General features: G+C 52.5%; 4 protein-coding genes and 2 long non-coding RNA genes across 12 annotated transcripts in view; 2 read left to right on the top strand and 4 right to left on the bottom strand.

Annotated features, from left to right (window-relative positions):
- The window catches only part of GZF1 (GDNF inducible zinc finger protein 1), a 28,832-nt gene extending 26,745 nt beyond the window's left edge, over nucleotides 1–2,087 (bottom strand). Inside the window, exon 1 of one of the 4 annotated variants that reach the window (XM_080586094.1) lies at nucleotides 955–2,087. The gene's annotated coding sequence lies outside the window, so the exon portion shown is untranslated. The other 3 variants (XM_080586095.1, XM_080586093.1, XM_080586092.1) reach the window with 3 other exon arrangements.
- Nucleotides 2,088–17,643: 15,556 nt separating this feature from the next.
- LOC308192498 lies at nucleotides 17,644–27,661 on the bottom strand. 2 transcript variants are annotated; one of them, XR_013948845.1, is made up of 3 exons: nucleotides 24,231–27,661; nucleotides 21,725–22,461; nucleotides 17,644–21,623 (listed from the first exon to the last, which is right to left on the bottom strand). It is a non-coding gene; the product is annotated as an uncharacterized lncRNA (long non-coding RNA). The 2 variants fall into 2 exon arrangements; XR_013948846.1 differs by having other exon boundaries at nucleotides 21,725–22,282; nucleotides 24,312–24,367.
- Nucleotides 27,662–27,792: 131 nt separating this feature from the next.
- Nucleotides 27,793–43,944, bottom strand: LOC308192497. Of its 2 annotated transcripts, none has more exons than XR_013948843.1 (3): nucleotides 41,795–43,944; nucleotides 32,094–34,530; nucleotides 27,793–31,663 (listed from the first exon to the last, which is right to left on the bottom strand). It is a non-coding gene; the product is annotated as an uncharacterized lncRNA (long non-coding RNA). The 2 variants fall into 2 exon arrangements; XR_013948844.1 differs by having other exon boundaries at nucleotides 27,793–31,668.
- Nucleotides 34,626–40,034, top strand: CD93 (CD93 molecule). Its single transcript, XM_080586100.1, has one exon. The coding sequence runs from the start codon at nucleotides 35,060–35,062 to the stop codon at nucleotides 36,719–36,721; it is 1,662 nt and encodes a 553-aa protein (XP_080442226.1). The 5' UTR covers nucleotides 34,626–35,059; the 3' UTR covers nucleotides 36,722–40,034.
- A 464-nt stretch (nucleotides 43,945–44,408) lies between the features above and the next one.
- THBD (thrombomodulin) lies at nucleotides 44,409–47,690 on the top strand. The gene has a single exon (XM_080586101.1). It carries the CDS (start codon nucleotides 44,550–44,552, stop codon nucleotides 46,206–46,208), a length of 1,659 nt encoding a protein of 552 aa, XP_080442227.1. The 5' UTR covers nucleotides 44,409–44,549; the 3' UTR covers nucleotides 46,209–47,690.
- Nucleotides 47,645–51,879, bottom strand: SSTR4 (somatostatin receptor 4). 2 transcript variants are annotated; one of them, XM_080586103.1, is made up of 2 exons: nucleotides 51,089–51,879; nucleotides 47,645–50,905 (listed from the first exon to the last, which is right to left on the bottom strand). In XM_080586103.1, exon 2 carries the CDS (start codon nucleotides 50,428–50,430, stop codon nucleotides 49,231–49,233), a length of 1,200 nt encoding a protein of 399 aa, XP_080442229.1. In that variant the 5' UTR covers nucleotides 50,431–50,905; nucleotides 51,089–51,879; the 3' UTR covers nucleotides 47,645–49,230. The 2 variants fall into 2 exon arrangements, with proteins under 2 accessions (XP_080442229.1, XP_080442230.1); XM_080586104.1 differs by having other exon boundaries at nucleotides 47,645–50,483; nucleotides 50,755–51,879.
- Nucleotides 51,880–69,205: the final 17,326 nt, after the last annotated feature.

Consider the following 69,205-nt stretch of genomic DNA (forward strand, 5'->3'; position numbering starts at 1 on the left):
AGTAAGTCACTGCTGCAGACCCCTACCACCTTGTTTCAGTTCTCAAACAAGCCAAAGACTACCTGTGATGCCTCTTCTCATTTTCGCCTTTTTTCTCCCCTGTAAAATCAGACAGTATTTGCCTGTATTGAAGCGGGACTGTGAAGATAAAATACTTTCATGACAGTGGGATAATTAACTGCTAGAGGTGAAAAGGAGTATTAAAAGGGCGTAAGTAACAGCTGGAGTCACTCACCTGCACTAATCATCTGGAAAATGTCGTTTACTGACACGGGTTCCTGCACAAGGCAGACGTGTTTAGTTAGGTCCGTCCGAAGGCCCAGGAGCAGGGCACTGAGCCACAGCTCTGCTGCCTCAGCCCCGGCCCGGCGGTGCTCTGTGGGACACCCTGGGCAGCCCGGCCCAGCGCCCAGCTCGTCCTGCTGGGCATGGAGCTGGGGCTACGCTCCCTGAGAGGGCTCCCTCACAGAATCCTGATTCTTCTTAAAACGTGTGAAACTTCTCACCCTGCCTCGCGGGCAGCGAAGGCACCGAGACACGGCCAGCAACGCCCGAGGTTCCCTCACAGCGCTCCTCACGCCAGGGAGCCGAGGCCGGCCCGGCTCCGCCGGCCGCACCTGAGGGCAGGGCCCACCGCCATGACGCCTCACGAGGCAACGAAGCCCAGCCCGCGCCTCAGGGGCGGTGGCTCCCGGGGCCCTGGGACACCCTCACGGCGGGCCCCGGGGGGGGGTCCCCGCGCCCCCGCCGCCCCCCCAGGCCCCGGCGGGGCTCCCCGCCGCCCTTACCCTGCCGCCGAGGTCCCGCTCCTCGGCCTCCCGCCTGGGTCGCGGCAGCCGCGCTCTAGCCGGCCGCGCACCGCCCCCGGGAGGAACCACCTTCCCCCCCCGCCGCCTCGGAGTGATGGTACGGCCCGCTGCCCGAAAGCAACATGGCCGCCCTCGGCTTCGTCACCTCGGCCTGCTGGTCTTGCCGCCATGTTGAGTGAGGGGAGCAGCATGTCAGGAGCCGGCAGCCATCTTGGGCGCGGGTCCTTTGCCCTCTCCCAGTCGTTTTTACGGCGCTCTTTCGTGTCTGGGAGGAAGAGTCGTGCTGAGCAAGGAGGGGGTGTCTTCAGCCAGTAGCTGAATAACAAACAAGCAAAAACACAACCCAAACCAACCAACCAGCAACACAAACCACCTGCTGGGCAGGGACCAGGGACAACATGCCCCAAGCTCACCTGCCCGCTGAGACCTGCCCTCCTGCAGGCCCAGGGCACATCCCACCCTCAGAAGTGCGTGCCTGGAGCAGCACCCCAGTGGCACTAATTTGAGAGGGGCTTTATTGGTTTTTAGCCAGGGTAATCAGGGAGGCCTCTCACAGCTCAGTTCAACACTGTTACACGCTCTGTCTGCTTCCCGAGCATGATGCACCGAATTCCTCAGAATGGCAGGTGGGGGTCAGTTTTAGCCATTCCTTAGACTGCTTCTGCTGTTAAAATATTTCTGCACAAGAAAGTGCCGAATCTCACCCCACAAACAGCCCCACAATCAGGGCTATCAGAGTAAGAGGCAACCCCTGCTTGTACATATTTGTACAGACCAGCCTACAGATTTATTTTGCAGAGAGTACCCCAGGCAAAAGTGGGATTTTGAGGACCAGAGCTTACTTATTTCTGGGCTGTTTGTTTCAGGAAACCACCAATGTCTCCTTTACTGCTGTGCTAGTTTTCCTCATATGAGAGAGATTCACAGGTGGGCCTGGTACCATCCTGCTCAGGGAAGACAAGAGATGGGAGATTTCTCTTGCTAGGGGTAGACAACAGGGAAATGAGGAAATACATGGCTTTAAAATGTTTTCTGACACTCAAAAAGAAAATCTCAAATCTCGGGGCAGCGTGTTCGTGCAAGTTGTGTGAAAGCATTTTGTTCCCGTGAGAAAGCAAGCCAGCTTTGTTGAAATCTTCCAGAAGATCAGGTTTCAGGGCCCCAGTTCTGAAAATGGTTTCAAGCTGGCTGCCAGGACTTCATTCACTTGCATTTGGTACTTTACTGTCTCTCTACATTGCCAGGCTGGACAACAGTGAAACGAACAGTTTCTGTGGGGACTTTGTTTTTCCAGTGATTCATATATATCTTCACTAGCAAGGGCTGGTTGAAAAAAATACATGAATTTACATAGCTTTTGTTCAATTCTTTCCACAACACTGAAAAAAAATACAATTGAATCAAAAACAATTTGTTTTCACATTTTCAGAATGAACTGTTTCACTGTTCTTGCCCAAACACATCCCAAAGACTGCATCTGCCATCAAAGGCTATTAGTGCTAAAACCATTAAACAGAGAAACCACCAGAAACTGAAAACCAGCACCTCAGCAAATGTTTTTTGTGACTGGATTTGAAATAGCCCATGACCTTGCAAAGGGCACTGACCTGTCTGGAGCTGTCTGGCCACTGACAGGCAGGTTGTCCTGCCTGGAGGCCCTGTCAATGCATCTCTTGCTGCATTGCAGAAGACACAGCCCTGTCATGAGTTACCTCCGGAGGAGGCCAGGAAAAGGTGTCTTTGTCAAGGGGCTCTGGGCCCTAAGGGTCTCTGTTTTCACCCAGAAACTCAAGTAGGATCTGGTTAAAGTGCTCACATTGCCAACGGTTCCTCATGTTGTTCCTCAGAATCAGTAAATGCCTTCACTCATCTTACAGCCCAGCTTGCTTTGCCAGTGAGATCCAGCCTTTCCACACCTCCCAGTATGAATAGCCATTGATTATTTCCAGTGATTAGAGTTTATAATGACTGTGCATCTAACTTAAGTGCTTAAGCTTTGGTGGGGTAAATCTGGGCTTAGCAGAAGTACAGAGAGAGGCTTGCATCTCACACAACCACTGCTCCTGCAGGGCAAGCCACTGTTTTTCATCCATAACCCAGAGTTATGGTCATCTGGACAGGCGCTAGCACGGCAAGCTGTCCTTTATCACGTGAAATGATTTTAAACAGCCGATGGACATGACAAGTCACTCTGTGGGCTGCCAAGTACTAAAACACACAAATCTTGTCCCCAAGACAAATCACAGATAAAGTCCTCCTGGAAACCTTTTTTTTTATTTTTTTTTTTATTTTTTTATTTTTTTACCGAAGTGGAGGTTTTAATCTTTACATTTTAATGTCTTGTAAGAATGTTGGATGCTGATTGTAATTCCTCAAGGTAACATAAAATAAACTCCTCAATTAAAAATCTCACTAAGATGCCAACATCACTGGAACTTATCATGCTGTTTACCTTTCTTTTCTATACTTCTATCACACAAATTTGAACCTGGATCCTATAATTATCAGGCTACTGGCCAGATATTAGAAGATATTCACACAGTTATGTGGAAACAAGACTACTGTAGGAAAGAAAGAATAAAAATATTTAGAATAAAAATAACTAACGGAAATTCAACTTGCTCAGGCTCATATAGGCCAAGAGGCAAACCTCGCCTGACAGATATTTCCCACTGAGGAGTGCGTGCTTCCACCATGAATTTGGTTTTCAACACTGATTATTTTGTTTGTACTGGGAGAATGTTTCTATTGTCAAGATACAGCTCTAGGAGCGGAAAGAATGAGCAGCAATATGAGTGATCCATGCTAAAATGTCAGGATAATATTCCTGTATCTTAGCACAAGGGAATGGTGTTTGCTTTTACTTTATCTGAAACCTGGTCTGCTCAACAGTTCTCACCCAGAGGAGTTGGGAGAGAAGATGAAGTACAGACTCCTGTCCAATTTAGTCTTGCTTTCGTAAGGATTGAGTGAATTGCTGCAAAAAGTTGGCAGCGCTGTTGCTCAGGGTTGTACTGTGTGTCAATCTTTGTGGGCCCACTTTGGAGGAAATCTCTGAAGGCTGCTTTCACACGCTGGGGTCCCCCAGGGAGCAGGGCAGGCTGGATTTCATGCTGCCAGTGGTTTGTTTCTGAGGTCAGAGGAGAGGACCTTGACCCTCCACATGTCCTGGGTGCTGTGCTGCACTTTGGGGTTGCTCATGCATGTTTCCCCATGGCTTCTTAGAGCAGAAGATCAAGCCCCATTCCTGTTGAGCATCCTAATTACTGGGGGGAGAGAGAGAGGGCAGGTGACTTATTCGCCCTCTCTGATTCACAAACTCTTCTATGCAGTGTTTCAACAGGAGGGATGAAACAGCTGGGAGGTGGGAGAGAGGCTTCTGGATCCTCTCGGCCTGAGGAAAACGCTGAACTCAAGTGCCCTGTGTGTGGGATGAGAGATCTCAACACAAGGCTGCTGCAATAAAGCGGGACACAGACATCCATTTTGTCCTTTTAAGCCTAAACACTGTAAAGTCCAGGAAAGAATCACAGCCTGGGAACCCAGATTTTATCTACCTCCTTTGCCTGGGAGTGAATGCTGTGGCCTTTGATTGTGGTGACTAAGAGCAGGAAAAAGGGAGATGTTTGGAGCCAGGTTACTCCCCTGTGAACACTGGTCCTGCCCCTCGGGCACCAGGAGATTTGCAGACCTCCTAGATGCCCAAGGTCATCTCTAAGCGAAGGAAGGAATGGCAGTGCAGTCCCCCCAGTGCCAGGCTAATTGCTGGGCTGCCTCTTCCTCTCCAAAGCCCACAGGGAACCTCCTGCACCAAAGGGCAAGCACATGGAGGGAGCCGGGCTCCGGACGCTGACACACCAAGAGGTGCCGGACTGGCCACGAGAAGCGATTCCTAAAATCTGGGGCGTGCATGAAGCCCCCCACAGAAGACTTGTTCTTAAAGCTCTTCCAAAGGTCGCGTTGCAGACCAGTGACACTGGGGCACATTTCAAGAGGCCCAAAATTGTCCTGGCAATGCGAGACAAAACCTCATCGCGCCTCTCCCCTGGGCAGCAATCCTTTCCTTGCAGCTCCGCCAGAGGATGCTGCAGCCTTCAGAAATAGTCCTGCAGCCCTGCTCATCATTCCCAGGGTCCAAAAGTCCACAACCGGTCGCTCACTGACATAATCCCAGCCTCCTGGCACGGAAGATGAAATGACTGTGGTGCCCAGGCCATTTGAAGCTAGCCCTGCGGCTCTGCTGGGGCTCATCACCAGTTCCCTCTGGCCTTTGCCCACTGGCGGTGGGCTTGGTCCCTCTCGGGTGCACTGATAGTGCTGCGGATTTGCAGGCAGGGAGTGGGGATGGAGCAGGTCCCTGAAGGGTGTCCTGAAGGGACGAGCTCTGCGCAGGAGCACAGTCAGTGCTGGGCTGCCCCTTTGCCACGGGGAGAGGAAAAAGACGAGTTAAATGGTGAAGGAGCCAAGAGTGAGAATATACTGGGAAGGACAAAAAAAAGGTCAATTTGAATAGCTTCCTCGGGGGACAGATTGATCCCCCGTGCTGTTCAACTGACCGTGACATCGGGAGGAATCCAACCACGTGTCTGCTAGAGCCTTTGAGGAGAAAAGGGCTTCAAAATGAATTTTTCCCAAGTTTGGAGCTGATGAAACTGAAGCTCTCCTGAATGGGAGCCAAGCCACCACTCAGCAAACCCTAGTGCTGTCCCCAAAACAGAGACAGAGCTTTCAGCACAGTCTAAAAATGCAAATTCCAGACAAAATCTTAATGAGAAACAAACAGCAGACTCGCGGTCTGTATGTTAGTGGTATGTACTGGTTAACCTCGAATGCAATTCTGCATAATATATTCTGGCATGTGATTTTGCTACAAATCAAAGATACCATATATTCTCCCTCTTACACTGCTTATATGTTAAATTGCGAGGAGCCGGAGTTATGTATATTCTGGCAAAAAAATCCAAGATCTTGGTGCCACTTGATAAGCACATGAATTGATAAAAATTCATCTGCATTTTTTTTTCCTCAAAAAGGAGATACTACTGTACTAAAGAGAAGCAAACTGTGGTTCTTGGCGAGGCACAGTTAGTTTTGCCAGGGAGGCTGGAGCACAGCAAAGGAGACAGGGGCTCCTTCACCTCCAGCTGATCCCTAGCACCCTTCACCAGGGCAGCTCGAGGCAGCCACAAGAGCTACGCTCAGGATTGGGGTAACACTGCAGGGGTGGTGATGGACGGGAGACCAGACTAGATGGCCTGACAGCCCCTTCTGGCTCGAGAAGTCTGAATTATGGAGAGCAGCGCTTTTTCCATCTACTTTTTCTTTCTGGCTCACCCCTGTGCTCAGGCGCTTGTGACACGATATATTCCCACGGCGCTGGAGGGGCTGCTTTTGGGTTAATTCACTACAAAGCTGACACCACGCTCTTGACAAGTGGCGTGCTAGGCGGATGGAAAACAAGATGTAAGAGGTGGGTCCGTGGATGGTTTGCTTTGTTACCAAATAAATCCCCTGCACAGCTCATCCGTTAGGTGCCCTTGTTTATTACACATATTTAAGCCGTTGGCACATTGTAACCTTCTGCTTCTCCCTGTACCTTTGAGAGAAGCAAAATATTTTAACCCGTAATAAACTACAGGCATCAACACCAGCAATTGCCTTTGCAAGCCTGTGATTTCCTATCCTGCTCTAGGAAACACTGAAGGTCTGATGCAGCTCTGGAGACCTCAGCCAAGTTTTCCCTCTGTGTGCAAGCCTTTTTTTTTTTTTAACTCCATAACTCTTCCTGTTTCCAGTCAAGCCTATATTTAAATAGCTTGCTGAGTCTGGGGCTTGGTGAAAGGATATAAAGATCCTGTGTCTCTGTCAAGAGTCTAGAAAGCAGGTGGATGATGTTTAGTCTCTGGCCAGCAGACGCTGCTGATAGCTGCAGGATGCTAGCACTTTCCCCTCTTGGAAACAAACTGCCTCCTGTTTAGTTACAGGCTCTTAAATATTAACAAAAAAATGTAATCAGCAAAGGGTAAAATATATATATATATTTTTCTCCCTTTTCTCTCCTACATAATGTCAAACGGATTTTAGAGTAAATTAATATTAGCACCTTGCTCCCAGCCAAAAGAAATAAAACAGAAAATCAAAGTTATTCTTAACGCCAGCAAAACTGCAATTTCTTGCCAGATTTACAGTCCCAGCCTCGCGCTGCTAATGTTATCCTTTATTTTGACCAAGACATCTGTTAAAATAGCTGCCGATTTGAAGAAGTTGGTGCCAGACAAACTCCACCTGATCCCAGCTGTCAACTGATGGGAATTTTTAAGAAAAAAACAGCAGCAACAAAAAACCCGACTCACTGAAATCAGTGCAAAAATGCTGCTGTGAAGGCCAGGCAAGCAGCAAGGCATCCCTGGTGCCTGTAGGCTGCATCTGGCATCAAAATCCCTGTTCTGCACCGATGCGGTTCTCCAGAAATTGTGCTACTGACTGTAATTCAGGTGGGAAGACACGTCCAGAAGAGCAGACCACAGGAAGGGGCTGCCCCCTCTGCATCATCATAGCTGAGCCCCTTGACTTCTAAACGTCTGAAGTAGCCCATGACTTTTTTTTTTTTTTTTTGTTATAAACATTTCCTGGATTCACGGTGATATACTGTCGTTTTTTCCTTAATGATGGGCCCTCATCGTGAACTGGGAATCCAAATTCTTTGGCAAAAGTTGAGAATTTAGGTTTGCATCTGGTCGCTCTCTCTGGAGGGCTGGAAGTAGTGTCCTGGACCTGAGTGTCTTCGAGGAGCTGAACTTTTTGCCTTGGGCGTACTCATACCTCCAGCAGCAATCGCTTGCTCCCTGCCTGGGCTGAGAAAATGCCCTTTCGATCACTAGATCGGGTGTGGAGGCTTCGTGCGATGAGTAAACATGTAAATGCAGCTGCCTGGAGAAACAAACACCTGGCAAAATATTTTTGGAGACTCGGCGATTAGTCATTGCCTGTGTGCTTTGCGAAGACCGTACCCCAGCTGCACAACGCGTGTCACGGGGAGCCTTCCCGGCCCCATCCCAGTGGGTGCACTCCTGCTTCCTCCACCAGTGGGCTCTATGCACCACTGTGCCCCTGGTTTTCCAGCACGGGTGCTGCCTGTCTCGTATCACTGCAGTAGCTCTGGGGGACAAACCATCGCAACAAACACCTTGACAGAGCTGGGGGATTGTTGGTCGGAGCACATATATGTGACTTTACATTCGATTGAACATTGAATCCCATAATGAAGTGAGGATGGGCTCTGAAAGGTGCAGATACCCGAAAACACATCTGCAGGGCATCTTGCAGCCTGAGAACAAAGCACGTGCTTGTGGACGTGCCAATGCACGCCAGGTGTGATCTCTGTCACCAGAGGGCTGCTCCGGGTTTCCAGCAGCTCCCCTGAAACCAGTGGCCAGCCTCCTGTGGCGGGTGTCTGCGGTACAGCCAGACAATCTCTGCTCATAGCCACTGGGGTCCCGCAGCACCGGCTTCTTCCTGCAGCGGGATCTTTCCTCTGCCCAGAAATCTGGGTTAACGTCAGCACAAGGAGCCACATGTGGAGCTCTGGGATTTCATCCAAGAAAGCTGATACGCGTGCTTTGAAATACAGATAAACAAGCAAAACCACTGCAGGAAGGGAAGGAAGAGAGAACGCTGGGGGGGTGCACAACAGGAGAAAGAGGTGCTAGGGAAGAGAAGGAAAGCTGCAGGCAGGCCTTTTCAGCTGCTGTGCTGGTGGGAATAGGTGACAGCAGCCACAGAGGGTGATGAGAGCCCCTGCAGCTTGGGCTTAAGGGATCAACTCCATATTTGTACCCCAGCATCACCTCTGCATGCGCTTGCCCTCCAGTTTTTAGTGATGTGAGACATGGCTGGATCAGATAAACCAGCTCTCATCTGGCAGTGGCAACTGGAGATCAGCAGCATTTGCTCTCAGGCTTGGGGAATGCTCTTCCCAGGTGTAAAGCTCCATATAAACGGGTTCTCACCTTGTTTCTCACTCTAGAGAGACGATTTTGCAGCAAATTACAGCGGCAGCACAGGGAAGGGTGCAGGAATGCCCAGCAGCAAGTTGCTGCTTCCTGCAGCAGCTGCTGGTGGAGCACATCGTGCATACCAGCGCCCGATGGGGAGTGAAGCCTGCCTCCTAACTGCGTGATTCACGCAGATACCAAACAGCAGCACCTTCCTAGCCTCTCTTTTTGTTTTCTACAATTTATCAAGTTATCTGCTGAGTCTAACAGAAGTTCTGTATTTTGCAAGATCTCCTCTGATACTGTCAAGAACTCTCCTCATTATCTACCAGCTATCAGAAAAAAGAACAAGAGACATGAAAACATCTTTAGACTACTTAAATAATACCGGCTTTATGCTTCCCTTCGGGTTATGAGATAGCAGACTAACATAAAGGGAGGCATCTGACGCATTTGGTCTAGCTGCAATACCTCACTGACGCTGACACCTGAGTCGGGTTTCCCGGGTGCAGAAGGAGCCCGAGGCAGTCTTCTCATCTGCCTTTACCTGTCATCCCATCGTCCGGAGCTCCCTGCTGCTGGATCTCGGAGGATGACCACACCACCTGAGAGCGGGGCTGATAGCCACTGAGGGGACATCATGATCTCTGCACGGTCTGCGGCGAGCATCAGTCTCTGCAAATGGAATGTTTGAGCTCATTAAAAACACAATTAATCCCTTTTCATCCATCCGTATTTGTTCCCGGCATGGTTATTAAACACAGAAACGGAGGAGGGAAGTTTTGCACTGGCAGCTAACTAACTCATTATTTTTGGAATCCCACCAAGGAGTTCTTCTTTTCCATTGAGGTCCCCCTTGCCCTCTCCCAGTCCTGAAGGCTCTGGGAAACAAGGACTTATTTAGCTGAGAGAATCACTGTGAAGAGGAGCAAAGGAAATGACCAGGAGCATCTCTCTGCTCTCGGTCTGGAGCTGCGGTGCCCTGCCCTGTGCCTCGCCGGCACCCAGTGCCGCTGCTGCCTTAGGAGGCTCCAGGCCTGGGTGCACAGGGATGGGTGCATGCAGGGACCCACAGGGCTCAGAAGCATTACCCAGGGGCCTTCGTGCACGGGGGAGAAAAAAGAAGACGTGGGATGGGGCTTCTGGAATAGGGAGAGCGGACAGGGGTAACGTGGGGAAGGAAAAACACGCTCGTGTGCACATGGGGGCAGCATGGTGAGACAGGGACATATTGTTACGGCCTGCATGTATGCATAATTAGAAAAAGGGAGGGCTGATCTGTATAAGAAGATTAACAAGGGGTCAGTGAAATGAAGTGTAGTCTGCACAGCAGCTGATGGGCTGAGCAGGCAGAACGACAGCCTGAACTGAAGCCTGCTTTTTGCATCTGTTTTTGCTTGCTTTTCATGGCTTGCTTTGTAGATAGGGAAAGTCAAAATTAATCCATGTCCATTCAAAATTAAGTCAAAATTAATTCACGTTTCATTAGCTCCAGCTGAGGGAAGAGGAGAAGGGCTGTAAGGGTGTTTGCCGAGGTCACAACTTGCCAGCTCTGTGCTCGTTTCCAATAACTGTGTGGCGCTAAGTCTCAGAGCCAGCTCTCCTTGCTGGCAGCACCAAGCAGGACTTGCTGCTCATCACATGGGCAAGCGATATAGGTAGAAGTGTCACCAGACAAATGCCTGATTTGTGTTTTGTTTTGTTTTGTTTTAAGAATGTGTTTCCCCAACTACCATTATAAGGGGATAAAAAAGTGTTCCTAAACAGTGGGAGGGCAACCAAGAAGCCTCACACCTCTGGGTACAGCAGCGGTGACTTCTGCTTGGGCCATGAGCTTGTTAAAAGCATCTGCTCTTACTTTGGGATATTGGAGGATTGCAGAACACCAGAAATGTGCAAATTCAAGAGCTGTAGAAGTGCCAGAGTGGAGAGAGTAAAACATTCCCTCGGGGGCATTTGAGTGTACAGAGTTTTACTTCACTTTAATTAGAATCCCAGAACATTATCCACCAAAGGGCTTTTTCATTGGTACTTTATTATTCTGTATAACGTTATAAGTGTGTGTGTTCCTTTCTTGACCCCGCAGAGCAATGCAGAGAAGTAAATTCGATGTAGATCGTGCTGGCTGGCTAACAAGCCCATGTCACAAGCCCACGGACACCACATCCCATGAGGGGGGTGAACAATGCAACACACAGGAGACAGCACTGACGGTGCAGGTTTTCAGGCAAAAACTCAAAATGCACAGAGAGCCAGTTTTACTTGAATTCCCTCGTGACGAGGACCCTTTGGTACATCACCCATGTCCATCTGTCTGCGGCCTGGTATTTCACACAGCACAAAGCAGCAGTACCTCCAAGTCCCCAAAGTGCCTTACGTGCACCCTGGCCCTGCTGCAGCCACTGCTCAGGAACACCTGCCTTTTCCACTGGTTTGAGAAAAACACAGATAAATCACAGTGCTGGTGGGGCTAAATTGGCTTATATCCTGCTAAGGCTTCTGGTTCAGTTTTCTTTTGGGGGTATTTTTTTTCTTTTTTGTCAATGTGCATTGCCCTCTAGCACCAAAAATTCTTCATTTCTCTGTTATTGCTTTTGTAAGAAAACAATGATGGTGCCAATGATGACAACAAGCTGCAGGCCCCCCTGTGCTTCCCCAGCACGACCGCACCCCCTTGGCTTCGTCTCAGCAAATGCACGCAAACATCTCGGCCCTTGGCATCAACTCTCCTGGGTTCGATTTACTTCCAAGTGCTGTGGTTTTAGAGAAAAATCTTAGAGAGCAGAGCGGCAGGCTTTGTAGGCAATTGGAGAAGTGCACTGCAGCCTCCTAACATGGAGGAAAATCTGTGGTGATGGAAAACCACCCGGAATTCTCAGGCATTGTCGCTGTCGGAGCCTTTAATTTATGCAGGGGTTATGTCTGCAGATGGCAGTAAAGAATGCCTTTCATTCCTGGGAAATCGGGCAAAAGTGGGTTTCCAGCTGAAGGCAAAGAGTACCCCTGGCACCAGTCCCGCAGCACGGGGACTGAGCAATGGTTGGTGCCCACTGCTGCCCCTTGCCTCTTCAACAAGGTGAAACAAATAACACAACCCGGGGCGCAACTTCCTTGCCTTCAATCCGTCCGGACCTCTCCTGGTGGTCCTGAGCAGACCTTCCCCATGGATGCTTTATGCATTTGCTCATTGCCCCACAGGGCTGGCTGGCTGTGGGCTTTAGCTACTTGCTGCCAGCAGTAAGCAACCTTGCCTGGCCACAACACTCCCCCTGCAGCTCCCGCTCTCCTGCCCCAAAATGTCACCGCGGTGGCACGGGCTACTCAGGACCCACAGAGAGAGCAGAGACCTTTGGGAGCAGAGGAGCTGCCTTGGGAGCATGCCAGGTGTTGGCCCTGCTCTGTTAAAGCTTCGTGGCCTTGGTAAAATCATTTCATCTCCCTGCACCTCAGCCTTTTGTTTCTGAGAAGCCCGTCCTGGCTGGGTGCGTAGATGGGTGATTTTTAGCTTTATCTTCCCCTGAGTTCTCATTTTCCTTCTTCGGGCCCAAATTCTTCCCTGCCTCCCCAGGGGGACATGCTGAGGGGTGGTTGTCCATGACCATGTGAGCAGCAAGTCTCATCTTCCCTCCTCCGTCCCCAAGATGCCGCGGACGCGAACCTTGACATTTAAAACATCCCAGGGGAATTGGACACTCACGGGCAGGGGTTTGGGCGAAGCCGGCGTCCAGGTCTGTGTGAGCACAGCTCCACAAATAGCATCTGCACGCACACCTAGAGGTCCCTAAATGCCAGCCATCATGTGTCACGTACGTCTTCTGCCTTCTCGGGTGCACAGGGGCCCGTGACAGATCTGCAGGTGGAGGTGCAAGGTCGCACAGCTCCGGCCACTGGGTGGGCGGCCAGCAGCACCAGGGAGGGGGTTTTATTCCCCTGGAAAATGTGAGAGCGTCGGAAGGATTGGCCCAGCTTTTCTTCTGCACGGAGCAGAACAGAGCAGCGCCCGCGGCGTGCTGCAGGATGGGGCACAGCACCTGCAGCGGGATGGGGAAGAGCCATGTGGGGACCAAGCAGGGGCCGGTGGCCCGGCACACACAGCTGACCTCACCTGAACTTTCTCGGTGGGGCTGAAAATGATTAGGTGGCTTTGCTGGGCAACGTAGAGAGGAGTGATAGCAGCAAGAGGCTGGTAGGTCTCCGCCCCCCCCCTTGCCAGAAGCCTCCCTGATGGCCTCGCACCCTTGGAAAGAGCCAAGCCCCCGGTGCTCCCCACAGTAAGAAAATATCGACTAGCTCACGACATTTCCTTGCACTTGCTTATGGAATGTTCCCAGCGCTTTCCAGGGCAGCACTCTGCACAGCTACTGGGCAGAGGGGTGCTGGGGACATGACCCAGCTCCTCCACCCAGCGCCAGGGGCTGATGCACTCCCCCAGCGCTCCCCCGAGAGATATTTGCCATCGCGATACCCTTTAAGGAGTCCTGGAGCATGTCCTGATTTCATGTTTTTTTCCATCCGGTTTGCCAGCTTAAAGCCATTTTCACACATAGCCAAAAATAACTTCATTTTTCTCACATGAGCTTTGGAAGCTGGGACTTGTGTTGGCAAAAGGACCGGAGCAGTGGGAACATTGAGCACCCGTGGGAGCAGCTTGAGATGCAGAGGGTGCCTCCGGCCAGGGGGCGGGGGACATGCGGGGATAGCCAAAGCAGCTCAGCAGCCTTGGGAATGCTGGTGGCATGGCTCAGGCATCCCAGAATAAGTCCTGTGCCATCCCCTCACCTGCTGCGTCCTGCAAGGCAACCCCTCCCCAAGGCCCGGAGGTGCCCGAGAGCCGCCCCACTGAGTCACCCTGATGGGTTTCCCACCTGGACCGGGAGGGCCCGGACAGGGTGTCCCTTCCTCCAGCCCGGGATTCAGGTCCCCGCCTGCCTTTGTCGCTGGGCCCCTTTGTGAGGGCAGCTCCCAGCACAAGGCCCCATGCAGCACAGCTCCGTCGGCCGCCCCGTGGATGTGCAGCTCGCACCGGCCCTGCCCGCAGCACCGTGAGGGACGAGGCGAGGTGCTGGGGAAGGCAGGCGAGGTGCCGCGAAGGCAGGCGGGCTGCACATGGTGACCCCGCTGCTGATGTCAGACCGGAGCTCTGCACTTGGTTTCCATGGCGATGGAGCGAGGACCACAACACGCGTTTTCTGGCGTGATGTCAGTGGCTCCTGGCGCATCCCGGGGAGCATGTTCTCACGGGACCGGAGGCTTTGCCGTCTCCGCGGAGGCTGCTCGCTTGCGGCATGCTCAGCCAGCGCCCTGCTGCAAAGGCCCTGCACCAATGGAGAAATTCCCAGGCAGCTGGGTCAGGACCCACTCTGCCCTCATGTGGGGCCGGGGGCAGAGGAGCAGCGGCGTAAGGGGATCGGTGCCAGCACAGTCCTTTCTGCCTCCCCCGAGGGCTCGCGGGCTGCTCGCACCCCCGCGGCTGTATGCACTGCACGCAGGAGACGATGGCACAACCGATAGCGACTGGCATTGGAAACAGCACCAGCGTTCCTCTCTGCCAGGTTTATGACCGCAATAAATGTATAGGATGATTTATACCAAGTAGGAAGCCGCATAGTTCATCAGCCTTCAGCCAAGCCTCATGAGCCAGGAGAAGAGCCAGAGGTTTAAGCGAGCACACGTGCTATCGATCAGCGGGGCGTTCTTTCGGGAGGCTGAGCCACAGGCAGCTCACCCGGCTCGCACTGCGTCCATCACTCGCAGCCAGCCCTGGGGCCAGTCCTGTTGGGTTCGGCACCGTTTTTGCCTGTGAGCAGCAGGACTTGTGTGCAGCTCCTCTTCTCCCACCTCACCAGGGAGCGCCTGTAGCTGGCACAAACTGCAGGGAAGGTTTACGCCCTGAGAAATGGGTTTGCTGCCAGAAAACCTGCCTGTTGTAAACCTCAGAGCAATCTGGAAGGAACATCACAGGAGAAACATTTTAGTTCTTCTCTTGGTAACATTGCAGTCCTGTTCGTAGGTTCCTTCCCAAACATCACCTCGCCATTACCTCCTGGTAACACAAACCACTGTTTGCTTTCAGCCCTGGATGCTGTGCACTAGTAAAACTTAAGCCAGCGGTTAGAAGTGACGGCACACATGGCAGGAGCTGACAAACAGGTTGAGAGGGAGAAAGCACCACGGATGTGCAGAGGAAAACAGGGAAACACCGAGAAATACCATGGCCCTGTGCCCACACATAGCTTTTTTATGGCCTCATTGCAGTGCAGGGTCTAGCTTGAATTTGTTTTTTTTTGAAAGAGTTTCTCCAGATCTCCCCAGTTCCCCTCTCTACACACAAGTTGCAACCTCTTGGCTTGGCTGAGGCCACGCTGTACTCACCACAGCAAACCCACCCACACTTCCCTTCCTCCCTTCTCTGCTGCGTTTGAGCAGCTGCCGAGGAGCTTTGCGCCAGCAGAGAAAGGCTCGGGCAGGGCTTGGGCTGCCATGCAACACTGGATGTCCCTGGAGGATGTGTGCTGGTGCTGGCAGTGAAGCGCTGCAGCCGGACCAGATGTTGGGATGATGCGCGCAGACCGCTGATGCAGGACAAGGAGGTTGGTGCCAGCACCGTGCACTCCTGCAAACATCAGCTGCACTGTGGGGAGGTGCATTGCCACCCATGCCACTTATAGTCTGGCAGAACTGCAATAAGCAGCTCTTTGGTTGCACGATGGGAATCCTGTTCTCTTTATTCTCTGCGATGCCACGTGCAGGGCTCATGCTGCGTGTGGCACGAGACGCTTCCCACCTACACAGGCACAGCTCTGCAGGAGCAAGCCGAGGGTTCAGGTTTGTGCCGGCTGCCGTGATGCAGCCCTGCTGCTCCCCCACGCATGAGAGTGGAGCCTCCCAATGAGCTTTTCCAGCATTTCACGGAAATTTTCTGAAAATGACAACAAACCCCCCAGGAGATGTTTACCAGAGATGAAGCAGCTGGGTCGGGATGGGTGAAGGGGAACTCCAGCCTTGGAAGCCCTTTCACTCGGTGCAAAGGGCAGCCTCAGGGGGCAAACAGAATGTGAAGCATGGGGCAGCTGGTCGCCAGGCATCCCACAGCCACCGCCAAGCTTTTGGGTGCAGGCTCCACACATTTTGTGACAGCCCAGGGCAGGAATTTTTCCTTCAGTCCTTCTGTGTATCCAATCCTTAATTCTGCACTCCTTTCCTTCCTGCAAAAACAGGGGGAGGGAATATTTGGGGAGTGAGGTCAGTGGAAAGGCTGCACTTGCCTCCAGCTGGGCTTGGATGAGGCCAGGGCACACAGGTGGCTGTGGGGACAGCCTGTGGGATGTGGCCGCGAGCTTTCCCTTCGCACCCGTTGGTGAGCAGCCAGGCCAGGGCTGGGGGCTTGCAGTCATGGTGAAAGCAGGCTGTGAGAATCACCACTCCTGTGCTTCAAACCAAGTGGCAAAATCATTGGTCACGTTCAGGGAAAGATCACTATAGGCTTGGAAAAAGTCTGCAAAATTTTTTCCTTGTTTTGAAGGAAAATATTTATCTGACTGTGCTGATTGTTGCTCACTTAGCAGTGAAGCTCCTGGCGCTGTTCGCTTCAGAGGAGCAGGAGCACAAGAAGCACCACGGAGGAGCAAAGCAGGGTGCAGGGGAGGTTTTCTTCTCAAACAACTTCTAGCATGATCATTTTATTTTGCATTAACCCAATGATTCACACCTGGATTGTTAGCAACACCAGCAACCGTTTGGTGTGGTTTGGTCTCCTGGTTGGCACTCCTCATGAAGCTAATGGCAAACCCTTACATCCTGTACAAGCCCTGTTCCCCTTTCTGCTCCCCTCAAGCCCTCGAGCACATACAGGCTGTGGTTTCATGACTGAGCGGGGCTGCCTGCTCAAGGAAAAAAGACTTGCAGCTGGAGGTTTTACTTTGTGCAAGTACAATGGAAGGGAAAAGCAATATTATCCAGCAGTGAGAAAGCTTGTGCGATTGCTGAGAGCGGAGCTGGAATTTTTCTCCCCCCGAGAGACAAACAAATCTGCAAAATCTGCGCCTGGGCTGTCCCGTGGCCCCTCGCTGCCCTGGCTGCTGGGGGGGACCATCTTTCACTCCCCACCTTTCTCCTCCCGTTGCTCCTTTTCGGATAACAATGGCAGGATCCAGATGCTTATCTGCTGAGATTATTTCATGGGAGGCACTGCAGCAAAACGGCGTAAGGACTTTGTGTGTGAACGGTGGCAATGCAATCCCACACCAGCTGCCGCCCTGGTGAGGCGCGCACGTGCGTTTCTCACCTGTTGGCAAATCACCAAAGAGCAGGAAAAAATTAAACTTTGCCAAGGGGCGGCGGCGGCCCGCAGCACAACTCCAGAGCAGACACCTTCATCACCAGGGTAGCGTGCACCCCTCGCAGCCCCGGGGCTGCTCCCCAGCCCTCCCAGTGCCAGCAAACCCAGCAGTGGGTGCCTGCGAGGTGCAGAGAAGGGGAAAATGTGCCTTTTAGGTCCCCTGGCCAGTGCTTCCTTGGCTGTTTGCTGCAGTTTGCTACAGAGCAGAAGCAAAGATAGCTGGAGCTCAGTCTAGGGGCACCTGAAACGTGCTGTGGAGCCGGGCGCTGCTCTGTACAACTGCAGAGCAACACCAGACAAGCAGATATTTACTACTCAGAAAAAAAAAATTAAAAAAAAATTGATGGAGCTGAAACTTTTTCTCTGCGTTTCCTTTCCCCATAGCCCAGGCCCTGAGGACTGGCATTTCCAACACCCACATATTGTGAGGATGCACGCATTGAGGACAGTTTATTTCCCCCCAAGATAACCAGAAAGCACACAATAAACAACCCCATATTTAACTGGCAGCCACAACAGGCCTGAGGATCTCTACCAAAGGAACCAAACGAATTTTTGGAAGCAGATTTTCAGAACAGCACAGCCCCAGAGCAGTGTGTGGGGACAAACCCTGCTCATATAACACAGTGACGAGGCATAGAAAGCCAGATGTGGTGGAAATAGGCTGCACAGGTTACGTGCTGTGCTGCCTTCTGAGTCACGGCTCTTAGCATAAGCTTGCATCACTACATAAATAGATTTATGGCAGATTTTGCTGGAAGAATGCCTGTATTTTGATTGTTCTTGGTCTCAGACTGATGCTCAGCAGGGAGGTTTTGGAGCCACGGTGATGGCTGGTGCACTGGGCACCTTTCCCACGGTGATGGGAGGAGCAAGACGGGTTTTCCATGCCAGCATCCTCCTCCTCTAAGTGCTGGTTGCTTTCCAGAGGGGGGATTTGTGTTTGCTCTTTATTTTTATTTATTCTACGTTCATACACAGGCCATGCTTGGGCTCAGGCAGCCCCTGGCCCCAGCGGGGTGATGTGGAGGCTCGCACTGGATGTGGCGGCAGAGCTGGCTGAGGCTGCCCCAAGGGCGCGACGGCCGTAGAAAACTGCTGATGCTTTCCTGTATTGCGGGGTGCCTCCCTGCAGGAAATAATGCATTGTGGCGTGGGGCGCTTCGGTTTCCTGCACGGCCCCAGCAGCAGGCACCGCTTCGCTGGGAAAATGGGTTTTGTGCCCCCACCGAATGGGAAAGACAGCATAACATCCCAAAAAGCTCTGAAGGGGTTCAACAGACAGCCCCCCTAAACAAAGACAACTTTAAGGACACGATCCCCAAATGCTGTCAATTCACATGTCATTCTGCTCTAAGATTGAACCATTACATGCTACAGCAGCAGAGACACAGCTAATTACTAATTGCTTTACTATTTGGTAATTAATGCCACAAACACAAGGCTGAGGAACTGGGGAGGAGGGAGGGGGCTTTGGGAACTGGAGCGATACAGCTGGGGGAGGGGACCCTGTTGCCACAGCGACCTTCGGATGGGATCCGTTCCTCTCCATGAATGTCTGCGTTGAGGTTTTTCTGTGCCACGTCCTGCCAGGGACCACGATGCTCCGCTCTGAACATATTTCCCAGGACAAGTCCTGCAGGGCTGAAACAGTAATGCTGGAGCAGAGAAAATGCCATGCAAACCTGAGCGCTGCCTGCACGTGTGCTTTTTTTAATGCACAGCACGGCATGCCTTTGAATTCAGCCATGGGCGGCTGCCGAACAATGCTGAACATCATTTCCAGGATAGGCTGGCTTGGGTAACGCCTTAATGAACTTTTCCCTTTGTTTGAAATCTTGGTTTCCTTTTTCTGGGTCGTTAAGCTGCTTCCTCCTGTTCTCTTGGGTTCTTCAGATCGAGGTGGAGACGCATTCTGGATAAAACCACGTTGTTGTCTTGGCACGGAGGTGCTGGGTGAACGCCTTTGCCGACCCCATGTGCATGCATTATCTATGTACGCACACGTACCTATCTGTGTGCAGTTATGCATACATTTATATGCACATCCATGCATGCACTTGAATATGCACACGTACACCAAGTGAGGAACAAGCAGCCCCATGTGCTCTGGAAGGGCACGGAACAGTCACAGGGGCTCCCAAAGTGTCTCCCAGAGGCTCCGGGAGCCTGCAAAGGTCTTGGTGGGGCTGCTTGTGTTGTCTCTCTGCCAGCCTCAAGGCTCTGCCACCAGGGGCACAGGGACCCCAGCCCAAGGGCTGCTGCATCTCAATGGGCCCAGTCCCCACCTGTGCCTGCAGGTAGCTTTTTATTTAAAAACAACAAACAAAACAACAACAACAACAAAACCACTGTTTTGTTTGCTTTAGTTTAAGCGCAAGGGTTGGGCAGATCTCCAGGGATTTCTCTGCAACGGGACTAGACGCTTTTTCACAAAATAAAATCTGAAGCATCATGTAACTCTAGGGACTGAGACATGAAAGAATACATCTAAACCCACGTGTATATATATATATATACACATATACACACACGTATATTTTGGCATGGCTGCGAGTGGATATTTCCCACTTCGCAAATCCTTCGCAGTTTGCTCTCTGACCACAGCTCCTGCTGCACTGCCCCAAGCTCTGAGCAAGCAAAATGCTTCGCACAGCAGGTGAAGGGCTCGTTAATGGGGGAGTACAAACAGTTATTCTGGTGCATTTACCGGACATGGGATCAAAACTTCCAGCACTCAGCCCCGGCGTCCAGGCTCATGGGGACGAAGCGTCGGCCACTTCTTGCTACCTCCCCGCTGAGCTACGTGCAAGGAAACCTGGCCAAAAGAAGGGGCCATATTGCATGGACAGTGCTCAAAATTTGGCTGCCTTGACTTTCTGTTTATATAAGGTTAGGTTATGAGGCTTCCATGAAATAATGCTAGCTAAAGATAACCTGCTTGTTTATGCTGGGCGCAGCCAGCTTTGATGATACCAGAAATGACGCTTCAGCAGCGCTCAGCAGCTGGCTCCTGCCAGCTCCTTCTCTTGAGAGCCGCACAAGGAGTGGGTGCGGATGCTTGCACAGGGACTCTCAGCAGCAAAGCACAACCCCAGGAGCTCATTCTGGCTTTGCAAAGAAACACAAAATCCCTTTCACCTGCAAGCAGATCCGCTGGCTGGGCCAGCATCTGGCCCAACCTGGGGTCGAGCTACCTTGCAAATATTTCAGGTCCATGTGGGTTTTCAGACAGAGCCTCCGCACCTTGAGGCCTCTCTGTTAGAGTGCTCAGGGAAGGCTGCAGGGCGATATCTTGCTCTTGTGAGGGGCAGGAGGACGAGCGCAACCCATCGGGGGCACCCAGGCGTGGGGCCGGGCGGGAGGGACGTGCCCCCTTGGAGGATTTCCACCTCCACTTCCTGCCAGGCAGCCACCACCCAGCCCTCGGCTCCGTTCCCGACCCCGCCTGTTCCTCGGGGCCCCCAGCCCGTCTCCAGCACGTGGTCAGAGCTGGCGGCTGGAGGGACACACAGGGTGCCACCTTGAGCCCAATTTAAGCTGTTTTTGGCCACCTTCATCCCCCCTCTCTCCCCTGATTCATGCATTTCCCACTGCCTGCTCAGAGCTCCCAGGCAGCAAACCTTAGCCAGGAAATTTGGGGAAAGACCTCAAACATACAAACCCGCACAGGAGGCTGAGCGAAAGCAGGCAGGAAATTGTGCGCTGAGAGTAAACATTCCATAAGAGGAGGAAATTCATATTTAATACAAACCCCACCACTCCTGTGGCTCTGCTCCAGAAAGGAAGCCACAGAAATTCGGAGACACCTTCACTTGTGCACGTGTGTGGATGTCCTGGGTGTAAATGAGGGATTCCTGAAGTAAAGGCGACCCCGAAGGCCTCACCCCCAGGTCCTGCTGACTTTACTGACTTTTGCTGTCCCCAGGGCTGGGACCACAAGTGATGGAGGCTGGACCTGCAGTTGCAAGAAATGATGGCACTTCCTTTGGGATCGCTCTTCTGGCACCAAAAGGAGAGGGCACAGTGTGGGTGCCCCCCTGCAGCCAGCAGGAGCCCAAGCACAGCTCTAGCTCAGAGCTTCCAACATCCTGACGTTCCCACCTAATGAGGACCGGTTACCCGTGGGAAAGAAACCTTCTGAACCATGAGCACCGAGGGGAACAAGCCCTCACCTATCGCCTGAAATGGTGCAATTGCCTCTGGCCGTGCCAGTGCAGCGTTCTCACGCAGGCAGCAACTCGAGCAATTAAAGATAACAAAAGCTGCGTTGCCTCATCTGCGCTGCACCTGGAGGAGCCGCTCCTGTCCCCGGCAGGAACAGGGCTTCGCTTCTCTCCAGCTGCCACGCAATGTGCCCTCCGGCAGCCCTTCTGCAGCCTGCTTTTGGGATCCAAAGCACAGCCCTTCGCGTGGCACTTCGGCGTCCTGGTCCCGGTGCTGCAGGGGGCGCTGGTAACAGACTGAGTGCTGTCTCGCTGCCTGCAGCCCACCAAAAAGAAAGAGAAAGAAGGGAAGAAATGGGGTGTTTGCTGGCTGTGGCACTGGGGCCCAGCCGAGCCACTCACGCCCCACGTGCAGACCTGTGGGATGGATGTGCACCAGCGCCCTGCAGTGCTCATGGGTGACGTTTTTCCTCACAGTCCATTGCAGAAGGCAGGTCAGCAGCTGAAAAGGTCTCCAAGGTTTTGGAGCTGGGCTGAGCACCTTCACCTGCTGGTGAAGAACGAGTCGATGAAAAACTGGGTGAATGTTTGAGGGATGCATTGTTCTGGGCGATTGGTGATGTCCTCCCTCAGCACAGCAGGAGTGCTAAAACCTGCACTGGAGAAAAGTGAAGGTCCCACGCTGTGCCTGCCATGTGGGGAAGCCAGGGGTGCTCGGTGAGCTCATGTACAGCACTTGTGAGGCTGCAGCCCTGAGCTGCTCAGGTGTGCCCTGCTTCGTTCTTCTCCTCCCGTGCTTGTACAGGATCTTTCTCATGGCACTGAGGGTAAGTGCTTTGGAAGGAGAGTCGGTTTACTTAGAAAAACCTCAGCTTTGAGGCTGTGAGTTTTGCTTAAGTTTTCGAGTTTCAAAGGGAGCACAACAGGAGCAAAAGCTTCAGAGAAAAACATCAGTGAAACCATTTCTCCCTGCGCCTGGATCCAAGATGAAAGCAAGCACATGGGCATTCAATAGTTTGTAAGCAAAGGTTCACCTCATTTTGAATCACAACATGAAACACTGCAACATCACTGCTGTCACACAGCATCACTTGGTGCCACTGCATGGCTGCGGTCCCTCACCAAGCACCCAGAGGTGAGCCTTCCGACACCTACTATTAACGGGGGAAAATCTCAAGCTACACCAACTAAAGAAAAAAGTCATTAAAGCATACTAAAGATGTTTTCTCACACATTTTTCACCCTCGCAGCCAGTTTCCCACAAAGAACAAGCACACCACTCTGGGAAAAATTGAGCAAAAATTCCCTGTGCCCTTGGAAAGTGCAATTATCTTTTACCATTTTGTGTCAAGGCCAGTAGTTACAGGAGCAGATGAAAGGACATGATTTTCCTTCATGTAGGCAATACCTGCCTGGAAAGGCAGATTGCAATTCCCTCTGGCCATATTGCCACAGCTGCCCAGCGCCTGGCTGTTGTTCAGCACATCCTCGCCACAGCCACCTCACCCACACCACTACTGGGGGCAGGAGCAAAGGCACATCCTTGCAGTAGCAGCCAGCCCGTCCAGCGAGGCATGCGAACAGCAGGGTTATTACGAGACTTGGAAATAGCAGTGCTAACCTCCCCCTGCCATTAAAAGGAAGGTTTTGGTCTGTCCTCCTCTTCTCCCCAATACAGCCTTTGCCCTGCAGCATCATCTGCTCACAAGCCCCAGGGGACAGCACCCGACTTCATCCTCCTGCTCTCCTCAAAGCACCCCCCCCACCCCATTACTTTTTATTTATTTTTTTATTATTATTATAATTATTTTTTCTTTCAACCTATTGTCAGTGCTGTTGCATGACAGAATTTATTGGTTGGCCTGAGGTTACCAGGGACCCTAAAGGGTCCTGCGGCTGCTTGTTTGTGGGATTGAGGGAAGAACAGCCCAGAGACCCGGGCTGCCAGGCAAAGGCAGATCCCCATCCCCATCCCCCCCCCTCCTCCTCCTCCTCCAAAAGCAATAAAAGGGAGGAAGGGAGGCACGCAGTGCCAATGCTCAGAAGTGATGCGATACTCGGGTGGGAACGCACCACTCATTTCCTTTCATCGAGATAAGTATTCACTTACTCTACCAAAAAACATAAGCTGCCTCTGCCATACAGTTACACTGGGATTTCGCAAGGGTTTTCCTAGAAAAGGGTGAAAGTGCCAAAGGACAGAGCTCCCCGTATGAGCTGTTTTGGATGGTGTGACAAAGGGAGAGCAAGACAGTGAACAGACACAGCCTGCTCTGAGAAGCCACCCCAGCACCTCCCTGTCCCCAAGCCTCCCCACTGCTCTTGCCACTCCAAATTACGTTTTTTTCCTTCTGTTTTTTTTCCCCCCTCCTCCTTTTTCCTCCCCCAGCGCTGACTGAGAGCCAAAGAAGTGGCGTATCTGCTGGGAGGGGAGGGAAGGGAAGGGCCAGGGCTCAGCGCAGCGCATGAGGCACGAGGTGAGCTACTGCCACTCGCCAGCCTCCCCCTGCTCGCTCCTGGGCTGCCTGATTTTTAAACCATGAGGTTTTTGAAAAAATAAATGTCATGCTGCTGCGGCTATAGCAATATCAAAGCCGTGTGTAGGAAGAGGAAATTGTCACATCTTTTCGCAGTTAAATCACAGGCAAGCGTTAGGTAAATGCTCTGACCTGCGCCTTGCCAACAGGTTGCACAAACATGCTGAAGTGTCATGCAAACATGATGCTGACATCTCTGTACAGCTAGGACCCCCTCAAGGTGCAAATCTGGAGCCCCATTTCCCCTGGGTTTTTCCCCAAACAGCACACTCTTCAAGAGAGTGACCCCAAATAAGAATATTTTTTAAAATTGCACCTCCACTTAAAGCCCACAGGACATCCTGGGCAGGAAAGGTTGGTTCCAAGGCTACAAGAAGCAAACTCACACAAGAGCTGTCAGCAGTGACCCCACAGGGTGATTAATATGTTCCTGGACATGAAGTCACCCCTAGGGGAGCAGCACTGACCATGTGCAGGGCTCAGAGTGATGCATGACACAGAGAAGGTCCTTGTGGCCCAAGCTCCCTGGAGAAACATGCCACCGGAGCAACCGGGTAAAATAGCCTCAGCTGAGGGAGCCTGAAGCTCATCAAGCCCTAATGAGCACAGCTTTGGAGCTGCTTAGGGGGCTGAGGGCTCTGGGAGTGCAGGCCGAGAGCAAACAGCTAGGTGTCACCTGGCCACATATGCTGGGAGAGGAAAAAATTCTCCTCCGGTGTGAGAACAGCAGCTGCAGCCCAAGGGGCTGCCTGCCATGGGTGAGCAGCAAAAGAAGTGCTGTCAGGCCAGAGCGGAGGAAGCAGCCCCACCAAAAGCTTTCCTCTCCGAGCAGCACTGGGAGGGGGTTGGGAGCTCCACGCTGTGCCTGCTGTGGCCCCACTGCTTCTCACCCCTGCTGCCTGGCTTGCTGCACCAGGAGGTATCCCAAGGGCACGGCTGGGGGCTGTGGTGCAGGGGGATGATGATGAGGAGGAGGAGGAGGAGGAGGAGGAGGAGGAGGAGGAAGATGCTCAATGACAGCAACCACTCTCAGACCCTCAGGGGATTCATGCTGCAGAGTGGCAGCATATTGTGGCAAGAAGAAGGGCGAGAGGGAGATGGTGGGCTGTGATAGTTCAATGCACTAAATGGGAATTAGGAGAAAATATTTATCTGCGGAGTATGGGGCCTGGGGAGATGCAGATATGCAGCTCCATTGTGCTGCAGAGCACTATACCAACAGAGCGGCTGGACTTTTACACCCTTCTTCAATTGCCCCCTTCCTGCTAAATTAATTGGAGAACAAGCAGAAGCCTTCAGATGGCGAATGTCTGTCCAGAGAGAACAATTACATCCATCTCCTCTAATGATGTCCGTGCTTTCCAGCAGCAGTGCAGCCATGGGGCTCGCGGGTGGTCTCGCTGGTGGGACGACTTCTGAACACAGTGCAGATTAAACTTTCCAAAAACCAGCTGCACGATGCTGTGCAAAAACAGGACAGAAACATTTCTGCATTCATTGGATGTGTGGTTTTTCTTTTTTTTTTCTCTTTCCCAGTGGACCCCCCACTGCCAAAGAGTTAATTGATTTTTTTCTGGGCAAAGAGGTCAGGATTAGCACTATGGGCCTCAGTGTCTACGCCCTGCTCTGCTGTATTGAGGAAGCCCATGTGTTTTCTCAGGGAACCATCTCCCCGAGGACACCACTGCGGTCGCAGGCATCAGATGGATGATGCCTGCAGACTGATGGATGCAGCCGGTTCTGGCCCGTTGCCCACATCCAACGTTACCCGGGCTGTAGGCTCTGGAACAGAGGGACTTGCTGTGATGTATCATGGGGTGGTGAAACAGCCTGGGGTCAGCAAGGTATAGCAAGCTCTGGCCCGCAGGGGATGCGGGTGGGATACTTAAACCTGCTGCAGGTATGGCCACGTGCTGCACCGCAACTTCACCCCCCAGCAATCTGCATTTTACACTGTGGGCCAAAAAAGGAACTTGCCGTGGGCCCATCGGTGCCTTGGGCTGGCTGCAGGGCAGCCGAGGGCAGTCTGGCCCTCACTGCTTGGAGTGCCCAGGGTTCGGGACCCAGCAGCGCTGGCACAGACCCGTGGTCCCCCCACGGGTTACGGCATGCCATCCGTGTCTGTGCACAAAAATCCCGATTTTCTGACAATAAAATGATGGAGAGGAGTGATTCCAGCCCACTGCATTACAGCAGGCATTGAAAGGAGGGGATAGATGGGATGCTGAACCCAAAGGGTGCCACAGCAGGACCGGTGTGTGCTGCCCTCCTCCTCGCATGCATCCCGCTGTGCCAGGTCTTCCTCCCCAGCGCTGCGTTGGAGCAGGGAAATGTTTTCCTTCTCCTCCGTTAATCCCAAACACATGGAGGGGAGCGTGCGAGCACTAAGCGCGCATTGCGAACAGATGTGGAGAGCTAACCTTTGCTTGATGAGTTAGCGCCAAGGCATCCCCCCAGCATCTCGGTGCCTTTTTAAACACGGAGCAGTAAGAGGAGAGAGAGCCTCTTAGGCAGGTTAAAAGCTCCTCACAATGTACACAGGAAAGTGCACGATGTCATTGTTGGTTACTGCTTACAGAATGCGTGATGTGGGAACACAAAGAGGGAGACTCAGATCCTGAGAGGTAACAGAGAGCGGCCCCCCCAGCAATAATCTGCGTGTGGGAAACAGCTCAGTGTGGCTGACGCTGCGGCTTGGCTCACTGCTTCGCTGCCAGGGCAGGTCAACAGCACTTTCGGACCCTGTGCATCTGGCATCTGTCGGTCAAGCTATCACATTTTTCACCTATTTTCAGACCCCTGGGGTGCTACACCAGAGCTACTGGGGTGCCACGAACACGATTTCTGCAGAGGCTTTAACAACATCCCCCCACAGATATTTTACATCCAAAAGCACTTTTTTTTTTTTTTTTTTGGTGGCTGCAGCTTTGCAGGGGCTGCAAGCACCCTTGTCCCCCCACCACACACCAGCTGTGCTCCTGCGCAGGCTCGGCAGCATGCTGCAATGGTTCCCCGATGGGATCTTTTGGTTCAAAACCTCTCCAAGCATTTAGCTCAACCCTCCTGCCAGTGGTGTGGGGCAAGGACATTCACCTCGCATTGCTTCACCCCCTGACTGTAAACGGGGAGCCTTCCACTGAATTTAACCCTTTTCTTCAGAAAAAAACTGTGTAGATTACAAATATTTCTAAGGGATTTTTTTCCTTGTTCATCCCACAGCAAAACATCCTTGCTTGCTGCCAAGAATATACGTATAGGTTTTCCATGGCCACCGGGATCACTCCGACACGCGGCAGAGGGGATGGAGCTTAAGAAACCCATAGGAACAATTTGCCCCCTGAATAGCCTGCTCAACTGGGGAACAAACTCCATGAAAATGACGTTTCAGAGCAATTCCCCAGCCCCCAATAAAGACAGATACACAGTTTACATAGGAAACATACCCAGGAAAACAAATGAACGCAATAAAAACAAGTGAAAAGGGGACAGTTTATGACTTTGGATCCGCACTGCCTCTTCCTCCCATCGTGTCCTCTCCACATGTGTTTTAATTTTCCTCCCACTCCCACCCTCACTGTGCTCTTACTCACAGGGAGGCAGCACACAGCTCTCCCAGCTCAAGCTGCCAGCGGGAGGAGTACAAATGCATGCATCCTGACCCTGCTTCAGCCGTGTTCCCCCACCGTGTCCCCCTCTCTGCCACTCCAATGTGCTACACAGGCACAAAGCCCTTGCGAATGAACTGCAGCAGAGCAAAGCAGAGATCGGCAGTGGGGTGTCGAAGAACCTGATGGCACTTTGTGATCTTCTCCCCTTCTGGGCACAGAGCACATGCATGGGACGTTGTCACACGAGGTCACCACTGTCTAATGGTAGCCCTGAATACACAGCACTCAAAGCAGCGATGCAGAGAGCTCGGTGATTTTCTGCTTGAAAAGGCTGCGGGTTTCTTGAGCTGTTAGCAAAAGGGATGTGATTCCCCCTGTTATCAGAAGAGGAGGGCACGCCCAGTCACTCCGTGCAAGTATCACCAGTTGGTAGTAAGCCACAAGTCAGCCACAAGAGGGAAAACCCACAAAACTCACCACTTTGGAAAGCAAATGCTAAAATCAGCAGCCTCATCTGCAGCTCACACAGCACACACCTTGCCTGAACAAGCATAGTACCTCTCCTAAATGGTGATGGCAGTGGGGTTCAGAGAGAATAAAGCCAGGGAGGAAGGCGCAGCAGCACGCTGGCCACCGTGCTGCAGCAGAGAACTGCGAGGTCTCGGCATCCTCCCACCCTCTCTCCAAAGCAAACCCCACTCTCTTTTCCCTAAGACCACCAACATGCTCATAGCTGTAACCCAAACACCCTCTGTCTCATAAATCAACAGCACAGCACTTTGGTGAATTTTTTTTTTGTGTCTGAATCTCCAAAGGTTTGTTAGAGCCGCAGCTGAATGAAGTAAGACTATTTGTACAAGTGCTTACGTGATGTGAGCGTTATCTGGGTGTGGGATTTGTGTTTTGGGCAGTTTTGCAGAAGGCAGAGTTTAGATCTGTAACCCATGTCATTAAAATATAGGAGAGAGGAGAGTGTTGTGAGGCCTGGCACCTTTGGACCAATCACTACTCGGGAGGTTTTCATTGCTGCTTGACCCAAAAAAGCAGAAAAACCAACAAACAGAGGTGCTGGGACTTTTATCGTCCTTGGCCTTGTGAGGTACTTTCTGGGAAGACCGTGGCATGAGGACAGGGTCCTGGAGGTGCCACAGGCAGAGGAGCTGTTTGCTCTTTGGCACAGCAATTCTCAGCCAGGGAAGAGGCTCCCTGATGCCTCCCTCTTGTGCATAAACAACTGATCTTCATTATTATGACATAGCAGTGTGTCTGGGCCAGCTTGCATAATTGCAGCAACATTTCAATGTCAGTGTCATCTTCAACATGATTTCAATTTGCTCTGGCAAAGGCGGCCACTTTCTGCAGTGAACTTTGCAAATGCTTTCCTCCGGAGAAGGGGAATAACACATTCCTGGACACGAAAACCCACCCGTGAAGGCAGCACGTGCTGCAGCTCTTCCTTTCCAAAAGGGTGGCACAGGTGGAAGGTGGCCACATTGTCCCTTACTCCATGGCTACCTCCTGCCTTTGCCCATGAACAGCTCCATTCCCAAGCTAGCAGAGACTGAAAAACCCACCGCATTTGCAGGACGCAAGAGCTGGCCTCACGCTTTCCATCAGCTGAAATGCTGCCAAACTGCTTTCCTGCTGAAACCCCTGGTTAGGTTTTGAGTGTCCATACCCCAACACGAACACTCTCTGTCTCAGCGTTGGAGCTCTGATGGAAGGCATTTTCTGTAGCACAAAGGCAAATGGAGGACAAATAAATAGGAGTGCACATCACAATGCCCAGCTTCGCACCGCGCACTGTTTCTTTCCGGCCAGGGGGGCAGATGGAGGCACTGAGAGGTTTGTGGGATTGGGAAGTGCTCTCCTCGTGGGGCTGCCTTTCAAGTAGGCTACTGATAGCAGCTTATCTGCAACACTCGCAGCTCAGAAGCATGCTGATCCCTGCAACCGCTGTTTGCACAGCCAGATGTGGTCCCTTCGATGTCCCTGGACGTGGGCAGCAGCTGCACCCCAGGATAAAGGGGCTGCAGCTCATGCCTGGTGCCAGCTGCCTGCTCAGCCTCCTCCTCCTGCCATCAGCATCCACTTTTTGCAGCATCTCTGCTGGCACAGCGGGGAACACCCGCAGCATTACCACTTCCCAAGCCTTCCTGGCTGGCTTGATGACTGAAAGCAAAGTGGAAGCGCATCCTTTCCTCTCATGCTGAGGCCATTTCTTTGCTACAGTCACTTAACAAGCTAGCAGCACTAAAATAAGGGCTTAGAAAAATAATTCTGAATGATTACCACCAAAGAATGCAAAATCTTTGCATTGATTTTTCTTATAAACTTTGTTAGGTTTATTCACAGGGAGCACTTTTCTTCCTCTGTGCAAAGGCCCACGCATAAATCCTGGGAGGATCTGCAGAGCGCGATGTGATATTCCCCAGTGTGATTAGGGTAACCTCCCGCACCACGAAGGGAATCCTAATACACTTGCTGATAAAAATATGTAAAATAATGTTTATAAATGTGTATATAAATAGGCATGTGCTTGTGTGTGCAATACCATAATGGGTGTGTAAATAGCTGATAACTTCAGAGGGTATAGGTTTCCTGTGAAAACAAGTATTGCAACGGCGGGTACGTGATGGCACCAAGCCCCACTGCGACCACACTCTCCTCCCCCAAACCAATGCTGGGTGACTTCCTCTAGGGCTTGTGATGAGGGGTGCAAGGACAAGGCAGCCTTCTGCCAGGGTGATGCCTCGTTTGCTCACAGCCTGGCGGTGTGGATGTTTCCTGCTAGCAGCACTGGTGCTCGCTGCTGTTTGCAAAGCCTTTCTGGAGGGAGTCACTGATCTGTTGTCCCATTACGCTCCAGGTTTTGGAACTGTTTTTTCTTTATGTTGTTGTTTCCCCCTTGTATTCAATGTTGTTTGCTTCTCTACTTCCTTCCAGGCATTTTTAAATAACTCCAGGGTCTCCACGAGTTTGGCCAAAGCACCACGCTCTGCACGCCAGCTCCCAGCGCTGGTGTCCCAGCAGGAGCTGGCAGGGGGAGGGCAGCCTGGGTGCAAGGTGCCTGGCACGCGGGGCAGAGCAGGATGGAGCGGGGAACCCCCCTGTGCCTCACAACGCTCACCTGCCTCCTGCAGCTAGGTGGTCTTGGCTCAGAAACAGCTGGGTTTGGGTTGCTGAACAAAGAACAGAGTAACACCTTGTGACTTCCTAATGTGCAGCTGTAAGAATTCACGTTTTGAGAGTCTGTGTTCCCCCCACATAACTGAGAAGTGACCTTCCAGATCAAGTGCAAAGCTAACGCTCTATCTCATTTTCAAAAATAGGAAGGGAAGGAAACCAGGGAAATCATCTGTCTGTAACAAACAGCCCAGCCTTTTGCAAGGCAGGACGGGAGGGAGCTACTGCTATTTTTTCCCCGAGAGATGCTAAAATTTCAGCAGAAAGACGACGTACATGTGGACAGACCAAGCCAGCCAGTCAGCCATAGGAAAAATCAGAAGACACTATTTTTGGAGCCCATCTATTATGCGGGAACCCATCCATTATACGAGAACCTTACCAAAAATCACTACTCTTTTTTACCTGACTGCCAGGCATACAAGCCAATGTACCTATTATTACCATTAATGTAATCCAGATGATAGCTAGAAACTAAATACAGCAACCTCTTTTTCCTGGTAGTTTTTGTTTTTGCTGCAGCCTTGCTAATTCCTGCTTATTAGCAAGGGACTACCATCACCAGCCACTAAGCATCATCCCCAGAAAATGTTCAGCTGGAAAATGTTCCAGGCAGTAAGATTTTCTTACTTTAAAAGTAGATGACACAGATCTTACTTGGATATTCATATCCTCATTTCACGTTAATCCAATAAGGCGTTACTGCAAGCCCCCAAAACCTGCATGCACCTCTCCAGGGGCCGGCACTGCTTGCTTCACGCTGCTCTGTGGCAATGTCCTTGAGGACGCCCCCAGAGGAAGCCCAGTTCCTCCTATTCTTCTCAGGCTGCTACTGGTGCAGGTGTCCCCCTGCCCCCAGGGCCATTGTTCTTTGTCCTAGCCTTGAGCTGCTTGCACAAACACTTGGTGCTGATGTCAATCAGATGGTATACATTTCCTTCTTTGGCCTCTGAGAAACGTCTTTTAACCAGATCCTCCAGCGGGCTGATGTATTTTTACGTGCAGCATGCCGTCGGGCAGGATTTCTGCTCTTAAAAAGATAATTTGGTTTTGATTAGTAGCCCAGATGGGGGTTTATAGACTTATTCAGCTGAGGGGGTTGAGAAACCAAACCCTTTTTAATTTAGAACCAGGTCTTTTCTTGCTTTTCAGATGGGAACATCAGCCCAACTGAGAAGAAAATTTAATAAATATGGTGTATTTAATAAATACGGTTTATTTAATAAACTCAATAGAAGCACGATGTGTTTTTAAGTTACCAATTCTACTCTCCTGCCAAATCTGTGGGTAAAAATATTAACATAAGCTTTGCAGATGAAGATCTCACTTAAAAGTGCCGGGGAGTGGAGGGGGGGAGCTTCCTGTTCCTGAAATTGCAACCAGCCTGTAAACAACTCTGTCAGGAGCAGCCAAACATTTATTGAAAAACAAAAAGCCAGTGGAAAAGAATATTACCTGTATTCTTGCAAGTTAAAGGAAAGGATCTGACGCCACAGATTTGATCTCATCCATCACACAGGGACCCTGATTCCACATCTTATCCCTGATTGCACCACATGCCCAGCGTAACAAAAACATCACCAGCGATTGATCAGTCTGCTGGGATAACCCCTGAAACATAATCCCTCGTGGGATGTCTAAATACTTCTGGTTTCGTCCATAACCCCAGCTGGAAAGTGTTCAGAGGAGCTGGAGTGACAACTGGACATTTTTTGTCCATGGATCTTGACAAAAATTGCTGGGTTGCATGGGTTGACTAAAATAAATTGTAGATTGAGCACTCAGTCTGACTGTGTCAGCTGGGGAGAGAAAACACTAGGCGTGTTTTCATAAAAGCAAAGATATGTTCTGGTGAAACAGAAAGGAAATGCTTTTGTGTTGAGCACTGTTATTTTGTATAATTTGAAAGAGAATTTCTCCCATTTCTTCCAGTAGGAAATTCTGAATAAAAACAATTCTAGATGGCATCAAAGTATTTTCTCCTCCCAAGCCAGTGCTGGGGTTTGGCCGCTGAACCAAAAGGCTCCATAGCTTGCAAGTGCTAGCTGCGGATCGGACCGCTGGGAAGTGGCAAAGGGCCTGGGTCGAATTTCCTCCCCTCTTGGCCTGGCGCCCTTTCCTGTCAGTCTGTCCTGTCCTGTCTGTCCTGCACTTCCTTGCCTCATTCCCACTAGTTTTAACACTTTATCTGACAACCTGCCCGAGGCAGAGAAGCCCAGCGCAGAGCACTGAGCGGCTCTTCTTTCATATCTCCCTCCTCGTGGTCTCCAGGACCTGGCTTGGCCAAAGTGAGGAGAAAAATGGGCAGATAAGGGCCCGCTGCCAGCAGCCAGGTGCTTCTTCTCCAGCAGGAAGCCACCAACCACATTAACACCAGATATAAACTCATTTTTCTCTGTGTGCTCCTCTTTCCTCTGTCCTCTGCATCTTACTTGGCCAGAAGAGTCAGGAGGAACACCTCCTTTATCTACAAGACACTTTTCCCTTTGCTCAGTGAAGTCAGTTAACGCCATCCAGTGCTGGCCCAACCGTAGGTGTCATGAGATCTTGGTGAAGGGACTCCAGCTGCAGACCTCTCCTTTGGACTGAAAATCTTGGCAACCTTCAAGGTCTGAAAGTCAGCACAAGTACTCCAGCACCCATGTGTCCTTCAGGGATGTTGTTCATGGGCAACAAGAATAGAAATCTGTAGTCTTTAGGTTTTTGGAAACTTTCATATTTAAGGTATGAAAGGGGGAAGTGAAAAATGAGCTTTCTTGGTTTTGTTCCTCAGTTTGATTGCTGTATCTGACTACTGGGTTACTTTGCTAACTCAGCACATAAAAAAATTAACAAACAACAAGAGTGCTGGAAAGAACATGGAACTAATGATAATTACGGATGCCCACTAAGCAAGAAAAGATGAGACAGAGTTGCAGGCCTAGAGGTTAAGATCTGCATCAGCAGCTGAGAGAAGAAAGCTCACAGAGGGGAGTGTGGGAATGCAGACAGGTGGGTGGCTGTTGAGGGGACCAGCCATCCTGGAGACAACTGCTCTTCAGCCCCAACCAAGGCCTGTGAGGGTGCCCCCAACTCGCCGTGAGGGGTGGCAGGCATGAGGACATCCCCGATTGCAGCTGTTTCTCATTCCACCTCTGCTTAACACACTGCTTTTTCCTTGCCTCCGGTGGCAGCTTCTTCATGTGCCAAGACACTCTGCTCCTCATTAGAGCTTTGCTCTTTTGTTATTCCACCTTCTTGTGTACCATACGTTTGATGATTGTGCAAATAAACTGTCCCATGTTGCTCGATGCATACGAACCCTCTATCAGCTGTTGTCGAGCCTTCTCAGCCCGTTCATCTTCATCCAGGGATCTCCAAACACTGAAGGGAAAGTGAAAGGAGCCCTGTGTCTGGAGAGGCTCTTGTGCAGATCTTCTTTGGGATGGGCCATTACTCATCTCCACTGCCTGTAATGCTGTCACCATCTTGACCTCGGTGCAGACACTGCTCTAACTGAAATGCAGCAGGCAGGAATCGGCTTTAAAAGGACAGTTTGCAGCAAAAATAAAAAAAAATAAAAATATAATAATAATAATAATAATTTTAAAAGTGATGTGTCTGTTTAAACATTACAGCACACTACATTAACATCTTTGTCCTGTAATTGACAGCCTTCTGCAGAGCTGCTGACACCAACAAAACCCAGCTGATTTTCTGCCCTGCACTGGGTTCGAGGTCAAGTGAGGAGTTGTTAAGGTGGAGCGCGGCAGCAGCGATGCTCGCCCAGAGCCTGAGGCCACTGCAGTGCTTCCTCGTCTTGGGAGCGGGTTCAGTGCAGGCAAGCGGCTTGGCTCCCTCCTGGCAGCCTGGATGTTCTCATGACCCAGCTCCTAATCCAGGGCTCGTCCAGCTATTTAAAGCGCACCAAGAGGGGAAAAACACGTTGGAAATTTAGTCTGCTCATGAGACATTGCGCCAAATATTCAGTCTCTTTCATAGGCAGACAGTGAGAGATCCCACGGCTTGTTTTTTTTCCCTGCTTTCAGCAAATGCATGGTTGAAAACTACAAGGCCCTATTAGGGATTAGAAAAATTATCTACTGGGTGAGTGAGTAGAGTAAGCCCTCCAAAACCAAAAAAAGCAGGATGTAGGCTACTTTCTCATACAGAAAAGCAGCACCGGCCAAAATAAAGAAAGCCCCTTTGCAGTGAAACGTCTGAAATGGGAATGAGCAGCCTGCATCGCTGGAGGAGAAGAGAAGAAACGGAGGCAAACATCCCAGCTGTGTCCAACAAGCAGTGAGCGGCGCGGCCACACTACAGGAAGCAGTAGCCTCCGGTGATAAATAGGAGCCCCGGCAGCACAGGATGCGTGCGGGGTGAGCTTGGCGAGCTGAGGGGATGTGAGGCAGTGTCCGTCCATCCGTCCAACCGGCAGGATGGCTGCGGCCCTGCTGTTGCTGCTGCTGCTGCTGCCGCCGCCGCTGCCGGTGGCACGGAGCGAGAACGTCGAGGTGCTCTGCGCCGGCACCGCCTGCTACACGCTGCACCGGGATGAGCTGGGCTGGAACGGCGCCCAGGAGCGCTGCCGACACAACGGCGGTAACCTGGCTCCGGTGGGCAGCGCGGCCGAGGCTGAGCGGCTGGGGCAGCTGATGGCAGCCAGCGCAGCCGGCGCAGCCTGGATCGGGCTGCGGCTGGAGCGCGGCCACTGCATGCAGCCCCAGGAGCCGCTGCGGGGCTTCACCTGGGTGGCCGGAGGGGAGCCCGGCAACTACTCGGCCTGGCTGGCTGAGCCCCAGGTCACCTGCCTCAGCACCCGCTGTGTCACCCTGCAGCCCGCAGGCCCTGACAGGACCCTGGGCTGGGTCGACCGCTCCTGCCGTGCCACGCTGCCTGCCTTCCTCTGCAAGTTCAGCTTCCAGGGGATGTGCGGGCCCCTGTGGCTGGGGGGCCCTGGCCGGGTCAGCTACGTGACACCCTTTGGGGTGCGCAGCCCCCGGCTGGCGGCAGCCCCCTTTGGCACGCTGGCGGAGGCGGTGTGCGAGGGGGCCAAGGGCCCAGCCTTCACCCTCTGCAAGGGGCCGCTGGAGGGGGGCGGCTTCGCCTGGCACCCCCCCGGGCCCCTCTGCCCTGCCAGCTGCGCCCACAGCAATGGAGGCTGCCAGCAGCTGTGCCTGGAAGAGCCGGGGCAGCCCCTGCGATGCACTTGCCAGCCTGGCTACATCTTGGGCCCCGACATGGCCTCTTGCCTGCTGGAGGACGCCTGCCACTCCAACCCCTGCCAGGGGTCCTGCCAGCCCCGGCCGGGAGGCTTTGAGTGCATCTGTGAGACCGGCTATGTCCTGGCACCCGACGGCCGCCGCTGCCTGGATGTGGATGAGTGCCTGGAGGGGCCCTGCCAGCATGAGTGCCACAACACGGCCGGCAGCTTCACCTGCACCTGCCAGCCTGGCTACCGGCTGACAGGGCCGGGTGGCCGCCACTGCCACGATGAGGATGAGTGCGCCCAGCCTGGCACCTGCCCCCAGCTCTGCCTCAACCTCCCCGGCTCCTTCCAGTGCGCCTGCCGACCTGGCTACCAGCCTGGTGGTGACACCTGCCTGGATGTGGACGAGTGCCTGCGGAACCCCTGCCCTGGGCCCTGCCGCAACCTGCCTGGGAGCTTTGAGTGCCTCTGCCCGCCTGGCTTCCTCCCACAGGAGGATGGACATGGCTGCCGTGCCACCCCCACAGCCAGAGAGGAGCCTGCAGGCACCCCAGAGACCACCAGCATCCTCCAAACAGCAGGCGCGCCGTGGACCACGAGCACTCGCAGCCCTTCTGCCACTCCTAGCAGGATGATGCTGCCAGCCCCCACAGCACTGGGGTCGGATCACAGCCCCGAGCATGGTGCCGACGGCCCCCGGCTGCTCCTCTACTACATCCTGGGCAGCCTGGTGGCCATCCTGGTGCTGTTGGCCTTTGCCCTGGTCATGCTGGCCTGCAGGAAGAGGGCAGCCAAGCGGGAGAAGCAGCCAGCCAAAAGTGCAGCGGACAACTACTGCTGGGTGCCCGAGCAGCCGGAGAGCCATGGCGGGGCGGGCAGCGAGCGCAGGTAACAGCGCCCGCGCCTCCAGGGGAGCGGGAATGTGGAGCTGCAAGTGGCAAGGAGCGTGTTTTGCAAAGGGGAAAAAAAAGGGGGGGGAAGGAGAGGGGTGATGCTATCTGTCCAAGATGATTTTGAGTGCCTTCACGTCTGAAAGCCAGTCTTGGGGCTTCAGAGAAGGCAGGACCTGATTCTCTCTCAGAAAAGGCAGGTCTGGGAGTCAGATGCACAGATATGAAGGCAGCCAAAATCATTCCTTACGGCAAAAGGTCTGGAACATTAGCTGATTTATAAACCTCTGCTCCTTGAAGTAAAGGGTTAATAGGGAATAGACAGGTTTAGATGGGATGGGGTTGCAATTACCTGCCCAGGTTGCTCTTCAGCTCTGCAAAACCTAACTGGGCTTAAAAATATCAAATGTGAAATGTTGATTTGGCTTCCAAAGGAAAAGCAATTAATTTCCTGTGTCATTTGGTCTCCCCTGCTTATATTTAAAATGCAGGCATGCAAAAGCAGCAGTTTCCCTGCTGCCCTCCCAATCTTTTGTCATTCCAAAAAAAAAAAAAATGCTACTGTACCCCCCCACCTTCTCTACACTGCAACAGAAATCTGCTGTTCAACCCCCATCTTCCCCTTGTTCTCATTGAAACGGGTTTAAAATTCTTAAGTGTTTTACGAAGGCAAGAATCGGTAACTGCAGCCACAAGCAGCTAGTTTTTGTTGTTGATGGTTTTTTTCCTTTTCTTTTTTCCTTCTAAAATGTAATTACAGAAGTAATCAAGTAATTGAATTAAACTTTTTAGAACTCCAGCAGCAGAAACCTCCTCCAGCAGAGCAGGGACTGTAAGGGCAGTGGAGCTCTTCAGCCCCACACCACTCCCCAGAGCTGTACGCACACCTGTGTGGAAGCACTGCGTTTGGAGGAGTGAGATAGTGATGCTCCCTCCCAAAGCATCAGACCCCCTAAGGATGGGAGCTTAACCACCTTGCTGAGCTTGAGAGGTGCAAGCTTGCAGGAAAGCTGCATAATCAGGCCTTTTGGACAAGGGGCCAAGACAGAGAGCATAAGATAAAAAGGTAGGAGAAACTATATTTAGGAAGAACCATTCACCCATTTGCAGTGTATTCTGAGCAAACACACTTGCAAAATACACAAAACAATGCTCTCCTTCAAACACAGCCAGACAAAAGACCAGACTTTTCCTGTTGTATCATATTTTTTGGGCAGGATTAGTTCCTGATTGCTTGGGCTAAGCTTGTGTGGGGCCCAGTCTGAATGTTTTTTCCATTCTTCTCCCTGTAAACAATGCACTGGATGTTGTATGTTTGCTAACTAATGTATAAAGCTTCTAATTCCCCTTCAAAGCAAATGCTCTCTCAGGGTAAAGCTGCTCCCCAGTCTGTTTCAGTGCTGCAAAGCAGAGGGAAGGTGTGTCTCCCTTTGGGTTTGCATTCCCTGTGAAGCAGCAAGGGCAGAAGGAGCTGCTGGCCTCTCTGCCAGCTCACAGGGAAATGCAGGCACCCGCTGCAGCACCACAAAGACCTGACTGCTGTGCTTTCGGGAGCAGTCCTCTTCGTTTCGGTGGGACTTGATGCAAGCAAGCACCTTTCACCTGAGCAGGAGGGAGGCATCACACAGCCTGCAACAATGGTACAGCCTCCAGACAGGACAGGAGATTTTTCCTGACTTGCTCCATGCTTTACTAGAGATCAAACTGTAGGCTTGCTCCCTTGGAGGAAAGGGAACTCAGTAGGTTTGAAAACAGTCTCAAGTGAGCACCGGAATCACTGCAAAACACTGCCTTGGTTCAACAGCAGTACATCTCTCAGGGCAAGCATGGCTAGCTAGTTTCCTTACGTACTGCAGCAACCCAGCGCTCTACAAGGCAAAAAGGTGTTAAAGAATAAGCATGTGATTTGAAGGGTACATAAGTTTCCTGAAGATTCTGCTGTTTTTATTGTATACTTGAGGCTTAATTGCAACAGAAATGGGAACTGAACACAAAGGATTTTGCTGTGGGCAGCGACCTGCATCCTGTTCTTCCGTGTGTGGAAGAAACCCCTTTCCTGCTGTTTTTAATTCTTCATTTCTCCATTGTAAAATAAAAAACAGGAAAATGTAGCTCCTAGCTGATAGAAATGTTTTTTTAATGTTCTGTTCATGCTTCCTTTTCTCTGCACAGTGGTTCAGAGAAGTAGTGAATGCAGCGGTGGCATTCTTGGAAGTCCTGCAAAAGATTCATACCATGTCTTTGTTGTGACAACAAGCCAGCAGAGCATTTGGAATACATGAATAAATTAAGCAAATGAATAATCCTACTGAAATCAGTGGGACAACCTACATACATAAAATTAAGCCTGCACGGTCAGGCGATGCTGACTCAGGGTCTGCATGGGGAAGAGGCAGTCACAGCGATGCACCCCACAGTTCGGGGACTGCTTGGCTTGCTTGATCAAAAGCTGAGGTGTTTGCAAAACCTTAATAGCCTTGGGAGTTTTTCTGCCATATTTTTCAATTACAGTATCCATTAATTGTTGTAGGTAGCACACTGATTCCACCCTGAAAAAGGGAAGAGGAAGCATGAGTACAGACTCAGAGCTGGTAAAAATCTGAGAGTTATTTATTACAGAACCCCCTCAGTAAAACCTATAATCCTGATTCCTGCTACGGACTTTTGTATTCTGATGTGTGTACTGTGTTACCAATGGAGTGTTGTAGTGGGTCCAGCAGAGGGAAAACACTAATTTGTGCCTAGGTTTAGGTCAGGTTCTCTCAGGTGAGATTATTTCCTGATGTAGCTTCCTCCCCCATGTGCCATTACACCTGGGTAACCTCCATCTGCCTGCTTTCCTCTGTGAAAGCAGCAGGAATGTTTCAGTCCTCATCAGGGAGTTATCCAGGGCCTGGTGAAAACCATTGGCTAAAGCAAATAGAAACGGGATCAGACAGTTTTGTACCCCCAGCATAGAGTCAGAAGAGAGGGGATGATCAGCATCATCATTCCATCTGTATAAATGAGGTTTAATGGTCAGCAAGACCTGTAACTGTCTTGCCATCAAGATGGCAGGACTGGCTAGCCAACATGTCCGAAACGCTTTGAGTGCATCAAATGGTTTGTAAGTGTTGTTATATTTTTAGAGTCCAGAATTAAGGTGTGCCTCTTCTTTCATGAGAATTGCCTATCAGTACTGACTTTGTCATCCATACAGAAATGGTACAGCACTAAAGCCATACAGTTGCCTTCAACTAAAAGAAAAAGGTTATCTCACATATTGAATAACACTGCTACTTTGCTGATGAAACACCAAATAAAGTCTGAACAGAATGTGTCTTCAATTATTTTTGATACATATATCATAAAAACCTAGTCACTTGGTACATGTAATTAATTTCTTACAGCACAGAGCAGTGCTAACAAATCATCTCACTGTTGGCGCTCATCAGGCACACAGCCATGCCAGTGGGATCTCAGCCTTTTGTGGGTATCTCCTCCACTTTGGGGTGGCTGGGCCCCAAGCAGCATCCAGCACTGCTGCCCTGAGCAGGGCCCATCTGCTTCACATCCAACAAGGTCCCAGGATGATCTCTGCCCCCATGCGAAGCTGCTGCTTTCAGCTTGTTCTATAGGAGGGCAGAAATCTGCTCTTCTGCATTGCCAAGGAAAGGCCAGCCTTGAAAGTGTAAAGGTTAACACTCAAAAGACAGGGGAAAAACCTCAACAGCACAGGAAACCACTAATATCACCCATGCTTGCAGTGACATTCATGTGGCCCTTGACCACTCACTGGCATTTTCCTTAAGTAGTGTTTAAAAATAAACAAGAAAAGGACACTACATGTTGTGGTGGATGTTCAGTGCCTCCACACTCCATAAAGAAGCATGTCCAGCCTTGCTCCGGCTGCCCCAGAATTGCCCCGTGAGGATAAGGCATGGTCCTATTAATGCAATTTATTTTGCATGGCTGAGGAGCAGCTGAGGTCAGTACATGTTGTGTAGGAGCAGAGGACACAGAGTTCCTCCTACAAGGGCTTCACACCTGAGCCAAAGGAAAGGAGCACAGTGCAGTAATTCAGCCACCCCCGGCACATTTTTTTTTTCCATTTCATGAAGAAACGTGCTGCAAGAAAAAAGCCTCCACCAGAGGAATTCAGAGAAAAGGTATTGAGTTAAATTAATATAATCTACAAAAATACCACATGCCTTGCTTCAAGTCCCATACAGTCAGACACTGCAAAAACAAATGTTTTAAATGTCTGCTCATTTCCTTGTTTTATTATTATTTTTTTTTTGTAAATACTTCTTGGCGTTTGGCTCCTTGAAGCCCCTCTGAGGCTGGTAAGCAAAGCTGGTTCCTTGCCAAGGAGATCTGAGTGCTGCTGGTGACAATGTAGGGAAGGAACGAGAGGGCTTTCCTGAAGAAAAACCCAGTGTGCTCCTCAGGTGGCTCCAGCTGCTGTGCAAGCACTTGAGATGAAGCAAGTTTCAACAGAAAGCTCACAGCAGAGGTTCAGAGTGTCATGTAGTCACGTAAACAAAACTCTCAATATTTCCCCAGTCCTAGGACCTCAAACTTTGTCCAGCTGAGCACATAAGAGCTCAAAAGCCTTTGTCCTCTGTACATTGAGCTGCCTGGGAACCATCATTTAAGAAAGACACCAATTAATTCCCCTGTACTGGCTTAGGGCAGGAAGACATTAAAATAAAAGAAATTCAGGAGCCTCAGGTCTTAGTCTAGAGGAAAGAAGTGCTGGTCTTCTCCCAGGGGAGCAGGAGCTGGACACGCACAGCCACAGAGAGGCAAGGGGCACTGCTGCTGATCTCACCTGGCCCCTCCAAGCACTTCCCAGCTCTTCACAGCCCCTGTCCCCCTGGAAAGTGGGCACAGGGCAGGCTTGGGGGCTCTCTCCACAATCAGCAGGCAGGATTTCCTAAAGCCTTGCTGGAGGATAAAAATCCAGCATTCCTAAGTGTGCCCCCTGCACCTGCACTGAAAATACAGCTGCAACAGGCAATAGAGACACAGGCAGAAAAAAGTTATTTTCCCTATTAAAAACAAACAAAACAAACAAAAAAACCTTCACTCACCAAGTGATGTGACCTCCCCAACCCTGCCTTCTCCAACACCATTACAAGGAAAGCAGCCCAAGCAGAAAACCAGCTTAAGTAGTTCTCTTAACTGATCTGCAGCCAATTAAATGCCCTGGGTGCAGCTGTGCTCTGTGCCCTGCTGGTTGTGGGATGGCCGGGCTGGGTGCAATCGGGGTCAGCCACATGCCCTCTCAGGGCAAAAAATACTTTAGGTTTTTTTTTTTCCAAAATCTGAAATCCCTGTTTCTGAGGCTGGGCCCCCAGTTGAGGCAGGCTAGCAGGGTAAAAATATTGTCATAATATCCTCTCATTTTTGCAGTCAGATTTATGGCTTTGCACCCCTGACGCCGTGCTGCACCTCTCTCTGCAAGACACGCAAAATCTGCTTGGCAAAGCTGGAGAAGGAGCCGCGTTTCCCAAATCCAACAAGCAAGCCAATAAGATCCACATCACGTACCCTGTAACCACAGGTCAGCCACCCTGGACATACCCGCTGTCAGCATCCCCCTGGCAGAGGGGTGACAGTGACATTTCAGATGACTCAGGCTGGAGTAATGCAAAAGGTCTCCCTTCTGTTATCACAACGGACAGCCGGCAATAGTCTTGCAATAACTTTAAATGGCAGAGCAGCATGATTAATAAAGGAAAAGTGGGATGTCAGCAGGAAAGGCATTTCTCTGTCCGTGACTCAGCCTGTCGGGGCCACATGAGCAAACGCCTGTGGTGGTTGGAGGCACCGGAGGGAAACGACCATTGGGATAGAAAAGCGTTATCAAACCGTGCTTGCCCTCATGTCTCCTGCCCCGGGGACGTGTCCCTGCTCCTGGCAGGCCTGCGGCTGGCTGCGGGAAGGGACGCGGGCACTCCCCCCGTGGCTCGGGGGAGCACTGCCTGGGCGCTGCTGTAGCTCCTGCTGGAACGCTTCAAAGCACTCTTCATCACGCGGGTTTGAAGTGACACTTACGTTCGTATAATATCTTAAAAAAACAACAACACAGAAATCTTTTCTTTTTTTTTTTTTTTCACTGATTACATTTCGTCTTTTTGCTTTTTCCGTTGTTTTCCCTGACCCTTCCCCATTATTTTGCTGTGTTTCTTCTGAAAACAAAACAAATAGAACGAGAAGGGAGAAGAGAGTTTAGGCACAGAAGTGGGAAAAAAAAAAAAAAAAAGACACACAAAATGAAAACAGGGGAAAAGCTCTTATTAAAGCAAAGGAAAGTCAGCATTACCAAGTGTCAGTGACAATTCCCCCTCCAGGACAGCTCTGGGAAAGGGGGGATTGCTCCTTCTGCAGAGGTGAGGAGCAGCAGAGCTGCTGTCGGAGGAGTGATTTCACCCAGGGAGCGGTAGGTGCTGGACAGAACTCCTTTTTGAGGTCCCACAGACGGATTTGTCCTGCTCTGAAGCACTGGACTGTCCCACGAAATCAGGGCAAGGGAGTCACCCTGGGACAGGGAGGGAGCCGATTACAGTTATTAGGGTTATTAATGACAGCTATTACGCCTTTCCCCCATCTTTCCCTTTTTCCCCACCTGGAGTTGCTGCCGCCGGCCCCCCGGGAGCAAAGACGATGTCTGGGGAGCCGAGCCGTGATGCTAAATGAAATAAATGAAGTAACCTCCGTGCAGGGAGCGGGGCGAGGCGGCACGGCCCTGGGGCTCTGCACGGGTCCCCAGGGCTGACTGCTGTGGCTGAGCCTTCCAGGAAAAACACCGCTATTTAAACTGGGGAAAAAAAAGGTCGGACGCCCATTTCCTTGAGTGGCAAAGCTTTAGATGTTTGCTTTTCAGTTTTATTTTGCTCTTGGCCATGTTCCGATCATAGAGGTGGATCCTGCGAGGATAAGAACCTGGAAGGGGCCAAGCTGTTGCAGAGCCTGGAGCGATGGCTCTCCCTGTACTGCTTGGACGTGGTCCTGGCTGGCTGTCCCTGCCACCTGTCTGGCTCTCTGTCCCCACGCTGCTTGTCTGTCCATCCCCACAGGGCTAGAAGGGCCTCATTCTGCTCCCTGGGTGCTGCTGGGCCTCCACTGCTCCCCTCCCAGCTTGGCCTTGCTGTGCCGGGGGCTCCTTGGCAGCTCCTGGCTGCCCTGTGCTGCTCCTTCTTCTCCTTCGCCCCTTGGGTCTCTTTTCTCCTTACGCTCTCTTCTTTTTAAAAATTATTTGCTGTCTTTTCTGTTCTCTTTTCTTTTTTTTTTCTTTTTTCTTTTCATTTTCTCTTTCCTTGTTTTGCTTTTTTCTTTTCTTTTTCTTTATTATTTTATTTTATTTTATTTTATTTTATTTTATTTTATTTTATTTTATTTTATTTTATTTTATTTTATTTTTATTTTTATTTTATTTTATTTTATTTATTTTATTTTATTCTGTCTCTTTTTTTCTTTTTTTCTCTTTTCCTTCCCTCCCCCGCCCACCCCTGCGGCACCCAGCCCTGCCGCCCTCCCCCCGAGGGGGCGCACACCGCCCCCTTCCCCCCCAACCTCATCCCCATCCCGCGGGAACGCCCGGGCGGGCCCTGCCCGGAGCCTTGCGGCGCGGGGGGGCCGGGCGGGGCCGGGGGGCGGCGGGGATTTACTCAGAGCCGGGGCCGCCCCCGCCGCAATCCCTGGGCGCAGCGGCGGCGGCGGCGGCGGGGCCCGTCCCCGGAGGCGCTTCCTTCCTGCGGCGGGCGGCCGGGCGGGCCGGGGCGCCTATAAAGCGGCGGGCGGCGGCGGGGCCATGCCAGAGATTTGCCGTGCCGGCCGGCCGCCATGCGGCGGCTCCCGCTGCTGCTGCTGCCGCTGCTGGCCGGACTGCGGCCGGCGCCGGGCGAGCCGGAGCCGGCGGAGGCCGCCCCGTCGGGGGCGCAGTGCCTGGAGCACGACTGCTTCGCCGTCTTCTGGGCGCCGCTGCCCTTCGCCGCCGCCAGCGCCGCCTGCGAGCGGCACGGCGGGCACCTGATGACAGTGCGCTCCACCGTGGCCGAGGACGCCATCGCGCTGCTGCTGCAGAACCGCGGCGGGCGGCTGTGGCTGGGGCTGCGGCTGGCCACCCCCTGCACCGAGCCGGCGCAGCGGCTGCGCGGCTTCCAGTGGGTGACCGGCGACAGCCGCACCGACTACGCCAACTGGCAGCCGTCGGGGCGCAGCTGCGGCAGCCGCTGCGCCACCGTGTCGCGGGAGCTGCGCTGGGAGGAGCGCGGCTGCGAGGAGCCGGCCGACGGCTTCCTCTGCGAGTACAACTATCCCGACAGCTGCCCGCGCCTGCCGCCCGCAGACGGGCTGCCCGCCGCCTACCGCACGCCCTTCGGCGTCCGCGGCGGGGACTTCCTGGCGCTGCCCCCCGGCAGCACGGCGCTCATCCCGGCGCTGGGGCTGGAGCTGCGCTGCGCGGCCGCGGGCGGCGGCGGGGGGCTGCGCTGGGGCCGCGCCGAGCCCGGCGCCTGGCCCTGCCGCCTGGCCGGCGGCGGCTGCGAGGGGAGCTGCGCCGAGCCGGGGGGGCGGCCGAGCTGCTCCTGCCCCGCCGGCAAGGCGCTGGGCCCCGACGGCCGCGGCTGCGCCTCGCCCTGCGCCGGGGCACCCTGCCAGCACCACTGCGTGCCCAACGGCGACACCTTCCTCTGCATGTGCGAGGCCGGCTACCAGCTGGCCCCCGACAAGAGCAGCTGCGAGGACGTGGACGACTGCGCCGTGTCGCCGGGGCTGTGCGAGCAGGCCTGCATCAACACCGAGGGCGGCTTCGAGTGCCGCTGCCACCACGGCTACGAGATGGTGGAGGGGCGCTGCCAGCCTGTCTCCAGCTGCTACGCGGCGCCCTGCGAGCACCGCTGCGAGGATGTGCCCGGCGGCTACCGCTGCAGCTGCATGCCTGGCTATGCAGTCCACCCGCAGGAGCCCGCCCGCTGCGTGCTGTACTGCAACCGCAGCCAGTGCCCAGCCGAGTGCAGCTCGAACACCCGCTACTGCTACTGCCCAGAGGGCTTCGTGCTGGACGAGGCCTCCAGCAACGACACGGTCTTCTGCGTTGACATCGATGAGTGCGAGATGGGCTTCTGCGACCACAACTGCACCAACCAGCCCGGCAGCTACGCCTGCCACTGCTCTGACGGCTATGTGCTCGTCGACAGGAACCACTGCCAGGAAACCCAGACGGAGGATGGCGGGGGCTCCTCAGGAGACTTTGAACTCTGGACGCCCGTCCCCAGCCGTGGCCCACCAAAAATGGAGCACCTGCATCCCGGTGCACTGGTGGGCATTGCCATGGGCGTCCTGTGTGCGGCCCTGGTCCTGCTGGCCGTTGGGTACCACCTGGCCAAGAAGCGCTGCCGGCCACCCGCCTCCATGGATTACAAGTGCGGCAGCCCCCACGAGAAGGAGATGGGACTTCAGCAGGTGACCACGGGCTGTGCCGCCTCTGGCCAGAAACTGTAGGGAGACCGGGTGGGACGGAGTGAGAGGGAGGTGAACTGGAACTGGGTAAAGTTTATTTTCAACTCCCCTTCCCCCCCCCCCCCCCCGGTTTTGTAATGATAAAGAGAATTCAGGAGAAGCTGTGATCACCCCCTCCGCCAAAAAATATGTGCTGCTTTTCAGCCAGCTCTTGTGAACGTGTGCCGCAGTGAGCGGGGAGGGCTCGGGGCACGCTGCCGCGCGGTTCCCATTTCTGCTCCCTTTCCTGAGCCCACGGGCGGGGAGGCTCCAGAGGGGAGCTCTGCTGGAGGAACAGCCCCGCTTGGACCTGACTTGAGCTCGATACGCCTCGCCACGGGGTGAGAGCACGCGCCCAGCAGCTGCCTTGAGGACCTTGGGCTGTGGGAGGTCGTCTCGCCTGAATTTTTCCTCTTCTTGGCCGGAGAGCGCTGCAGGCTGGGGATGAAGGCTTGTCCAGGGTGAAGAGGAGCTGGGATGCTCCAGCTTTTGTCTAGATTTGGTTTAGTGTTTTAAAACTGATAAATGGTGGGAGAAGGAGCACGGGTCATTTGGTCAGTACTTTGCCTTCCCTCTGTGCCCCCGTCACCCTCATCGGCAGAAATTTTATCGCTTTTTTTCTCTTCCCCATTTTTTGCGTATGTATCTCTGCGCAGCTGAGCACTTTTCTAGTAAAATCACTAGGGGCAGCAGGCACCCTGCTGGGTGTCATCATGGGGCAGGGGGGAACGCTAATTTCTCTTCCCTCTTACCATTTTGGGGCTTTTGGGGGGTGCAGAGGTTAAAAGGGGATACTGAGAATGCCAGGGTAATTTTTTCCGTGCTAGGGAGGGTCGTTTTCAGCACCATGAGACCATGCCTTGTGTTCTCTGCACGTCTTCCATCGTTTTCTGCCGCTGCTGGATTAAACTGCTTGTTACAGAGCAACTTAACCCACCCCTCCCGTCCGCAAGCTTTTTTCCTGTTTTTTTTTTTTTTTTTTTTTTTTCCTCCCCCTTAGTTTTAGTCCAGGGCTGAATCTAATTCATGTCGAAGTTCAACGGCAAAACTTCCTAGTGGCGTTTGCAGGAGCAGGATCCGACATGGAGCTGGAGGAAGATCCAGGGAAAGTGCTCTGTGGGGTTTTCCTGGGGGGTGAGATCAGGGGCCGTGCTGCTGGGGCTGGCGGTGCGGGTCCAGGAGCTGTGCCGTGGTGAGCGGTGGAGCCAGTGCTGAGGGCTTTGGGCCCTGTTTTGGGGCTGGGAGTTTGGGGTCAGGGCTGGAGGGGCTGTGCCCCCCAGCGATGGAGCTCCATCACTGAGACAAACACCAGCTGCGCGCTGCGTGAACTGTTGCTTTCCTCGTGTAAATGGTTGACCCCACTGTTTTATAGACCCAGCACGTGTGTAAATATTTATTTATTGGAAATGTACCCTACGCAATGCACAATCACGTTGTGATTTTGTGTGTAGACCAATAAAGCTTTTACTGTCTGGTTTATAGAAATCTGGGAATGAGCTGTTCTTTCTCCCCTTCCCCAGCCTTCCCCGCCTGGCAGTCGACATCTCGCAGCTTTTCCAGGGGCCACAGGCTCCAACAAAGCAAAAAAGGAGCTGCGGGCTCTTAGCAGAGACTCGGGCTGAAAGCACGCCCTCCTGGTTTTTTCACCAGCAGGATTAAAATAGAAGGAATGAGCCATAAATAGTGGAGAACAAGAATAACGTTAAAAGGACAAAGTTATAACCAAACAAGCTGGAAATGGCTAATTTAATGCTACCTCAGTGCAGCCCAGTCGGTGCAGCTCCAGCGCCGGTCTTCAGTTCCTATGGCTATGTGCTCAAGATGCCCTTGAGGGCGATGCTTGTCTGCAGCAAATGGAGCAAGCAGGGCTCCGGTCTCCCAGGCTTTCTTGTGGAAAGTGCCATTTGGGTCCTGCATTACCAAAGTCCTTTTCCTGGGGAATTTTTAGGGGGGGAGGATTTTCTGTTTATGGGACCTGAAGTTTATCCTTATAGATGAAGGTAAGCTCAGGACTCCTTGGCAACTGCTAAAGCTTCTGCTGAAGCTGCTGTTAAATTTGGCAGGTGCCTTTTTTTGCCATCACCTCCGCTCCTCGAGTCCACTTTCTGCCCCGTGAGGAATAGAAGCCCTGCAGCAGCTTGCCAGCTTGGTCCTGTGTGGCAATGGTGAGCCCAGGCATGTGGGACGGGGCGCATCCTTGCTGTGACAGCAGCCTTGTGTCCCCCATGGGCAGCAAGTGTCCCCGCAGCCTGGGCATGGGGCTCATGCCTAACTCTGCCCTCCCGCAGCCCCCCCGAGGCCAGGACCTGGCTATTAGCGCAATTACTCGCCCGGTGTCAAGGGGCCACAGCGAAGGCTCCTCGGTGGTGAGGGCGATAGCAATGATGACTCAGCTGAGGCTGTTAGCTGTATGACGGGCCAACGTTATGGCTTTTTATTTCATTGGACTGCACAGCACTACTGGAGAGCGCAGAGAACCGGGGGGGCGCCCCAGCCTAGCGCCTCGAAAAGCAGGGGTGGGAGCAAAGTCATCAGCAAAGTCGTTCTGCAGAGCAGCCCCCGCTTTTCCCCAGGGGGAGACGGCCTGGCTGTGCACATCCTCACCCCGCGGCTGTCCCCGCTGCCTGCCAGGGGATGGGAAGAGCTCGGGGTCTCTCCTCTGTGTTTGACAGAGGGCCACGTCTTCTCCCCAGACCAGTGGGAGAACTCAAAGCATTGTCCCCCATCGCAGAGTTCGGATGCAGCGTTTCCAGCGGCCCCTGGTCACCACATCCCCACAGGGGCAGGGAGCTGCAGCGCAGCGGGGATGGAGGGGCCATGCGTGTCCCAGGGGAGGTGCCAGCATCCGGGCTGCAGAACCGGTGCCACTGCCGGCACAAACCCTGCGCAGCAAAGCCAAGCACCAGCTGCCCTCTGGTGTCCTCCCGCCCAGGTGCGCAGCCATGGGGACAGAGCTGAAGGGGTTTGCCCCCTCTCCGTCCGGGATCCCCTTTGCCAGGGTGATGGAGGCTGAGTGCAGGGCACCCTAGAAGGTGGTGGTCTTGGCCAGGAGGGTGCCAGGCTTGCAGCAGGGCTCAGGGTGTGCAGGCTCCTGCTGGCAGGGCAGCGGTGGGCACATGCAGCCCTTGCCCTTGTCGTTACCCCGGGGCACGGCACAGTAGTCGAGGGGCTCTTCCTCCTCCTCCTCCTCCTCGGTGACCCCCGCCTTGGTGTGGCAGCAGCAGAGGCTGGCGTCGAGGCAGCGGCGCAGCACGCCATGGAAGGAGTGCCGGAAGTTTTCTGAGAGGAAGCCATAGAGGATGGGGTTGGCGCAGCTGTTGGAGTAGCTGAGGATGAGGGAGGCGTTGTTGACCGTGGCATCCAGGCGGCCAGGCAGCAGCAGGTTCACCAGCTGCACCACATAGAAAGGCATCCAGCAGACCACAAACATGGCCACCACCATCAGCACTAGGCGTGTCAGCTTGCCCTCGGAGCGCCGCCGCTGCTGCCAGCCCACCCGCTGTGCTACCGCCCGCATCTTGCCCACGATCAGCAGGTAGCACAGCCCCATGGCCAGCACCGGCAGCAGGAAGCCCAGCAGGGTGGTGTAGACCACGAAAGCAGCTGACCAGGCTGGGCTCGGCCACAGGAGGTTGCAGGCCACCGCCTGGCCGTCGCGGGTAGTCGCCGTGCCTGCGAAGATGGGGATGGGCGAGGCCACCAGCAAGGAGAGGAGCCACACGCCCCCATTGACCATCTTGGCCACCCGTGGGCGGCGGTAGGTGGCCGCCCGCAACGGGTGCACCACGGCGATGTAGCGGTCCAGGCTGAGCACTGTCAGGCAGAAGACGCTGGTGAACATGTTGAGCCCGTCCACACCCAGCACGGTGCGGCACAGCGCCCGGCCGAAGGGCCAATGGTGCAGGGCGGCCGAGGTGGCCACGAAGGGGATGCTGAGCATGAAGAGCTCATCAGCAATGGCCAGGTTGAGCAGGTAGATGTTGGTGGCCGTCTTCATCTTGGCGTAACGCAGGATGACGAAGATCACCAGCGAGTTGCCCAGCAGCCCCAGCAGGCACACCAGGGCGTAGATGCACTGGATCACCACCATGCCGGCGATCTCGCCTGCCCTGCCACCCCACGCCGACAGCCCCTGCAGCCTGCCAGCCTCTGCCGAGGCTGTGCTGGTGTTGGGGGGCACCTCGGAGGCGGCCCAGAGGGGCAGCTGCTCAGCGTCGACACTCATGCTGGGGGGTGGCCCATGGGGGGGGGGGGGACACCGGCGGGACGGGTGCCAGCCTGCAGGCAGGGTGCAGGGCAGAGAGAAGGAGATGGGAGCTGCGGCGTGTGGTGGACGCGGGGCTCACTCCCCTGCCAACCCCTCAGATCGTGGCCGAGGGCCCCCGTGCCCCCCCAGCCTGTCTGTCCCCTCCCTGCGTGCTCCTCAGGGCAGCAGTGTTGCACCCTGGGCCACCCTCCACCTTAAGGAACCTGTACAGATCCTAATGGTTTCATTAAACCCCGCCGGGGGAAGCAAGCAGAACGTGAAAGCAATCTGGAGATATTTTACCTCTCAATCCTCCAGGGATTGAAAGACCCCCCCAGCCCGCTGCTGAGGGGCAGCGGCGGGCGCTGCAAGCCGCACTGGTGAGGAGCTCCAGGGGCTGCTGGCGAGGTAAAGTCCTGCTTGACCTGGATCAGATGACCGGCAGGATCCGAACCTTTTAAAGTGAAAGACAGACCATGCTCTCCGGTTTTGAATGCAGGCGAGTCTCACTCGCCTGCATCACCTGTGCCATGTAAATAAGCTTTCCCATATGAATAAATAAATACATATATACATAAAAGCCAATTTCTGATTGATGCTCTCCACTTGCCAATCCAAAACAAAGCACCCGACATACCCTTCTCCCTTCTCTTTCAGGTTCGCGGCGTTCCTCTTGCTCCGGCCGTGGCCGAGGGAAGTGCGCTCCCGCCCGCTGCCGTCCCCAGCCCGCTGCGGAGGCGGGGATGCTGCAGTCCAGCACCGCGGCAGGGAGGGCCTCGTGCCCCCTGCATCGAGTGGGGGCTGTGGGGGTCCCCCACGGGTGGGAGGCGATGGAGGCCGGTTGCCCTGGCGACGGGAGGGAGGCAGCGCGCCCCCCGCGCTCACTCCCGCATCCTGCCGCGCATCCCTCATCCTGCTGCGCATCCCGCATCTTGCCACGCATCCCTGTGTGGTGGCTGCCACGGCTCCTGCCCAGGTCCGTGCCCCCAAACCCGGCCTTGGGCAAAGAGCTGGTGGAGGAGGGTGCAGAGAGCGGTGACGCACCCAAAGCCTCATCTGAAATCAGAGCCTGGATGGAATTCATGGTGCAAAGGGCAAAAGGGGGCCGTGAATAAAAGGGGCTCAGAGGGCTGCAAAGCCTGTCCCGGCCAGGCTGAGCGCTCAGTGTGACACACAAGGTGTTTTCTCCCCAGCTTTGGGTAAAAATCAATATTTTTTTTAATAAAAGTGCTCCCACTGGGACCTGGCAAAGCATCAGTGCTGCTTGTGGCCACCACCCGCAGGGACTGTCCTCCTGGGGGCTGAGCTGCAGGACAGGGTGGGAGGCAACCCCCAAAAGCAGCACAGAGCCCTGCAGCACGTGTGCGTCGCTGTGACTTTCTGATTTATCTGAACAAAGCTAACCCACACGCTGTCACTCCCTCCTGCACTGGGACATCACTGGAGCAAAGGAATTTTTTCTCACTTGCCCGCATTTCGTGCTCCCGGGTCCCTGCATCGGGCAACCTCCTGTGGGAGATTCTGGGAAGTCAGGATGGAGCGGAAAGCTGACAGACAGCTGAGTGAGCGAGCGCATTTGTGTGTGGAAGGGATTTTGGCCACAGGGAGAGGGATATTGATAAATGCATATATTATATTACTGAGAACAGGCTCTATGTGCATGGGAACGCAGGTGCGTGTTTCTTCTTGGTGCTTAAATATACAACCATAGTTAATTGTGCAGCTGGCAAAAATTTTGGTGAGGACATCCTGGCTTAAATTTCACAGAGGTGGAGAAGCACAGCAGGGGCTGGTGCCCACAGCTGCAAGCTGTGCAGCAAGGGGTGCCGGAGGGGGGAGAGCAGTGGCAGGTCTCCTGTGCCCATACAGGGGCTGCCTGGCTGTGCGCAGAGGACTGGGGGGGACACGGTGCTCCAGGGGTTCCGGTTGCAGACGGCGACCGGAAAGTGTGTAATAAAACAATGAAACCGCCTGCGGGTTGCATCGAGACCGTCCACCTCCCAGGAGGAACAGGAAACTTTTAAATGCTCTTTACTGTAACGGAGGAAGCTCCTTAGCGGCGAGCGGGACTTTTGCTCATATCAGGCTGCTGGTACCAGTCCTTCTGTGGAAAAGGTTTGGGTGGGGAGGAGCAAAACTGCTGCAGGAATGGTTAATTCTTAAAATAAAGCGCACCCCATTTCCACCAAGGTAGCATGAAGAGGTATTTTGATAGGGAAAGAAAACCAACCCCAACTCGAAACCCACGGCCTGCAGTAATAAAAGCTGTCAAACGCCCATGCTCTCCCCAGGAGCTTCACTGCAGCCATCAGCACCATGGGGGCAGTGGTGACATCCCCTGAGGCACCGGGTCCCAGCAGGGCACACAGATCCGATGCCTCTCTGCCATAGGGACACCAGCTCGAAGCCAGATCCCAGCCGGGCTGCATGCAGCTTTGCCCAGGGAGCATGGAAATGAAGGGGAGCTTGCATGCTGATGGTGGGTGGGGAAGGCAGGCACCCCCAGTTTGCACATGGGGACGATTTTTTGGATGCTGAGCATTCACCCAGCTGAGTTTGCAACCCACTGACTTAAAGCCCTGTAAAAGCAAAGCTGTGCACTTTTTTGGTCATGCCCGATGTTGGGGGCAAACGCTGCAGAACGCTGGCTGCACGTGTTTGCGCTGGCATTTTCCCCTCCAAAGGCAGTGTACAATCACCGCTAGCTAAATATTTGTAAAGCCCAGCCTCCCCTGCCAGGTCTCCCAACAAAAGGCAGTCTGTGCCTTCTTTTTAGTGGCTGCAACGAAAAATCCACGTTGAAATACAGCCAAAAGAGGTAAAAACAGCCAAGCCTGGCCCGAACGCCTAGCCCACTGTCACAGGCGAGGAGGGAGCAAGCAGTACATTGTTGTCCCCATTGGCGGTGCCACTGGGATGCTTTGCCACCCATGGGGTGCAGAAGAACCGGGGTCAGGTCTCCTGCGATGCTTGCAGGGCGCTTCTTGCCCCACAGCCCCAGCACCCCTCTGCGTCCCAAACCACCACAGAACAGCAGCTTGTTGTTGCAGGGCCTGGCTACCTCTGCGAGCTTGGCCAGACCCGTCCATCGGAGGAGCAGCCAAGGCACACAAATAAAGCAAAATAAAGTAATCCTTTTGGGCTGGCCCAAAGAGAACAAGTCTTGCTCTTCTCTGGCCCATGGGAGAACCCAGTGAAATGTAGTGCTAGCTAGAACAGGCCTTGTTTCCTTCCCTTTTAGGAAGTTTTTGTGTTTTATTTATTTATTGGTAATCTTTCCTACAAAAAGGGAAATGTGGTTTCAAAGTGGAACAGGTGAAATATTCCAAATTGAAAATACCTGACACGTGTTTTAGAGTAGCCCCTGGCTATTGCCCCGTGCTGCAGGGAGGGTTCCCAGCCGTGCGGCTGGCAGAGCTTGCAGTGGGCCTGAAGGTGCTGCCTCTCGCCATGACAGCACACGGCTGCACCCAGCAGGAACATCCACACGGCTGACAACATGTGCTTGCCTCGAATTAGGCCAATTTCCATGCCTCACTGTTGATGCAGACGCTCCTCATAAGGCATGTATCATTTCCTTCAGTTAACGGTCCCCGTGGCTGATTACCTCATTATTACCAGCTTACGGCTGGTTTCTAATCAGATTTTCTTTCCAGCTTCATTTCCAGCTGCTGGGTAATGGCTGGAGGTGGAAGGATTCCGGGTGCCCCTAGGATTGAACATCCCTTTTAGCATGTAGGGTCATCCCTTTAGTGTGTAGGGACATCAATGTTTAGCACATAGGTACCCCTGGGCTGGGCTCATGGTCCCACTCCTCGCTGCCGCTCTCCATGTGCCTCTGCCTCCAAGGCAAAGCTCCCGGCAAGGTGCTTGAGCTGACGCAAGGAACCATCGGCAGCCGACAGCGGGAGGATGCCTGCAGCAGTGCCCAGCACTGCGATCCTGGGGGGGAATGCAGGGCTCCCCCGTGGACTAGAAGCAATGCTTCCATCTCTTCTCACTGTAGCACAGATGTGAGATTGGAGCATGCAGAGCCTTTTCCTTCTGCAGAAGCACAGACATCCAGACGGCACTCGTGTTGTCTGGCAGGGCCTGGAGCTGGCCTGCCAACAGCAGATTCATTCGGTTCTCATTTAAACCCATGCCCCTTGGTTTTGTTGCTGGACCACTCTCCTGTGGCTAACGGGCAGCCAGGGGTGCTCACTGGGTGCCTGGGCCTGGGGGAGTCTCTGACCATGTCCAGCCTGCGCCCTGCATTGCCCCAATCCCCCCGGGGGTGCAGCGCCCTGCTGCAGCTCGGCAGGCGGCGTCCGGCCCGCGGGCTGTGAGCTCCGGGGCTCTGCATCCCAACTGCAAACTGCAGCTGCTTTGTCAGCATCCAGTAGCTGCTTTCTTTGCTAAAAATAGGCTAATCCCTGCAATAAGATCTGAATTAATATAAAAGTGACATTGCCAAACACACATTTTCTCAATTCTTAGCCTTTCTAGCTTGAGCATAAAACCCAAGCTCCTTTGCTTTGCAGCCTTTAAACATATTTCCCTCTGGTTTCACTTAGGCAGAAGCCAAAAACCTGCATATACTGAGCTGTGCGGCTCCGGCCGGGACAGATGAAGCAGAGCTGGAGCGGAGCAGACGGCTGCGGGGCTGTGGTGGGGCTGGTGCTGGGGAAGAGGCAGCACAGATGGCTCGCCCTGACAAAGCAGCGGCTAAGGACAGCTCGCCCTGAGCCCGTGGCGTGGGGGGCTGCAGGGAAGGAGGAAACTTGCTGAAGTGTAAATATGGGCTGGAGGTGGTGCTGAGGTTTGGCTGGAAGTCGCTTTGTCTCTGCCTGCGACAGCTGGCTTCATAAGTAATAATAATATAATGATCACCATATTGCACATGTATCGTAAAGTTATATTAATATAATAATAATAATTCACAGGTTAGCAGGAACTTGGGGCAGCATCCCTGGGAAGAGGGATGGCCAAGGCTGCCCAGTGTGCCCAAAGGAGCACAAAGGCAGGTTTCTGCACATAGTTTTACTACAGCGTGGGCCAGCCAGGATTTTGTCTGAATTGATATAACATGCTGCCTGGAGAGGCACGAGCCATCACCAACCGGGTCCTTGCAAGCCAATCCATGCACAGAGCTACAATTTCAATTATAAAAAATAAATAAATCACAAAATCGGGTAATGTCATTACCACTGGAGCAGGATAGTCAAGCACAGAAGGAAAAGAGATTTAAAATATATTAAATCATATTATAGGGAGGTTGTTTTTTGCTGCTTCCAGTTTCTTGTGGGAGCAGCCATTGCACTGCATATCCCACCCTTTCCCCCAGGCAAATCTGTGTTTTCTTCAATTATTGTGTTCCAAAAGAGCTGGCAGAAAGCCAGTGGAAACCTATGACATTCAGACATAAGCTTTAGCCTCCTGACTGCACAACAGTGCCGCCTCAGAGGTGGAGGCTCCTAAAGCCCTCCACTGGTGACCGCTCAAAGACGTGGGAGTGTGCATGGCCGTGTCGAGAGGTTCAGAGCTTGAAGCAATGGGCAGCAGCAGAAAACTCCTGTTTTTTCCCCAGTCTCAAGGAGGCTGTGCTTGGAGCTCCATCCACTTCCCTTTGAAGGCAGGGGGAAGGCCCCATCCCCACTGATGCACTCAAAACCTGGCATTGCAAGCAGTATTATTTTCACATTTTCCCCTGAAAGCTCCCCCTTGCAATTTGCTAAATGAAAAGCATGTTGCTAATCCTGGATAGAAGCACTCCATAAAGCCAGGTATGTCTTTATTCCTCCCTCTCTCTAAACTCCTCCGAAGCCTTTGGGATTCAGAGTTGGCTTTTGGGGTGGCAGCAGCAGGAATGTGGATTTTGCTGCACCTGGAACCTGGACCCTCCGTGGCCGAGTGCTGCCTCCTGCCGAAGCATTAGCCTCAGAAAGGGGAAGCAGCCACCAGGAGTGGTGCTCAGCACGCGTGGCGCCGTGCAGCGTTTGGACATCTCCCACGTTTCATGCCTCATTTTCAGGGAAAAAAGCAAACAGCAAGGACTGAGGTTCCAGCTTTGGCGCTTCTGAACCAAAGGCTGTCAGAAATGGGAAAACCAGAGTGGTTTATTAGGGAAATCTTGCAGTGATGCATTTCCTTGATTTTATTTTGTTTTATTTTGCCCATGCTTCCTTCTAACAAAGTAAAAGCAATGAAAAAATAAGTTTGCATCAGGCTCTGTCCTGAAGGCCATTTGGTTGTCACACTCCAAAAATGCTCACTGAAAACCTCTGCCAAGCTCTGTTGCCAGAGGATAGGACGTTATCACTCATTATTCCATTCTCCTGCAGCACACAGCTATTTCTACAAATCACCTTTGTCAAAAAAAAACAAACCCACATTTAACATAAAAGTGACAATAGAGTTCATGGAGATGTAAACCATTTCTCCAGGGTTTAGGATTTCCTGGCAGAGCACACATATCCTTTGTTTCTGAAAACAAGGATCAGCAGAGAGCACCACACCTTTGGGCGGTGCAATGAACTTTACCGGCAGCAAGAGCAGTATGTGCCGGGCCGCGGCTCCCGCTCCACTCTGCGCACGGTGCCTCTGGCTGGGCCTCCATCCTGCCTCCTCCTTCGCAATTCAGACCAAAGCCAATATTTTGCATTTTTCACTGGTTTTGGGCAAACACGCGCTCCCCCTGTGACCAGCAGCGGGGCACAGACTGCAAAGCAAAGCACTCGGTAATATGCTGGTGACCTTGATTTGGGCACAGCAGAAGCAAAAGCTGAGCTATTGGCCCTGCAGCTGCTGCACCATCACTGTACCACTTCACACACCTATTAAATATAATATATATAATGGTATATAAGTTGTTTTTACATCCACCTGCACCTGCTGCCGGTACTGGCTGGCAGCCTCAACTCAGGGTTCGTGGATGCAGCAGCCCCATCTGGCTGCAGGCTGGCTCCGAAAATAGGGGCGAGAGGAGGGAGGGGAGCAGGAGCCAGCAGCGCCCAGCACTAGGGTGTCCCCTGGAGTCCCGCTGCCACCAGGACACACTTGTGGGGAAACCAGCCCAGCCCTCGATGAATTGTTTGGGCAGCATCAAAGGGCGCTTTCATCCTCCCAGCGCAAGGAGCCTCTCCCAGGGCTGGCATCTTCTTGGTGGATCATGGGGCCGGGAGATGCTATCGGAACTGCTCAGGGTGGTGAAGAGCGGGGAGCGCCCAGGAGGGTCCCCCGGCCCAGGGCTGTGGGATGACAGATGGCACATCCTGCCTTTGTTTGCTGTGGGTGGAGGGCTGGGGAGGCGCTGATAGCATCGTGCTGAGCTCGCTGCTGGCTGGAAGGGCCTGACTCTCTGCAGCAAGAAAATAATGTCCTTTTTTCTTTTTTTCTTTTTTTTTCTTTTTTCCTGGGTTATCTCCGGAAATCGGCCTGTGGACACACGTCGGGGGTTTATTTTGAGCACAGAAGAGAAGGCTTTACCCTGGCAGACATCCCTGCCTCAGAGCTGAGCCTGCCCCCTTTGCCAGGGGACATTGCTCCCAATGTTCCCCATTTACAAATTGCAATTTTTATTTTAGAGGGGCTCAGAGGTAGAGTCACTTGGGAGTTCTGCTGGCTGCACGGCCAGGTTTGCTCGGAGCACTAAACCTGGGCCGCTCTCTGGTTTTCCTTCTCCTACCCCAGTGGCAGTGGCTGTGGCTGTTGCAGTGACGCTCTTTCTGAAATGCCAGTGCTCTTCCTTCCAACTGCAAAGCCATCAAGCCAAAATGCAGTTCATTAGGTTTTCAAATTTCACATATTGTATATTTTTCATGGGTTTTCCCCAGGGGTCATAGTTAAAAGCTATGAAAACTTATCTTTGTCATAGATTCTCTCTGGTTTCAGCAAAGGGTGGGTGTATTAAATAGTCAGCATGAAAATCACTCTGGACTTTTTTTTGTTCTTCAAAACATCATTATATTACAACTTTCCTACCATATCTACAAATCCTCATTCCTTTGCGTCCTCATCAGCATTTACGACTTCCCTTTATATATATTTACTTTAGCTCAAGCGGAGCAAGGTAGTGCTGCTGGGAGTGTTTTGCAGAGCCAGGCAGAGGTGCAGCCCCTGTCCTTTCGGAGGCATCAGCCTCCAGACTGGTTTTCTCCTCAGGCCGCAGAGGGGAGGCAAAGCCACTGCTGGTGATGCCAGAGGTGCTGAGCACCTTTGCTTGGCAGTGCCAAGCAAAACCACTGGCATGCAGAAGTGTGGGATACCAGGACAGCTGGGTGGCAGTCAGGAAAGGGTCATTTAAACCACAAACACTAAAATGTGGGCCAATAGCAGGTGCTGAAAGACTCTAATGGTTTTGAGAGGTTATGTTCGGCCATGTAGGTGACCAAAAATTTAACAGCTGCAAATCAGCTGGAGATCAGGAGGTGATGGGAGAAGCAGCAAAAACTCTGAGCACCACCATTAGTGGTGGGGACAGCTCGGCTCCGATCATCCCATCACACTGTTCGGCAGTCGAGAGTTGCTTTGGATGGGGTCCATCCTTACGACAAATATTGGGGAATGGGAAGAAAAGGCTTGAAAACTTGCCCAGCATGGCCAGGGTGCCACGGAGCGAGTCCCACAGGGCTGCTGGTGCCGTCGTGAGATAGGGTCAGTGCTCGCTGCTGGGAGCAGAGAGAAAGTGGTGATGTTGTGCCCCAGAGCACGGGCAGCGAGTCCCTGGCAGAGGATGTTATTTTATTCCAGGGACCAGAGCGAGCCTCCATTGGCTTTTTAGGAAAAAAAAAAAAAAAAGAAAGAAAAAGAAAACCTGATTTTCCTGATATTGTTCTGCACCTTTAAAGGAAATTCCAGGACCGGGAGCCTTCAGTGGAACAATGAAGCAAGCCAGGGAGTGATGAGGGCTGACAGGGCAGGTCCCTGTGCCCGCGCCTGAATGCCGTTTCGGAAAGGAGAGGGCTGGGGAGGGTCCGGGGACAGGGCTGGCCGGGCTCACCCACACGGCTCACATGAGAAACACGGGGGAGAAGCAGCAGTGCCCCTTTGGACACCCTGCTGGGTCAGCACCCTGCCGCACGGGCCATCGCAGTTGGCAGAAGTCTGAGTGCTCCGGCTGCAGCAATTGCAATAGCTCGGTGAGGGGCCAGTGAGCCATAAGGCGTGGCGCAAACACCTTCTCCACCACGGTGGGGTTGGGTGGGAGCTGCCGGTAGAGTCAGGTCTGTCGGCACCTTGGTGATACCCAACGTGCTCCCTCTGCAGCAGGCGTCCAACAGATGTGCTGTGAATCAAGTGCTGAATGCCCAGCTGAGCAAAAGGGTCTGGTGTCAAGTGATTCATTTCAGGATTTTGTGAGGAGCCTGTTCATTTACAAATCTCCAGCTGGAAGTTATTAGGCCCTAAAAACAAAATAGATTAGGACAAAATTGTGTCTCCCTGCAGTTGGTCTGCTATTAATTTGCGCTGAATGCTGGAGCCAGCCAAGATCCAGCATGCTGGCTCGCTCCTTCTCCTTTGGCATCTTCCTGCACTGGTGCCAGCTCTGCACAAAGGAGATGGCCCTGCAAACTCTTTAGGAAATGGCACCGAGATGCAGGTGCCATTTGGGTGGAAAATGGGGTTTGGGGCTGCCCGTTGGTGCTGGTCTGTGGCCACATGGCACGGCGAGGGGCTGATGTGCCCACTGCCCACCACCACCCCTGCCCCTAACTCAGTAGTGTTGTGCGGATTTGTGAAGGGGCGAGGGCTTGCTGGTGGGCTGGCAGGAAAAACATGCATGAGAACATGGGAAAATGTAACGTGAGCTAAATATGCTTCAACATTTTTCAACTATGCTCTATCTTCAGCGTTTGAAGAGGCTGGTTTGCTCCGCAGAGCTGCAGCACGTTGGCCCCAGCTTGTAGCCCAGTAGCCCAAACCATTGCAATCACCAGCATCCAGTGAGCGCCAGCAGCACTGTGGCACGGGGAATTTCTTTCAGCTCACAGCAGCAGTGCCATCTGGTGACACAAAATAACAGCAGATCGGGCGCATTGTGTCAGAAATACAAAACTCCGTTTTGCCTGCAGCCCTAATGGTAGCAAAGCCTGTGCCTGGGGACGTGCGGGCTTCGCACAAGCAATGCGGTTGTGCTCAAGCAATGCGTTATGCACAAGTGATGCACTGTGCACTAACTATGTGTGCCTGTGCTTTGGACCCTGTGCAGTGGGGATGGATGAAAACCAGTGCAAATGAGGGGAGCATTTCCTCACTCAAGTCAGCCAAGGCCAGTGTCACGTGCTGTAATTCTTATTTCAAGCAATAAATCCTTAATGCCAGACTTGCAGGAGCTCATGAGGAGCCGCAGGGACAACTGAGACCTCTTATTAAATAGATGTTCTGCAATCATCTCCCCCTTGTGTCTCACTGTTCCTGAACCCTGCTGGAGAATGCTTCACCAGGGAGCATCCCAGCACCCCAGCATCTGAGCAACTCAGCATCCCAGCTGCAGTCCTCAACACCCCTTGTGCCCAGCGAGGGGCCGGGAGCTGTGTCCTCCCCCTGGCCGCAGGCTGCAGCTCTGCTCTGTGTTCGCAGCACGGTGCTGAGGTGCAAGCCTGGCTTGCACCGCAGCACAGATCCAAGAGGCACGGCCGAGTTTCACTCATCGCTTACTGCTGGCCAACACACACATTTCTAAGTGAGCAAACTGTTTGCAGAAGTATTTCTTAGAGCTTCCCCAGTTCTGCCAGTGTCAGACACATCCGCCTCATCCTTCCCACATCTTCCTTAGCAGCAGATCAAGTTTCTTTCTTTTCATACTCAGTTTGCTCTGAATTAAAAGGAAATAAATATGCTGCAGAGATTTCTATGACCTGATTCTGAATCACTAATTCAGATGGACAGTTTCAGTGCACGTTAGCGTCCCATCAACTCACAAGAATGAACTGAATGTGTCTTTCTTTGTAATGCTTGCCCACCTCTATCAGCAAAATCCCACTTGTGACACAAAAGGGGCTCTTAGGGGGCTCCCTGCCAGCCCAGGCAGGGTGCCCCCCACACATGAGTCCCGTCCTGTCCCCCAGAACAGCCCCCCTCCCAGCCAGCCCCACAGACATGTTTTCAGGAGGAGGGTTTGAACCTCAGGAAGCAGCATGAATTACTGTGTGTCAAAAAAAGAAGAAAAAACCCTGCTTGAACTGAAGGCATCTGACAGCATGTACTCAGCCCCAGCCAAACTGGAAAAAAAAACAAAGCCAGGGTTCAATGACTCAAAAAGTGCTTGCTTTGCTAAACACATCGAAGTACCTTCCTCTCACTCAAGGGAAAGCGAGAGGAACTGGCTGGGACCCAGGCAGCCCTCCCTCCCTCCCTCCCAAATATTTTGAGTTATCAAAAAGCCTGAACAATTTCAGCTGAATCAGAACAGTTCCTGGCAGTTAGTAAGCCATTGCTCATAAGCGAAGCATCCTGGTGTGGACACGTCCCACCAGCTCTGCTGGCAGCAGGGCTCACAATGCTGCTACACGAACCCCAGTGTGTCCTCTCTTCCTCCTCCTCACCCAGTCCAGGGAATGGGCTCCTGCAGGAAGGGGGCTGCTCAGCTTGTGCAAGAGCTGTTCCCGTTGTGCTGACAGCATGCTGGACATGTGCTCTCATTCCTTACCATGGCAGCCAGTGCACCTCCAAACTAATTATCTTCTGCCCCAAAATCACAGCCGAGGGATTGGTGCCAGGTAGCAGAAGAAGCAGAAGAGCCTATGGATGCTGAGGGAAAGGTAAAGAGATAGGGAGCAGGCAGGTCTCTGTATTAGCAGCTGAGTAGTTAAATAAATGGATAAATGGGGGCTCATCAGGTAGGCATCTGGGCCAATTGCTGCATTCCCATGTAAGTGCTGCAGAAGGGGCTAGTCCTCCTTTGGGAGGTTGGGCAGTGGGGTGCTTCTCCCTGCTGTGGGTGCTCTGCAGGGTGAGCAAAGCAAAGGGCTGCATGTGCTTTGTGCAGCTCTAAATCAAATCTGGCTGGGATCTACATGCACTGCAGGAGTAGCTCTGACAAATGAGGGTCAGCACATCACTGCCTGGCATCCTACCACAGCTGGTCTCAGAAAAGGGATGACAGTGGAGACTTGTCACTTGCATGGGGCACACGTAGAGTGCCCCGGCTTTGGCAAACCCCCAGGCAGCCACTGCCTGGCTTTGGCAAACCCCTGGGCAGCCTTTTCTCTGGTGAAAAGAAGAACCATCTACATGGTAACACGTGCCCCTTGGCTTCGGCTACGGCAAAATGTGGGCTCCTTGCCCTCGGAAACGGCAGAGCTTTGGTGAACCCTGGGTGCCTCTGCCCCGCCTTTGGCAAACCCCATTTTCCTTTTCCTTGCTAAACAGAAGAAGAATGATCTATGTCACAATGCAGGCCTCTTGGCCTTGGCTACAGTAAAATGCGGGCCACTTGGCAAAGCTTTGGGAAACCTTGGGTGACTCTGCCCCAGATTTGGCAAACAACCAAGTCCTTATCTTTGACAAAAAGAATGATCTACAGCACAATGTGGGCCACTTGGCCCTTGGCTATGGCAAGATGTGGGCCTCATGGCCTCAGCAACGGCAAAGCTTTGGCAAACCCTGGGTGCCTCTACCCCGACTTTGCCAAAGCCTGGTGTGCTTTTCTTTGATGAAAAGAAGAAAGATGTGTGGTAAAACGTGGGCCTCTTGGCCTCATCTATAGCAGAGCTTTGGCAAACCCTGGGCACATCAGCCTGAGCTTTGGTCAAAACGAAAAATGAAAAAAATGAAAATAAAACAAAAATGAAGCTCATTTTCATGGTTGAACAGGAAAAGAATGATCTAGGGAAGATGCGGGCCTCTTGGCCTCGGCTATGGCAAGATTCAGGCCTCTTGGCCTAGACTACAGTAGAGCTTTGGCAAACCCTGGGCGCCTCTGCCCTGGCTTTGGAAAACCCCAGTGTGCTTTTCTTTGATGAAAAGAAGAAGGATCTATGGCATGATGCAGGCCTCTTGGCCTCAGCTACGGCATGATGCAGGCCACTTGGCTTTGTCTACAGCAGAGCTGTGGCAAACCCTGGGTGCCTCTGCCCCAGCTTTGCCAAACCCAAGTGTGCTTTTCTTTGATGAAAAGAAGATGAACGGTCTACGGCATGATGTGTGCCTCTTGGCCTCGGCTACAGCACGATGCGGGCCTCTTGGCCTAGACTACTGCAGAGCTTTGGCAAATCCTGGGTGACTCTGCCCCAGCTTTGGTGAACCCCCATGTCCTTTTCTTTGATGAAAAGAAGAAGAATGATCTACAACAAGATGTGGACCTCTTGGCCTCGGCTATGGTAAGATGCAAGCCTCTTGGCCTTGACTACTGCAGAACTTTGGCAAACCCTGGGCGCCTCTGCTCTGGCTTTGGAAAACCCCAGTGTGCTTTTCTTTGATGAAAAGAAGAAGGATCTATGGCATGATGCAGGCCTCTTGGCCTCAGCTACGGCATGATGCAGGCCACTTGGCTTTCTCTACAGCAGAGCTGTGGCAAACCCTGGGTGCCTCTTCCCCAGCTTTGCCAAACCCCAGTGTGCTTTTCTTTGATGAAAAGAAGAAGGATCTATGGCATGATGCAGGCCTCTTGGCCTCGGCTACAGCAAAAGTTTGGCAAACCCTGGGCGACTCTGTCCCGGCTTTCCCTAACTGTGGTGTGCTTTTCTTTGATGATAAGAAGAAGTAAGATCTACGGCAAAACATGGGCCTCTTGGCCTCATCTACAACAGACCTTTGGCAAACCCTGGGTGCCTCTGCCCTGGCTTTAGCAAACCCCAACATCCTTTTCTTTGCTAAACAGAAGAAGAAATATCTACGTCAAAATGCGAGGCTCTTGGCATTTGCTACAGCAAAATGTGTGCCAATTGGCCTCTACTACTGCAAAGCGTTATCAAACCCTAGGCGTCTCTGCCACGGCTTTGGCAAACACTGATGTCCTTTTCTTTGATGAAAAGAAAAAGAACCATCTACTCAAGATTCGGGCCTCTTGGCCTCAGCTACGGCAGAGCTTTGGAAAACCCTGGGCATCTCTGCCCTGGCTTTGCCAAACCCCAGTGTGCTTTTCTTTCTTGAACAAAAGAAGAACAATCTACAGTAAGACACAGGCCTCTTGGCCTTGGCCATGGCAAAACTTCGCAAGCCCTGTGCTACTCTGCCCCGGCTTTGGCAAACCCCAGTGTGCTTTTTTTTTTTTTTGATAAAAAGAAGAAGAACAATCTATGGCAACATGCGGGCCTCTTGGCTTCAGCTACAGCCATGCTTTGGGAAACCCTGGGTACATCTGCCCCTGCTTTGCCAACCCACCTTGTCCTTTTCTTTTCTAAACAGAAGAAGAAATATCTACATCAAAATGCAGGTCACTTTGCCTCTACTACTGCAAAGCTTTGGCAAACCTTGGGCGACTCTGCCCTGGATTTGGCAAACCCTGATGTCGTTTTCTTTGATGAAAAAAAGAAAGATCTATGGCAAGATGCGGGCCTCTTGGCCTCGTGCACGACAAAATTTTGCAAACCCTGGGTGTTGCTGCCCTGACTTTGGGCAACAACAAAGTGGTTTTCTTTGCTGAAAAGCAGAAAAAAATATATATATGGCAAGATGGAGGCCTCTTGGTCTTGGCTATGGCAAAACTTTGCAAACCGTGTGTGTCCCTGCCCTGGCTTTGACATACCCCAGCCCCATTTTATTTGTTGAACAGGAGAAGAATGAGCTAGGGCAAAATGCAGGCCTCTTGGTCTTGGCTATGGCAAAACTTTGGCAAACCCCATGCTCGTCTGCCACAGCTTTGACAAACCCCAGTGCTATTTTGTTTGTTGAAAAGCACAAGAAAGATATGTAGCAAAAATTGGGCCTTTTGGCCTCTGCCCTGAATTTGGTGAAACACAGTGGTGTCATTTTCTTTGAAGAAAGGCAAAAGACTGATCTATGGTTAAACGTGGGCCTCTTCTCCTTGGCTACAGTATGCATCTTTAGCAAATGCCCAAGTGGCTCTGCCCAGGCCTGGGCTTCTCTGTTTGGTCTTTTTTTTTTTTTTTTTTTCCAAAAGGCAGTACATTTATCTTTGGTAAAACCCATGTTTCTTTAATTTGACTTATGTTAAACCCCAATATCAGTTTCTTTGCCAAAATGTAGGTGATGCATCTATGGCAATTCCTGGGCAGCTCGACCCCGGTTATGGCAATTCCCAGGTGGGTTGGCCCTGGTTTCCTTAAAACGCAGGATCTTTTTCTTTTCCAGAAAGCAGGAAATGTATCTTTGGCAAAGCCAAAGGGGTGCTTGGCCCAGGACTCGGCAAAGCCCAGGATCATCAACTTTGTCAAAAGGCAAGAGTTTCATCTTCAGTTAAACCCAGGCTTCATTTAACTTCTGGTGAAACCTAGAGGTCTTTACCTCAGCCTCAGTGAAACCCAGGCTCATTTTCTTTGCCAAAAGGCAAGAGCTGCATCTTTGGCAACCACCAGCTGGCTCATCCCCAGTTTTGGCAAACACCTGGATCATTTTCTTTGCCAAAGAGCAGGGGATTTGGATTTGAAAAAACCCATGTGAATCTGTTTTTGCTTCATCAAACCTCAGGCTCCTTTTCTTTGCTAGAAGGCAGGAGATTCAGCTTTGGCGAGACCCAGGCAACTTTCAATCACTAAATGCAGTTGTCTGGCACCAGGACAGACCCTTTTTCCTGGTCATTGTTAGGAATTTTCAAGCCTGTTGCATTGTGTTGGTTTTGGAATTGTGGTGTTTACTGGCTCTCGGGGCTTGTTCTTTTCTGTCTCCTGCATGCTTGTAACATATATAAATCTTTGCTGCCCTCTCCTGTTAGTTCTGCTTTAAATTCCAAACTTCCTCCACTCTGCCTTGCAAGCAAAAGAGGGAAAAACAAATAGCTGGAATCCTACTGGTATTTTTGAAGGATTTCCTCTGTATCTTTAATCTCAACTATGTGGGGCTGCACTTAGAGCATCATCGTTCCCTTCTTGTGCTGTTCTGCAGGGCTGGAGCTCGCAAGATCTTGAGACTGTTGGCTTGTCTCGAGGGACTTGGTAAAACTGGGCTGCTGGTTAGGAAGCTCCGTCTGTCCAGAATATTATCAACTGGTGATGTTGGGCCAGCTTGGGTAAGGCCCAGTACTTTGGGAGGGTCTCTTCCAATGCAGCTATGGCTGTTTTGTTTTCCAGAGAACTGTTGTTTGAACTATCACACCTCTTTTAAGTTTTCATTTTCAGGTGCTTCATGGGAGGAAAAACTGTTTTCAGGAAAGCAACCATTTTTGGCAAATTAAAGAATTTAAAATACATTTCAAAGCTTTTTTTTTTTTTTTTTTTTTTTGGGGTGGAGGACAAGTGTGAGTGGGTGGTGTGAAAGGCCAGCCGTGCTCCTACCCATGCTGAGATTCCCACTTCTTCCAACATGCTGTGCCTCCCCCTGGGGTCCTGCACAGGGCGAGGGATGAACTGAGCTGCCTGCCCTGCTCTGCTGATGCTCCTCAGGACTTTTAGCTGCTTATTTTTCACTAAAACACCTGGATCATCCAAACCTGATTTTGTTTCTGTGCAGCATCACCTCTATTTGCAGAAAGCAGTGAGGCCATGATGTGAGCATCCCTTGGCCTTTATGTGGGAGAGCTCAGGCCGGTGCTGGATGCATTTTGGGCAGCAAGCTGGAGTGAGCAGGTATTTATTTACTCGGTCTGGGGCATCACAGTGGTGTTACTTATTCCTACCCTGGCTGGTGTCCCAGGAGCGCCTGGGCGCTGGCAGCCCCTCGGTGCTGGGCAGACACTGCTGCGTTTCAGAGCCCTGCTCAATGCCGCCGTTTGTGCTCCTCTGAATGCTCACGCCTGGGGACGGGGCAGCAGCCAGCACAGGGTGCATGGGGCTTGGGGGCAGCCACGGGGCCATGGGGGGAAAACCTCCTTGTGTCCATCCCTGACCACCCTGGCCAGCTATTGCAGAGGGATCTGCACTGCAGTGGGGGGGATGCAGCACACATCCAGCTGCTGAGTTGCTCTGGGGTGCTGGCCAATGTACACAGGACACGTCTCAGGAGCCAGGGTCGGCCTGTGGCGCCCTGTCTGACCCATCCACGCTGCCTTGTCCCTGGCAGGCTGGGCAGACGTGGCACTGTGGGGCTGCAGGAGGGCTCCAGGGTATGGACATCCATGGGGTGTCCTGTCTGCCTCTGATTTCTGCCTTCCCAAAAGCCTGCTTCATGAAGGGTTTGGCCCTCGCGCTTTCCTGTTAATAAGTTATTTTTGTTTGAGCAGAGCAAAGTACAGTTTTTTGTGTACCTGGGCAGTGGCCTCGATTTGTGGCACTGGTCTCCATTGCTGAGAAATGCTGGCTGCCTTGGGGTGAGATAGGGCAAGTTCCTCCCCCCTCCAGCTCAGTTCCAATCAGATTCCTTCTGCATTCTCAAATCTTGCCTTTATTGCCATAAATATTCAGGTTTTGTCAAAAAATGCTCAGTAAAGCTCACAGAAAAACTAAGCTGATGAAGTGGGGAAGGGGCACAAGCTGGCATTGAGCAGGTGGGGATGGTTATTCCCCTTGAACCCTGTGGATTTGCAGAGCTCATGCCGACAAGTATATTTAAAAACCTGAAATCAAGAGGAGAAAACTGGCAGGCAACTGGGTTTGCCAGGCTCCTCAGTTCATCTTCAAGAGCCCTGCTTGGCTCTCGATGAGCCTGGGCTATGGAAAGGCAACCAGGCTGTGTCTTAGCCCTGTGCCTGCCTGGCACCACTGCCTGTTTACCATGAACCTGCTCAAAAAATGTCTCCCAGATTTGGAGGGATGAAAGCTGTTTGAGAGGATATGCAGAATGCACTAGCTGAGAAATCTTAATTAATATTTAAATAGCACAGTGGAATTTGTCTAAATCCTGCTAGATTAAATGCAGGCATGATAATAGATGAGCTTGAGTTGCTGATGGAAATTGCAGCAAGTCATGCTGTACACAAATACAAGGGCCAAATTAGTGTTTGGAGGCTTTAGTATCTGGTCCATATGCTGTTATGCAACAGCCACGGTGCTTTTCTTCTTGATGGGAATTGTAGTTTATTCTTTTCTTTATAGAGAGAAAAAATAGCAAGGAGGAAAGAGCTAAGAACAGGTTAAACTCAAACAGAGCTTGCAATCACTAAATCTTATGATTTTCCTAAGTTCCTCACTGGAGATGATTGGGCCATTTCTTGAAGCCCATGGTTAGTGTGAGGATTTCTCTTGGGGGGGGGGGGAAGGTTGGATCTCTGTGGTTGCAGGGAAAAAAGAAAACAACTCTGAAGATTGACTAGTGAAACCTTTCACCAGCAGAAAGTAAATAAGACCAAAGGCAAACAATTTTTGAACCACTCTTTTGGGGCTACTGATATTCTTAGTTATTATGACTGCTACTTGTGTACTTGGAAAGCTTGAGCCTTGCTGTTTATCAGCTATCCTGGACACGGTCAAGCACCTCTGGGCAATTGCTTCCCACTCAGCAGCTGTCGGTGTTGATGCTGCTACCTGTCATGCTGCTGTGGCCAGGGCTGGGCTCTGGGACCTGCTCTGGAACCTCACTGGTTGAGTGAGCACCCTGGATAGGGTCATGCTGCTCACCTCTGTCAAGAGCCAACTTGAGCTCAGATTCCAGCTCTTTCATGTCTTCTACACATTATTTGCAGCTCTCAGCAAGGCCAAGACAGGTGCATAGCAGTGATCCTTTGCACTTGTGGGGTCAGCCCCTGAGGCACTGTGGTGCCATGCAGCAATAGAAGGGGGAT

The sequence above is a fragment of the Anser brachyrhynchus genome, assembly GCF_964034855.1.
Source record: "Anser brachyrhynchus genome assembly, chromosome: 3".
Lineage (NCBI taxonomy): Eukaryota > Metazoa > Chordata > Aves > Anseriformes > Anatidae > Anser > Anser brachyrhynchus.

Excerpts from the sequence above, each read along its gene's own strand:
- SSTR4 (XM_080586103.1), bottom strand. The coding sequence starts at position 50,430 with ATGAGTGTCGACGCTGAGCAGCTGCCCCTCTGGGCCGCCTCCGAGGTG.
- THBD (XM_080586101.1), top strand. The coding sequence starts at position 44,550 with ATGCGGCGGCTCCCGCTGCTGCTGCTGCCGCTGCTGGCCGGACTGCGG.
- CD93 (XM_080586100.1), top strand. The coding sequence starts at position 35,060 with ATGGCTGCGGCCCTGCTGTTGCTGCTGCTGCTGCTGCCGCCGCCGCTG.